This window comes from Mauremys mutica, chromosome 11, assembly GCF_020497125.1.
Source record: "Mauremys mutica isolate MM-2020 ecotype Southern chromosome 11, ASM2049712v1, whole genome shotgun sequence".
Taxonomy (NCBI): Eukaryota; Metazoa; Chordata; order Testudines; family Geoemydidae; genus Mauremys; species Mauremys mutica.
The window spans coordinates 56,956,985-57,027,860 of NC_059082.1; the positions used below are offsets into that span (position 1 = coordinate 56,956,985).

Genomic DNA, 70,876 nt, shown 5'->3' on the forward strand with positions numbered 1-70,876 from the left:
TAGGAAATGCCGAGTTCCACCGTTATCTATCCAGAATCCAACAAACCAGCTATGGCATTGCAGGGCATTCTGTGCCTCTGATTAAGAGCTGCAGCTGTCACTCCTCTGCCTGCTGGTTTTATTAGTACCACCTCCACCAATGGCCCCATTGTTTCCACTGCAGCTTGCACTGGTAGTTATTATTGATTGTGTCCCATAAGGAAGAAGTGCAAATCTCAGACTTGCTATCCCTTCTCCCCTGGAAGCTGTGATATTCAAGGCCATAGTGAACACTGGCTCAAGCATGGCTGTGCCTGTTGCCCTACCTTGGATGTTTCAGAGAAGGATATGGAGGAAGGGGAGTGAAAGATGTGTGAGGCTTCCTAAAAATCTAATGCTAGGATGGATTGACCCTGTTTGGTTGGGGGTGATATCCTTAGGGCTGGGGAGGTTGTCTACTGACTCTCTTCTGGGATGCACCTATGAGACTCAGGGCTTCCCCTGAGGTGGTGTGAGTATGACCATATATCATGGAAGCTGCCGAACAACTATAGGGAAAACTCTTCCCCAAGAGAGCTAGTCACCAAAGAACTCCAACAGGGAAAGCCCTGTGTTGAGAAAGAGCTAATGAGGGAAACTTGGACTGAGAAGATGAAAAAATCCCCCCTCCAATCTATGCTGCATTTCCTTTCTCCTTCTATATGGACAAGAACAGAATCTGGAAGGACAAACCACCACCATCTGAAATAGCAGCTGCTGCTTGTACAGGGCCTCAAGGCAGAGACAGCAACCGCAAGCAAAATTCGCCCTAGAACCAGCTGTGGCATATATATTCTTCTCAATTCAGGAAAAGAATGACTCACTTTCTTTCAAAGTATCTCTGTTACTTGCATGCTGTGCTTTGTCCATTGTAGTTTGGAAACATCTCAGTCACCCATCCAATGCTCCGGGGTCCCTTGACAAACCTGAAAATAGATCCACTAATAAGCAGACAGACAGCCCAACCCCAATCAAATCAAATCAACCCAGCAACGACATGCATGTAGCAAGAACTAACCTGTCTCCACTGGAATCCCACACAGGAGCGGCCCTAGCTGGTTTGCCACCCAAGGCGCCCTTTGTTTTAGGCACCCTGTTCCCCCAGCCCTAGAATCAGCCCTGGTCTCTCATTCCACCACTACCCAGGCCTGCCCCAGGTAAGGAACCCCCTGCAGCACACCCTGCAGGCTAACGAACTCAGGCTGTTACAGACTTGGGGAGGAAATGAGTTTCAAAAGTCCAGGGCACTAAGGAGATGCCCGACTAGCTGCTCCCTCTCCCATGTCAAAGAGGCTTCAGGTCAAGCGCCTCTGCTGACTTCAAATGTGGCATATGTCCTGGGGCGAGAGACAGGCTCTTAGGCACTGAGTGCCCTGGGACCTGCCTTTATAGGCCAAAACAAACATCTTTAACTCAATCTGGAAACCAATAAGCAGGCAGTGTCTGTCACAGTGCGTGGGTTTAATATGCTCGCAAAACAAGGCACTGCCTGCCAAGTGAGCTGAGAAATTCTGCACCAGGTGCAGTTTTTGAATAGATATTTTGAATAGCATATTTCAGTCTCTAATCACCAGGTGACAAAGGCATTGATGACAGCTGGATGGTCTGCATCCAAAAGAAATGAGCATAAACTTCTAGCTGTTTGTAGGTTGGGAGAAGAGCAGACTTGGTTGAGTTAGAGGAAAACACCAAGTTCATCTTGCTGGGTCTGCATACGGCTGTTCCTGGGCCTCTCTCACATCCTGGTTCTTCTTTCTTCTCAGAGTCCTAGCTCCCGGAGTCATGACTACACAACAGCTGTAGTCACCTTATCTTTGTACTCTGTCAGCAAATGGCTGTGAGCTGAGAACCAGCATTTTGTGCTTTAGGTAGTACAACCAATGTCATGCAAGCTGTATGCACTGAGCAGAAGGCTGTAATTAGCCTTGAAACACATAAAACCTCATGACCAGCTTTTTGTGGAATCACCTTTTTGACCTACCCCCATTTAGTGTCCGACCACACACCAGGGCAGCAGAAGGAACTGGCTGTTCAGCCTGAATCACATCTGTGATGCACTGTCAGTCTAAGTCATGAGTCAAAATGGAATCTGACGTGAGGCTCAGTAGCATAAAATTGGTTTTATTAGTAGTGTATCATGCCCAGCAACCACTGAACTTTTGAGGTTTGAGATATGCAGGAGATTAGCTTATGATGGTTCATGATTGTAGCTTGTGTATGACTGTGTAAGGTTCAGCACTAAACCAATTTTAGAACTGTGGCTCCTTGCTCGAGATGCTAACAGAAGCCCTGCTTTGAGTCACACTGAGAATCTTGGGCAGTCAGATGTTACTCTGACACACTGGTCTCAATGGCAGACAGATGGGAAATCACACATCCTTCTCTCCTTGGCAGACCTGTTCTCCCTGTTCTAGTCAGACTTCCGGGCCAAAGAGATTTAGATGGGTTCAGAGAAACACCAGAACTTTTGGATGATGCTCCAGTCTGAACATTGTGAGGTTCACTGAGACTAAGTTATGCGCTCCTGGATGATCATAAATGAAAGAAACTTCTGAGTAACTTTGGCCACTATATCAACTTCATTTGTCAAACACCGTGGGGCATTAATAGAAGAACCAAGATTAATCTCCAGCAAGGAGCTATTAAAGAAAAGGATTTGTTCTAGAAATGGAGCTGAAAGAGCATTTACTTCCCACTGACTTCAGATAGAAATCTGCCTTACAGCACTGCCCCAGAAAGCAGGTGGCATACCCAGGCCGGTCAATTAAGTAGGTCAAAAAGGCCTATGGAACTAAGAGCATGTTGGTAATGGTGGAAGTCACTGAGTCAGGGCAGATGCTTGCCAGAGTAGGTCCCAAGGACCGTTTCCTGGTGCCCCACTTGCTCACATTCCAAACATGCTGGAGTAGGGCAGAAGAAAAGGTGAGGTATCATGTATGGACATGGAACAGCTACTTTTTTACACTGCACATAAAAATTGATTCGCTCACTGCACATAAAAATTGATTCGTGCTCACATTCCAAACATGCTGGAGTAGGACAGAAGAAAAGGTGAGGTATCATGTATGGACATGGAACAGCTAATTTTGGAAAACCCTGCTGGAAATCCAGGTAGTTATCTGACAAAGAAACACTGCACATAAAAATTGATTCGCTCACTGCACATAAAAATTGATTCGTGCATTTCCCATCCTTTCATCAGTACTACCAGACCTTCAACTATAATTGAAGGCCACAGCCTATTTACATCTCTCCTGAAGGGCAGAGAATGTGAAATGTACAGTGCTATATAAGTGCTAAGCAAAAAGAACCAACAAACACAGCCACTGCAAATCAAATCCATATTTATTAACCTAGAATGCTACTTCCACAAAGCAAGTACAGTAAAATGTTAGTAATTTAACAGACTGCTGAAGGTACAGTTGTATAGAACTAGTGGTGCTAACTTGCTGTCTGGTAGCTCAGAGAAGCCAATCGCTCATTTAATCAGCCACGTGACACAACACAGTTATAATCTAGACAAGGAAACAAATGCAAGAAGCAATTTACCTTATAGTTAAGCAGTGTAAATAATATAAGAAAGTAACTGTAGGATATTATGAGCGGGAATGAAAGCAGATTGCAAAAGAAGAGGCCTCACCATGGTCCTGTGTGTGTCTGTGTGTGCAAGTGCTTGGGGAGGGAAACAGGTCATTGCCCTGAATAAATTTGTTTCTTTATCTGACTTTTCCCTAACTGAAAAAGTCAATAATGTTCCATCTGGGGAAGAGTTTTGAGCAAACAGTCAGGACTTTATTATCTCATTTAGCCAGGTTGCCCACACCTATAGTTACTTGTGAGCTGCTGGTCAAGGTAACAGAAATTTCATTGTTACCATATACTCAGTGGCAGACAATACAGGAATTACTTCCAAGGGTAGCACAATATCGAACATCGTTGGTTACAATGATAGTAAAATAGCAAAGAAAAGAATCTTAAGATTCGGCCATTGGGTAACAGAATAGTAACTTATAGATTGTGCAGCACTGGGGTCTGCACAGTGGTTTTCTTCACCCAGGTCCTTCTCCAAGAAACATGATCTGTTCTGTGCATTGTGTGGCGTATCTTATTCAGAGCATAGGCAGCATGTCAAACCAGTCTGCAAAATAGGTCTGAATGATGATCTCATCTGGTCCATCTGATCAAGCTGGTGCTTGGGGCAGCAATCTTCAAGGGGCGGCAGTCCCTGTTGTTTTGCCCCCAAGCGGCATGCCGAATTGCCGCTGCAGACGGCGGGGGCAGTCCGTGTGCCCTTAGGGCGGCATGTGCGTTTCTGCGGTGGTGGCAATTCGGCAGCAGCTTCTATATTTAGCTGACCGTGGTGGCTTCAGCTAAACATAGAAGCTGCCGCCGCGGAAACGCGCCTGCCGCCCTAAGGGCACAGGGACTGCCCCCGCCGCGATGGCAATTCAGTGCGCTGCTTGGGACGGTGAAAACTGTAGAGCCGGCCCTGTCCATGAAGATATTCCAACATCATCATAATTTTATGGGTGCAGGACAGGGGCCCTTAGATAATAAGGTGAGAGCTGCCTAGGATAAACAAATTCATCCAACTCCACTGAAGCTGAAGATGATGCATTCAAAGTCAGCAGAGTTACGAGAAGAATTGTGCCCTGTGTGTTCAGTTGTAATGGTAGCTCAGGAAGAAGAGTACATTAGGAACTCTTGTCACTGTAATAACCACTGGCACATTACAGTTTTGAAAACCTGCCAATAAAATCTCCATTGTGCTGCCAAAATAGCACTAGTCAGGGTCAGCATGATTACAACTTGGCTACCAGAGTGGGTTTGCTCTATGTGTTGCAAGAGGAAATTTTGATTGAAAAGACTACTCCTATTGCATGATAAAACTGAAGCAGGTATTGCTTCAGGACTAACCAATCATAACTTTGTGTATGGGAAGTTCCAAGTTGATCATCTGTAACATACTGGCATTTTCAGAAGTAGTAGAGGAATCCCCCCAGTACTCCGACTGCCACGGCTGTGTTATGAGAGGAACATCCATCTGCGGAGAAAGATGTTGAACATGGCTTATATGGTGCCTGTACAAGATGACTTGTATTCCCCTTCTTCATTCCTTATGCATTTGAAAGACCAAGGGAGGCCTACTGGTAAAATAACAGGACCGGGAGTCAGGACTCCTCTATTCTTTTCCCAGCTCAGCCACTGGCTTAGTGTTTGACCTTGGGCAAGCCAGTGGGGCTCTCTGTGGTCTAGTGTGCACAACTGTAAGAGGGGGACAATGCTACATTCCTACCTCACAGGAATATTGTGAGGCTAAACTAATGTGTGTAAAGTGCTTTGAGATCCACAGAGGGAAATCCTTATAAAACTGCAAAGTATTATTAAGAATGTGAAATCCTTTGCATTTCTGTGTGAATAGCTTTAGTCAATGTGCCTATGTGCATTTGATAAATGGACAGGATTTCTGAATAGGATATGATCAGTTACAGGAAAAGCTAGCAACCAAGAGGATTAATAGTGAAGTTTCTAGATGAGGAAAATAAAAGGTATCATTTCTGGTGTCCTCAGGTGTTAGACACCCTACCCGTAGAATTCAAAAATTGTTCAGTTTGAGTGCCATTGAATATCCTTCTCACTAGCCTTCTCACTGTCTTAAAAATGCTGACTTAGACACAATGGATGGTGTTTACTCCATTACCTCCTATATTTTTATCTACAGACGTTATATTCATCAAGCCTTTCAAATACACTTTTCTTGACACTTGTGTAGTGAGGTGATATAGAATATCACTTTGAGTACTAGTTATTTGTCACTTACTACTCATGCTGTGGGGATTGTCACCTAACTCACCTACTTCTGCTCCCTTATTGTCACAGGGTATGTCTACACTATGGGATTATTCCAATTTTACAGAAACCGTTTTTTGGAAACAGAGTGTATAAAGTCGAGTGCACGTGGCCACACTAAGCACATTAATTCGGCGGTGTGCGTCCACGTACTGAGGCTAGCATCGATTTCCGGAGCGTTGCACTGTGGGTAGCTATCCCATAGTTCCCACAATCTCCCCCGCCCATTGGAATTCTGGGTTGAGATCCCAATGTATGATGGGGCAAAAACGGTGTCGCGGGTGATTCTGGGTAAATGTCGTCAGTCAGTCCTCCCTCCGTGAAAGCAATGTCAGACAATCATTTCGCGCCCTTTTCCCTGGATTGCCCGGCCAGATGCCATAGCACAGCAACCATGGAGCCCGTTCAGCCTTTTTTCACTGTCACTGTATGTCTACTGGATGTTGCTAACAGACGCGGTACTGCAGCGCTACACAGCAGCATTCCCTTGCCTTTTGCAAGTTAGCAAAGACGGTTACCAGCCATACTGTACCGTCTGCTGCTTTGCAAGTTGACAATGACGGTTACCAGTCATACTGTACCGTCTGCTGCTATCATAGGTGCTCCTGGCCGGCCTCAGTGAGGTCGGCTGGGGGCACATGGACAAAAATGGGAATGACTCCTCAGGTCATTCTCTTCTTTAAGTTTTGTCTAAAAGGAGAGTCAGTCCTGCCTAGACTATCAGGCAAGCCTACTAAAGAACCAGAGAGGCAAACGGCTGCTCTGGGTCAGAGCCCCAGACATCCTGCAGAAATGATGAGCCGCATGCCATTCTAGGGGGTGCCCCTGCAACAATGCCACCCGTTGCTTCCCTCCTCTCCCACCCCTCCTGGGCTACTGTGGCAGTTATCCCCCCATTTGTGTGATGAAGTAATAAAGAATGCATGAATAAGAAACAACACTGACTTTATTGCCTCTGCAAGCAGAGATCAAAGCGGGGAGGGGAGGGCAGCCTCCAGCTGCTGTGATATTCCAGGCAGGACTGAATCTCCATTAGACAAAGCTTAAAGAAGAAAATGACCTGGGAGTCATTCCTATTTTTGCCCAGGTTCCCCTGGCCGACCTCACCGAGGCCAGCCAGGAGGGACGACAATGACAGATATCAGTCCTACTGTACCGTCTGCCATCCGGAAGGGAAGGGAAGGGGATGCTGCTGTGTAGCGCTGCAGCACCGCATCTGCCGGCAGCATCCAGTAGACATACGGTGACATTGAAAAAAGGCGAGAGAGGATTTTTTCCCTTTGCTTTCATGGGGGGGGGGGGAGGGCAACGACATATACCCTGAACTACCCGCGACAATGTTTTTGACCCTTCAGGCTTTGGGAACTCAGCCAAGAATTCAAATGGTTTTCGGAGAGTGTGGGAACTGTGGGATAGCTACAGTCGTCAGTCACCCCTCCCTCCGTGAGCGTCCATTTCATTCTTTGGCTTTCTGGTACGCTTCTCTCAGCTCCTTAAGTTTCAGCACTGTGTCGAGTCCCTGTTGTGGCCTCTGTCCATCATAGCCTTGGAGATTTTTTTCAAATGTTTTGGCATTTCATCTATTGGAACAGAGTTCTGATAGAACAGATTCATCTCCCCTTACAGAGATCAGATTCAGTATCTCCCATATGGTCCATGCTGGAGCTCTTTTTTGATTCTGGGACTGCATGGTCACCTGTGCTGATCAGCGCTCCACGCTGGGCAAACAGAAAATGAAATTCAAAAGTTCACGGGGCTTTTTCTGTCTACCTCGCCAGCACATCCGAGTTCAGATTGCTGTCCAGAGTGGTCACAATGGTGCACTATGGGATAGGTCCCGGAGGCCAATACCGTCAAATTGCGGCCACACTAACCCTAATTTGAAATGACAATACAGATTTCAGCGCTACTCCCCTCGTCGGGAAGGAGTACAGATATCGATATTACAAGCTCTTTATACAGAAATAAAGGGCTTTGTTGTGTGGACGGGTGTAGGGTTAATTTGGTTTAACGCTGCTAAATTCAAAATAAACTCGTAGTGTAGACCAGGCCTTTGACTCATAGGACTGAAAGGGACCTCGAGAGGTCATCTAGTCCAGTCCCCTGCACTCTAGGCAGGACTAAGTATTATCTAGACCATCCCTGACAGGCGTTTGTCTAATCTGCTCTTAAAAATCTCCAATGATGGAGATTCCACAACCTCCCTAGGCAATTTATTTCAGCACTTAACCACACTGACAGGAAGTTTTTCCTACTGTCCAACCTAAACCTCCTTTGCTGCAATTTAAAGGACTCCCAGTCAGTCCAATAAAGAGTTTACAAGATGTCCCAGCGTATCTTATTCACATGACTACTTGTGACACTTCCTCTTTTTTGTGAACATTCTTGTGGGGGAGAAACAAAGTTGCTTATGCCCAGGGGGGAAACAAACAAAGGTGGCTGCAAATATCATAGAAGCAATTGCACTAATTGTGTCTGTGAACAGTCCTTGCAGCACACGTCCAGCTCCAATCACAATGAAGCTTATGGGGAGCCCAACACCTGAATGTTTTCACTAGCTTTACCTGCAAACACCTTCTCTCTTCTTTTAACTCTTCTCAGTAGTTGCTCTGGGTCTTTTACCCTGGAGGGGTGTTCAGAATTCTCACCTGAGAAATAGAAAGATTCCTTTGCATGAAAGATCTAGGGACACAGCAGGATTGTTCTTCTCTAGCATCAAACACATACATTCTCCTTGAATTATGTATCCCATGACATGGCTTTTAAGCCACTTTTTCCCACCTTCCCCTCTTGAGGTGTCTTGAGAACACAGGTCCTGGGGAACAAATGCAGAAGAGTCCATTTAAAAGGATACCTTTTAAAGACCTGCTGAGGCCTTGTGCTGAATGTAAGATTCATTTGCATTGGCCTCGAGTGTGTAATGGTGCTTTACATACAAATAAAAGTCTGGGTTAAAAGTGTTGAGAGATTATCTTGCTGAAATGCCCTATATTTCCTATATTTATGTTTCATATTAAAAAAAGTTTTATTTATTCTAGGCATTAGAATGAGTAAAAAGAGCTTAATTTCCCATGCCTTCACCTGATTCTGTGATCTGATCCAAAGTTCAATAGAGGCAGTGTAAGTCCTTCCATTAATTTTAGGTGAGGCCCCTGCTGTTTACTCCCCTTCTGAAGTCATCGCTCTCTTGTTGGTGACATCACAATTGGTTGCTAAGCAGATGATTATAATGTCACAGAGCAATGTGATGTCAGGTGAGGAATATGCATCAGGAACATGTTAATGTCAAAAGAACCTATACGATCCAACAAAGTTCTTGAGCTGAATACGGCTCAGTGTTTGTAAGAGGCTTTGAACATGGAAAGGGATAAAGATTGTTCTTATTCCACTGGAGAACTATAGAACACATTTCAGACATAAAAAAAGTTCGGAGGCAGAGAGCAATGCTATGAAGCAGCACTTTGATTTGCACTGCATGCCTCACACTCTTGGATCAAGACCACTGCAACTTCTGATTTCAATGGACTAAGTCAAGAGATTCACTCACTGGGCTTCCCAAAGCATCCCTCCTCGGGCTTCTGCCATGTGAGAATGTTCTCCAGCCAGCTGGGTTTGTAGAAGTCAGAGAATCCAGACATACCACATAACATAACTGAGGGGGACATAAACCCACAATTCAGCAATCGAACACTACAGCATCTTTACAAGCTCAGCCTCCAGAAGAAAAGACACTCAAAAATCCTTGGCTAATAGGATCCATAATTCTGCCAGCCAGTCCTATTAGAAAGGTGGCAGTCTGACAACTTGTAAGTTCCTCTTCCTCCAGGAGGCCACCTATACAAATAAGAGATTGGGGCAGGAGACGGATTGTGTAAACTATTAGATTAAATAGTTCAACTCCTGCCTAATGCAAAATTGTTCCTGACAGCATGTTTTCTACTGTTGTTTACCCTTTAGTTTTAAAAGTCCCAAGCAGTATGTCTCCTACCATTACAACCAAAAACCTGTGCCCCAAACTTTCAAAGTTGGATGTTGTGACAGGGTACTGGGCAAAGGGTTGCTGATTCAGCCCTTTGTCACCAGGGCTGGCTCTAACTTTTTTGCTGCCCCAAGCAAAAAAAAAAAAAAAAAAGGCACCACCCCGCTGTAACAACCCCCCCAAGCGCTGCCCCACCAAAACAAAAACACCCCCCAAAGCACCACCCCACCAAAACAAAAAAAAACCCCTGAGCACTGCTCCGCCCTGCCAAACCAAAAAAACAAACAACCCCCACAAGCAGTGCCGCGCTGAGACAACCCCCCCAAGCGCCGCCCCATCAAAACATAAAAAAAACCCAAGCGCCGCCCCGCTGAAACAACCCCCCCGAGTGCCGCCCCACCGAAACATAAAAAAACCCCAAGTGCCGCCCCGCTGAAACAACCCCCCCAAGTGCCGCCCCGCCGAAACAACCCCCCCGAGTGCCGCACCGCCAAAACATAAAAAATCCCCAAGCGCCGCCCCACTGAAACAACCCCCCGAGTGCCGCCCTGCTGAAACAAACAACAACCCCCCGAGCATCGCCCCGCTGAAACAAACAAAAAAAAACCTGAGCGCCACCCTGCCGAAACCAGGGGCGGCTCTAGGAATTCCGCCGCCCCAAGCAGGACGGCGCGCCGTGGGGTGCTCTGGCGGTCGCCGGTCCCGCGGCTCCAGGGGACCTCTTGCAGACGTGCCTGCGGAGGGTCCGCTGGTCCCGCGGCTCTGGTGGACCTCCCGCAGGCATGCCTGCGGATACTCCACCGGAGCCGCGGGACCAGTGGACCCTCCGCAGGCACGTCTGTGGGAGGTCCCCCGGAGCTCTGGGACCAGCGGACCCTCCGCAGTCATGCCTGCGGGAGGTCTGCCGGAGCCGCCTGCCGCCCTCCTGGCAAAATGCTGCCCCAAGTGCGCGCTTGGCGCACTGGGGTCTGGAGCCGGCCCTGGCCGAAACAAACAAAAACAAAAACAACAACAACAAAAAAACCCGAGTGCCACCCCGCCAAAACAAAACAAACAAAAAACCTCACAATGCTGCCCCATCACCCCAAGATTGGCCACCCCTTACAAGGTGCTGCCCCAAGCATGTGCCTGGTTGGCTGGTGCCTGGAGCCGGCCCTGTCTGTCACACCAGCTCCCAGTTAGGAGGATAAATTAGAGCTGGCTAGGGATAACTTGGCCCTTATTGGGGAAGCAGAGACAGATGCTGCCTAATTAGCCTGGGACTATGTAAAATCCTCATGGTAGGCAGCCAAGGGGAGAGGAAAGAAAGGGAAAATGCAGGGAGTGGAAGTAGTTTTCCCCCTTCCTCCTGCTTGCAGATGATGAAGGGCCAACTGTAAATGGTGAAATAGTGGTGGGAACAAGCCTGTGAATAAACTGCACCAGTGGATACTAATCTCAGAGTGATTTTGTGGATTTAGCAGAGGCAGAAGCCAATGAGGCCCTGCTACAGATGTCTAAAGATAGGCTTGTAAAACCATGGAGAGGCACCTCAGCAAGTGGTCTAATTTGTAGATGTGCAAAATGCACATTACAGTCATTGTATGCAACGTTGCTGTAGCCGTGTCAGGTCCCAGGATATTAGAGAGGCAAGGTGGCTGAGGAAATATCTTTTATTGGACCAATTTCTGTTGGTGAGAGAGACCAGCATTCCAGCTTACAAAGAGCTGAAGAAGAGAGCTTGTCTCTCTCGTTAACAGATGTTGGTCCAATAAAAGATATTATCTCACCCACCTTGTCTCACTAGATTCATTGTCAGACAGCAGCTCCCATTGGCTTCCACCTGACAATTTATTTAATACTATAGCTTTAGATGCATAAATCCCAGAGTTTAAAATATTGGCCTTCAATCTATAGTCACTGTATATAAGAGAAGAACATGAGCTTATTCTAGTGTACATGTCATCCAGCTACAGTTAGTGAAGAGATGCAGAACATAAGTGTAGTGAGGCGGCCTGGCTCCCGGCGGCCCCTGAGAGAGAGGAACCAGAGCAGCCACCCCAGTGGGCGGAGCTGCCGCCACCTGTTCCCGCCCCCCCGGAAGTCAAGGGGCGGGACAGGAAGTATAAAAGCCCGGCCCCAGCGCTCAGTTGGAGCCCAGCGGCCGGAGAGGACAGACGCTCCTACTCGGGCTCCTGCCGGACCGAGCCTGCCCCGAGCCAGGTACCCGGACACAGACGGACCGAGCCTCCCTCAAGCCAGGTACCCGGACACAGACGGACCGAGCCTCCCTCGAGCCAGGTATCCGGACGTGGACCGCCCGAGCCTCCCTCGAGCCAGGTACCCCGAGGTGGACTGGCCGAGCCTGCCCCGAGCCCGGTACCCCGAGGAGCGGCCCGAGCGGCCCCTTGACCCGAGTCCGGAGGAGCGGCCCGACCTAGACAACCCTCAGCACGCCGAGGAGCCCATGGTGTGGGACCCCGCTGCCGAGCCCCGCGATGAGCAGGTACCCATGGAGGGGGAGACGGGAAGTAGCCCGGGGGTAGCTGACCCCAGTCTGGCTACGACAGAGGAAGAGCCGATGTCGGTGTGTTTCGGTCAGGACCCCACCGACACAGCAGCAGACTGACTGCCGCTGGTAGGGCCCCGGGCTGGGACACAGTGGAGTGGGTGGGCCTGTGTCCCCCCTGCCACCCTACTTACGGGTGGCAGTCTCCCCCTCACACCAGCGCTCAGGCATAGAAGCCTGCATGCACCTGCTGTTGCTCAGCTCCTGCCCAAGGACCTGAGCCCCTTGAACTATTGGTTGCTGCTCCGCCCTGACCTAGGGCTTGGGCTTACAGACTATCATTGCTGCTCAGCCCCTGCTGTAAGGACCTGAGCCCTGAACTATCATTGCTGCTCAGCCCCTGCTGTAAGGACCTGAGCCCTGAACTATCATTGCTGCTTAGCCCCTGCTGTAAGGACCTGAGCCCTGAACTATCATTGCTGCTCAGCCCCTGCTGTAAGGACCTGAGCCTAGAACTGCTGTGTTGCTGCCCCGCCCTGACTAAGGGCCTGGGCTTCCTGACTTTGTTAGGGCTCAGCTCCTGCTGCAAGGACCTGAGCCGCCCTGGACTCTTGTGTGTTGCCCCGCCCTGACTAAGGGCCTGGGCTTCCTGACTTGGTTATTACTGCTCAGCTCCTAAGGTAAGGACCTGAGCTCTGAGACTAGTGCTACTGCCCCGCCCCTGGGGCAAGGACCGGAGCCCTAAACCTAGCACTAAGTGTTTGGTGCCCCGCCCTGATTGAGGGCCGGGGCTTAGCGTATTGACTGTATTGGTGCTCAGCCTGCAGACAGGATCTGAGCCCCTGGACTCTTGTGTGCTGCCCCGCCCGGAGCTAGGGTTAGGGCTTATTGACTTTGGGCTTGGCTACACTTACAGTTTGCAGCGCTGGTAGTTTGCAGCGCTGGTCATCCAGCTGTGTAGGAGCAGCGCTGGTGTGTGGCCACACTCACAGCTACCAGCGCTGGTGTGTGGCCACATTTGCAGCATTTCCAGCGCTGTTGGGAGTGATGCATTATGGGCAGCTATCCCAGCATTCAAGTGGCCGCAACGTGCTTTTCAAAAGAGGGGGGTGGAGTGGGGTCTAGTGTGACAGGGAGCGGGGGGAAAGAGAGAGTGGATTTTTGGAGCCAACACTGTGTGTTAGCTTCCTGACTTGAAAAATCAGAACATTTTTCCGACCCCTTAGTCTTAACTCTTAATTGCAAACAGCATGTAGGCAACACGACTCCCCGCTGTTTCCCTGCCTGCCTCTCATTTGATTGTTTACAGCCAAGTACAGATGATCACAGCAAACAGGAGCTGTGTTTGTTTTTTAGATAGCAGCAGCAACGGAGGAGCTCCACAGAGCTCGTTCACAACAGGGAGGAGGATCTCATTTGATTGTTCACAGATTGATCACAGCAAACAGGAGCTGATAAGCAGCTCCGGTAGAAACGGAGCTCCTCCGGAGGTTCACAACAAAACAAAGAGAGGCTGCATAACAAAACAAAGGGAGTAATTTAGTTTAAAGCATTCTGGGATATCTCCTTATTCCCTGGAGGCCAATAAAAGCGCTGGTGTGTGTCCACACTTGATGAGCAGCGCTGGATCACCAGCGCTGCAATCGCTACACCCCAACCTGGCCAGGTGTACAGCCAGCGCTGCAGCCAGGGAGTTGCAGCGCTGGATGTGCCTTGCAGGTGTGGACAGTTACTAATTGCAGCGCTGGAAAGCCTCTACCAGCGCTGCAACTTGCAAGTGTAGCCAAGCCCTTTGTGTTTGCTCAGCTCCGGCTGCAAGAACCGGAGCTTAGAACTGGTTTGCTGCCCAGCCCTGACTGAGGGCTGGGGCATTGCAGTGACCGTGTGCCTTTCGTTTAGCCCCTGCCTGAGGGGCAGAACCCGAGACCTTCAGAACCCGAGGACTGATTTGGGGCCGTGTAGTGAGGCGGCCTGGCTCCCGGCGGCCCCTGAGAGGGCACGGCCCCCGTACCGGACTATTACAGTAAGATACTACTTAAATAACCCTTAATGAAGCTTTACATGCAGTATGGTTAACTTTTTTAGCACAACTAATATTTTCTGTACCCTTAGGTTAATGTTTCATCACTGCTTGGATAAATAGCTTGATTTTATTATCACAAGTCACAATATGCTCTGCTATTGCTTCATTGGGAATAGATTACATACTATTTTCCATGAAGAAGTCTCGAGAGGAAAACTTGAACCCATTGCTTTCGATCACCAGATTTATTTTCATCATGCTAGCACAGAAAATATTCTTGTAATATTGGGCCCTCAGGAACAGATGATCCAAACAGCCTTTCTAGACATAGAAGAAAACCAGGGTATCATATTGCATTTTTTTTAACTTTCACAATGGAGTAGGGATGGTGAGATCTGATAGTTGTGATTGGCAGCTGCAGATATGATTTTGGACTTAAACACTATGAGATAAGATAATCTGAGCATCCCATTCATCGGGGAGTCATCTGCTTGGACTGTGGTCTCTCAATTTATTTAATCTGGGCATCTTTACTAATCCAAAGGGGACAGTGGGGGCACACTTTTCTGTAACCTGAAATGGTATAGCCATTGGAAGCACAGAGTGAGCATCAATCCATTGGCACATAATACTGACAGGTGAGATGATACCAGCTTGTTCTCCTGGCTATCACTCACTGTGGTTGCCCAGTGCCTAATTACAGTTGTTTAAATACTGTATAGGTAAAAATATCAAACAATGAAGTCTTGAAAACTGAAATGTTGAATGAACGATGGTAGTAATGGCAGTGGGGGCTGCCCTGGCCATCACAATGGCTGCTCTGCCAAGCCTGGGAAAAAGATTCCCACCATGGAACTCCCTAGCACTGAGCCAAGATTCTTGACGTAGGCACTAGGGAGTGAAATTGCCTAATAATGTAGGTGGAAGGCTGAGCTGTGAGGTTAGGGGGGAAACATCTGATTAAAACATACAGGTGCTTTCCTTGGTGTCTTATGCAGACCTCCAGAATTCAGGGCAACTGTGTGTGAAGGGAGAGCCGCCTCACTGTGGTCTGGTTTATTTGTAATCTAGACCCACCCCAACTTCACTCCTTTCCCTGCAATGCTCAAACCAAGTAATTTGACCATCTCTTGATTGGTTAGTTAATTTAAACTTCTGTTTCCTTAAGATCCACCCTGTGGTGCAGTATGCAGGAAGAATGGGTTTACTTCACTGGAGAAAAGGCCTCTTCATTCTTGCTGCTGGGAATTAAGTTTTTTCCCACCTCTCTTCCTTCTAATTTTTCCCGCTGCTCATCTCTCTCTCTCTCTCATATTTTTATCACTAACCCCATTGCCTTTCCCCCCCAAATCCAGTGGGCCATGCTTTAGGGCTGGTTTTGGATTTAAAAATTGAGATAATTTAGTCTGACAGTTCCATTTAGCAGGGAACCATCTGCTTGGACTGTGGTCTTTCAACATATTTCATCTGGTATTTTTAACTAGGCACTATGGCCAATTTCTGTGCCTAGGTTACAAACATAATCCTCTACACATTTGGTGGAATCCCATCCCTCTCTGCCACATTTTAAGCATCTTCTTGCTGTACATAGTCCTCTAAAATGATCAGCTGCCTCATAGACAAAACACAGCAGTGGCTGAACTAGGTAACTTGTGGGTTCCTGTTTGTCTCCAGACATACACAAATGAGTAACTGAACCAGGTTTCCTTCATCATCCAGGTCTAACTCTGCTATGAGTCTGTATTCCCTGGTCACCTCCCCCGCTCCACACCTGTCCTCTGCCAGACATGTCCCACTCAATGTCCTCACCTCTCTTGCCTACATCCAGATACTCCCGCTTCAATTACATTGAAATGAAAATAATATTGGCTGTATTCACCCCAGAACTAAACAAATGTACTACCCTATAGTCTTTCCCTACTGGAGCTTCCCCCTTTCCCTCTTAGCTGTTTCTAAAGTCCTTCATAGCTTCTTTCCTAAAGAAACAGATGTTTAATTTTCTGTCTGCAGCTGAAATCCAAAGTACCAATTTAAGCAGCCAAATTAGAATATGATGGTGTCTCCTCAACAAGTTTGTCCTGTTGCCTCCACACATCTAGTTTGTCCCACATAACTATATTTTGTATATCAATTTCCTTCCTTCCTTCCTTCCATATTTCTCTCTGGAGTCATTGCTCCCAACCTTCCCCACCCTCCTGCATATCCAGGTTAGCCTTCTAACTTCCCCTTTCCAGCTCTGTTAGAACTGCAATCAACAAACACTCAGAAAGTCCACCCAGCCACGTCCCCATGTTGTATCATGTATATTTTTCCTGTGATAGCTGCTAATCCTCAGGTAACAAAACTTGGCACTTACCATAGCTGCAAACATGAAGTAGAAAAGCTGATGTGACAGGGGGTAACCTGAGCATCCGAACTTAGTCATGATGTTCCTACAGGCCTTGGTGACAACACAGGGCTTGCCATTATCTTTCCTGTTGAACAAGCAAGAGAACGGTAATGAACAGCTCAAGTGTCTGAAGACAAGACTCCAGTAACTAAATGTAAAGGTGTACTCTCCTCTCAATGCATGTGCAGAAGAATGGAACTCCTGTTCATCATTTTATGAATGCAAATGCAGGTTAAAGAGGAGGGAAGAAGTGCTCCAGAGAACAGAAGTGATCAAAGAATACCTCTTGACGAGGAATAAAACCTACCAAGTTCCTAGCAAATATGTAACGCATTTATCACTCATTTCCTCTGTAAAACAACTGCTGCTGTCAAACACGGAGTAGGCAAGTGAGGAGTCTGTTTGGTTCCACGAATGAGGAAGCTTCCAAAAATTTGGTCCTAAAACTGGCTCAAATTCTGAAAGCAAATCAAAGAAGCAAACCCATAAATAATGAAGTGGTAGCAAGGGTGACACATTCCTTGTTATTCAACCTTACTGCCTTCTGCCTTGTATTAGCAATGGTAGAACATATTGTGGAGGGTTCTCCCTATTGCATGGGCATTCAGATACATCCCATATGCCTCCATTTAAAGATTTGTGCTTCTGATGAGCCAGTTACTGTGATATACTGTACCACAGAATCATGCATTCTCTTTATGTCCAAAGCAATGGGATCAAGGTTAGTCCTTAAAGTCAATGATGGCCATATACAATGATAGGAATCTATTTGGAAAGATTTTGAACCATTATATCTGGGGATGCAATAAATCAATTGCAGAAAAACATCACTTTTGGTTTTTAACAATAGTTAAAAGGCCATGCACCTGACAGCTCGGAGATGACATAGCTAGGGAAGACATGATATAAGCAGTGGATTTAGTATAAGCAACTTCAAAGAAAGCTGTATTAGAATTTCCCAGAATAGTGAATTTCCCAAAGCCATAAAGTAAACCATTAGTGGAGCCAGGAACAGCACCCACAAGTTCAGACTCAGTTCCCTTTCTAACCACTAAACACCCTCCCTTCCTAAGTGTCTACAGGAATATGATGCACAGCAGATGCCGTTGTCTCTGATTATTATTTGTTCCTATTCAGAAGCGATAGCACCTGCTTCATAAGGCAAAACAGATGGGGAAAACATTTCAGTATAAACACCTCCAGCCTAAATAATAAATGTCCTTTTGCACCACCTCACTGGAATTGGTACCACTTAGTTTTACCTTTGAAATACTCTGGGTCACTCTGCTCAAGAGAATGAGTTGCTTTTTCAATCAGAGAAGACAACTTCTTCACCAGCCTTTCAACTCGGGCCTGCTGAGATAGTAATTCATGTTCTGAGGCCCATTTCTCCAGGGCTTCTTTCAAATAAGCTGCAGAAAGAAAGACAGTGAGGTTTTGTGTATGATCATAGCCTTCAAGTGCTTTTGTATGTACAACAATAACCTGATTGAACTTTTGACAATGTCTCCACTTGGTTAGTGGGTTCTTCACCATAGAGTATTATCACACTGTAACTGTACTGTTTCCCTCAGGTGAATAGTCAGTTGGATCCACAAACCTATTCCTGCTACCTTAGGAGGAGAAGGAAGGAAACTAAAGCCATATAAAATGGTTGTGATGATCTCTTCAGGGCACTTAGATTCTGTACTGAAAAGCATGATATTATTTGGCAGGTCTCAGCAGGTGTCACTGTTATACATAGTCTTGCAAGAGGGTTTTTGTGTGCATGTGTGCAAGCAAATGTTCAGTCCTGGGAGGACAAGCTGTGTTCATTTTTGATAATCCATGATTCTGTGCAGAGGCAGTTGTCCTTGGAGAAGGAGTTGTGGGAGAATTTGCTTTCCAACTTGGGCTCTATTTAGAGTCAACTGTTGCTCCTTGGGAACCAAGCATTGGGGTTGGGTTTAGATTACCCTGCGTGCTGTTTGACCACCTCTGTTCCAGGACTGCTATAAATGGGTAAATAAAAAAAGTTACACTTAGAATATATTGAGAGTCCATATCACTGGTTTCTACTCCACTGGGAAGCTGATCTGAAAAGCCCCGGACATCCCCTACCATACGGAGGAGGGATGCTACTAAGGTCAAAACAGGACACTGGGTGTTTGAAAGTAGAGGCAACACTCTAAATGCTTAGACAGAGAGAGAAAGACAAACTGTTAATACTCTGTAAGACATTCAAGGATTCATAGATTCATAGATAGGGCTGCCTAGAAGCACACTTGTTCCTTTGGTTGGAGCAGTGTCAAGGGTCAGAAAAGACATGGTAACATTGGGAGTATCTGACAGAATTGCGTTAAGGCCCCATTGTCTAAATTCAACTTTAAGGGTGCCCTCATACCACAGCAACTAATTCCCCAGGAGTTGGTGACAGGCAGTGCCATCCACCAAAAGAACAATTGGTTTCAGTTCTAGTCCTCCCGTGTCTCTCAATCCACACCCACCTGCAAGCCAGCTAATAGCAGAAGGGTAGCCCATTGCAATACCATCTTCCTGGGCAGAATGTCCTATGCACAGCTTCTGGACGAGTGATGGCCTGTGAGAAGAATCCGGACTTCCCAGACCCAGTGACAGCCACCAGAGAGGTTTTAGGTCCATGACTGACTGGAAACATTAATGTCTCATATGGGGAAGGCACTGTTGCCAGCTCTTGGGTTTTTTGTTTTTAAAGCCTTGTCTCTTGGAGTCATGATATTACATGAGGCCCACAGAGCAGAAGGCAGGGAAAAAATGAAATAATATATATCACATAAAATCTCATGATTTTAAAGCCAAATCTTGTGATTTTTTTAAGGATTTGATTGACATTTTTTGAACACTTGGGGTTAGCATTGCTGGGAAAATAAGATGCCTCCAAACTCTCGTTTTCTGTGCTTCCTACAAAAGCCTTGACAAGGGTTAGGCTTCTGGTGTGCACAGCCCACTGCCTATCATGCTGATCCATACTGTCTCATAATTCACTTGTACTTCCTTGTCTGACTGTATCCATTTGTTGTCTTTTGTTTTATACTTGGCTTGTAAGCCCCTTTTGGGGCACAGCCCATCTTTTTGGTTCTGTGTTTGTACAGCACCTAGCACAACAGGATTATGGTTCATGTTGCGAATTTTTTTAAAAGGGCTACAAAGATGATCCTGGCAATTACAGACTGGTAAGCCTGACTTCAGTACTGGGCAAACTAGTTGAAACTATAGTAAAGAACAAAATGGTCAGACACATAGATGAATATAATTTGTTGGGGAAGAGTCAACATGGTTTTTGTAAAGGGAAATCATGCCTCACCAATCTACCAGAATTCTTTGAGGGGATCAACAAGCATGTGGACAAGAAGGATCCAGTGGATACAGTAGTGTACTTAGATTTTCAGAAAGCCTTTAACAAGGTCCCTCACCATTGTCACCAAAGGCTTTTAAGCAAAGTAAGCTGCCATGGGATAAGAGGGAAGGTCCTCTCATGGACTGGTAACTAGTTAAAAGATAAGAAACAAAGAGTAGAAATAAATGGTCAGTTTTCAGAATGGATAGGGGTAAATAGTGGTATTGACAGGTAGACAGGATACTGGGCTAGATGGACCTTTGGTCTGACCCAGTATGGCCACTCTTATGTTCTTATGACTAGAGCTCTTGGTCAGGGCCAGCTCCAGACCCCAGCGCGCCAAGTGCGCGCTTGGGTCCGCATTTTGCCGCCAGGGCAGCAGGCGGGTCCGGCGGACCTTCCGCAGTCATGCCTGCGGGAGGTCGACTGGAGCCGCGGGACCAGCGGACCTCCCACAGGCATGACTGCGGAGGGTCCACTGGTCCCGTGGCTCCAGTTGACCTCCCACAGGCATGACTGCGGATGGTTCGCTGGTCCCACGGCTCCGGTGCACCTCCCGCAGGCATGACTGCTTGGGGCGGCCAAATTCCTAGAGCCGCCCCTGCTCTTGGTGCTATGATAATACAAATAATAATAAAAAATAATAATAATGCCAACCAGTCTTAAACAAGAGATGGCTAGGTCTTTGTTTGAGAAGCCATCACTTGACATTAATGTCCTCGCCAATTACTGCACCATCTCAAGGCTTTCCTTTTGGAGGAAGGCTATCCAGGCTGTGCTTGGGCAGATCTGGATTCTTCCAGTCAGATCCTTACCAGTCTGGTTTAAGGTCTATTTATAATATGGAAATCGTTGTGCAGGTAAAAGATAATGGCTGCTTCTTGACCAGCGAGGCTGGATTAGCCAGACAAACGCCACATGGAAAAAAAGGAGGGTTTGTTAGTTGTCAAAAAAAAATCTCTGCATTGCTCAAGGGCTCTCCCATGCCACTGATGCATATAGGGCCTGATCAAACAGCTGAAAAACGGTAAAAACCAGCTTAAATACACATATATAAGCTAACAGAATGAGGGTGTGCTGCCAACATTCCAACCCCTCTGGGCCATTACCAACCGTCTGTTACCAATACACACCCTCATTCTGTTAGCCTATCTATCCATATATAAATAACCCAGCGGGGTCAAACTTAACCTGTGACGATGGCAAAATGCCTTTTTAATTAGGGTTTGACTGCAATCCCTACAAAAAACAAACATAAAATCACCTTTCTGTTTTTCTTTCTTCACTCTGTTTCAATGATTCTTTGTGACTTGCTTTTCTCCCTAAGCCCCCCACACCTCTATGATCCTCCCTGATGACAGTTGGAACAGAACCGCCCTCCCTGTCTGTTGTCTTCTTTTCCTGCACACTCTCCTCACTTTGTTCACTCCACCTACTCTGTAGCCCTCTCCTGGGTCTTGTGGTCCCACCTTTCCCCTCTTCTTTGCATCTCCTTCCCCTAGATTCTTCCCTCTCTCCATTTGGCTTCCTTTCTCTTTTTGTTTCTCCACTGATCTGTTTTTCTTGTCTTTCCTTCCCCTTTTACTCTCCCACTCCCCTCCGCTCTCGCCTGTCTCCCCCCGCTTACTGCCGTCTGCAACTGCTCAGCTCTTGTGAGATCAAACTGCTGGAATCTTCTGCAGTGGAATAAAGTCTCAGAAATGTGGTCTTCTCATCAGAGCCAACAACAACAAGAGTGGTGTGAATTAAACTAGCAGAAAGGTATTGAACCTGAGTTGCAAGGTGTGAATCTGGTACTGAATTTCTCCATTATTCAGGTTTGTCTGGACTTGGGATTTTGGTATGACCCATTTGAGAGATGGCTCTGGATTTGGGATCCTTTTGCAAAGTTTCCCAAAGTTTTTTTTGTTTGTTTTTAGCTCCTGTTTTGGTTTGGAATCATCTCTAATTTTCATTAGATTCCCTCTGTAGACTTCTAGCTGGGGTAGTTCTACAGTTTAGGACCCCCTTATGTACCACTAATGAGACACCATAGCACTCTTCCACTAATGTGATCAACCAGTGGTTCTGCCATTAATCATCAGATCCTAGCCCCCTGCAGAAGACGGTTGGCACACATCCACAGGCATACAGCTGACACGTAGTCAGATTAGTCAACCAGATTAGCCACCTATCTGAAAATCCCTCCAACATACTGACAGCCTAGGGTATGGCATAAAGTCAGCATAGATAGCTCTACAACTTCTTCTCCTAGCCTCTGTCCTCCTACCCCTGGGCAAGTGGGTATTTGGGGAAAGGATCATGGCCGGAACACTGCTGAGCTCTGATTCCCAACCACCAGCATGGTCGTGGGGAGGCATTGCAGTTGGGTACAATATAGAGCAGTAATAATGGCTGCTTCAACTTGCCCTAGCCCTAGAATCTTGGAAGCATACAGGTTATGTTCATCTACCTGTGCCTCATCCCTGTGGGTCCTGCCAGAGAAGTATAATATCCAGTATCATCAAGTGGATGAAATATTCTTTCTTCTGCACATTTCACCCTATTTTCCCCCAAACATGACAAAAACAACCTGTGACACCTTTTAAAAATGACAATAATCTGTGATTCCCTAAGGATATCTGCTCAATACAAAGGGCAGCTGGAGCACTGCTGCTTTCTTTAATATGAGAAATTAATCATTCCAAAATAATTTAAATGGGTGTAAATGTATAAATTTGAGAGCCCTTTAACGGTGCTATCAGGAACCAAGGCTTGTTAATAAAAACAGAAATTTTAAAGGAGAGAGTTTCATATCAGTGTAGTATGAGATTTATAAAAGCAATTGAGTTACAGTACCTTGCAAAACATGAAATCCAAACACTGCATCTAGATTGATGTCCCTGTACTTATTTTCCAGGAAGAAAGTTGCTTTCTCTAGAGCAAAAATGATAATGCTCCTCGTATCAGCCTCACTTTTTGACAGATCAGACTTAAAGAGAAATATCAGCAGCAAAAACACAGGGATTGACATTTCTGCTTTGCTAGTTTGCTTGGAGAAGATTGTGCAACTCGGACACATCAGCTGTTCACTGCTGTTCTTGTGCTGGGTGACTGGTAGTTTCCTCCTTCCAGCTTAACTATTTAAGTGAACTATGGTCTCAGTGAACATATGCCCTGGGCCAGTTCAAGCAGTCCTCACTCATGGGCATATCTCTGGTTCCTCTTAATGACTTGGAATTTTTTTTACTAGGTCAAAATCTGGTCCTCTAAGCTTTAACTCAGATCAAATTCTTATGGCCTGAGATCCATAGAAAGGAACGGAGGGTTTGATCTTGTATATGTGTGAGGAGAAGCACTGAGCAGTCTGTGCAGTTGATCATAGAAGACTGGAAGTGTGCAGCAACACATGCTGGAGGAAGTGCTGAGACATCAGATAGCTGCAGGAAGTGGACCATATTCTTGGCATTTTATGTAGCATGTCTGTGTGCTGCTGAAGAGCTGAGTATGTTCAGCTGATGGTTGTACTGTCGGTCAACAGAGAAGGATGGTCTTTCTCTGTCTGCAACTAAAACTGACTACTTTCCTTGTCCCTCTGACTGGACTATTTGGTCTGCTAAGGCCACTTTCTGCCTCTGGAGAATTCCCCTTGCATAAAGGGACTCTTTGCCAGCATAAGGGGAAGGAGAGGGGTACCTGTGGTGTTTGGAGATGGGGGACATACAGGAGGGTATGTGATGGACTGAGCTGATCCCCCAACTGTTATAAGATGTTTGGATCTTATTTCAATGATGGAAGTTAGAGTAGTAGGGGGCCAACTCCAATTTCCAAAACGGCTGGGTGGATGAGGGATCAGCAAACTGCAACCAACTCAGGCCACCACTCTGCACTCAGATGCTGGGGAGAATTGGCCCCTGCATTCAACCATTCTTACTGTAGCTTGGCCATTCCATTCACCTTCAACCTTCCTTGCCACAGCTGTAACATGCTGTGATGTGTGCCGTTATGTTTTTCTGCAAACAGCCCGGTACAGAAAATGAAGTGTGTGCTTTTTTTGTTACTGGGAGAGGGGGGATCCAATCAAATTTCTGACCAGTAAATGTGATAGCCCCAGCAGCCTCCCAACCAATTATTCACCAGCTTCAACACTGCTTTGCTTCTGAGACCTGACATAGTAAGGTTGCTTATCTTTGCAAATTATTGTATAGATTACAAAAACAAAAAAACTGCCTTCTATATGACCAGCAGATTTCTAAACCAAGGATTTTTAAAAGGATTAGAATGTCAAGAGGGATAAATTCAGAATACATTCAGAAAGGCAGAGGTCTGTGGAGCATTTACTGGTGTTAGCAGAGAGCTGGTTGGTCACATGCTGCTGGTTCCACTTTCTTATTTCTGGCTGCTAAATCACATTTAAAGGTGTTAAAAGTATGTTACTTTCCTAATACGACTTTCTCAGGTGAGCAGTTGCTGCAGTTCCCACAGCAATGGTTTGTGAATGAGAGGGGAGCTGGCTCCATAAGCCTGTATATTAGCATGTGGATCACGGTACAAAGAGCTTTGTGATTTCCTTCTATACAGGTATATGTGAATCCATCTGGTTCTGTGTATTCCCTTGAAAAGCCCCGTATTCACTAAGGAAAATATCCCACTTTGCAACTTCCAACTAGCAGCCAACAAAACCGTTTCATGTGAAGGCTGTTCCATGTAAGACCTGGATTTGAACCCAGATCAATTATAGATAAGAGAGAACTGTTATTTCTGCAAGACTTGTAGCTCCATTCCTCTGGCATGGGTCCTAAATACATTAGCTTAAACTATAATTTAAGAGAGAACATCCTATTTCTAGAAGTAGTGATTCTTGCCATTAGGACATAGTGTTGTACACATAATTTGATGCAGGTGAAATTAAATATGAAAGCTCACTTTCCTGCACACAACAGATCTTTTTCTGCTCTGGTACCCATTCCGTAAACTTAACCCTGCAAATATTAAAATGTGTACATGCTGCATACATAAGATAAACTTCAGATTTGTTAATACTAACTTAGGTTAATTCATATATTTTCAAGCTTTGGAACCACAGACTCTTAGCTTCAATTGGAGCTAATGGTACAGTACTTGGCACTTTGCAGGATTGAGCTCCAGATAGGGTGGTTAGTTCAGCCCTGAGCATGTGAGACTCCTCCTGTTTGCGCTTCTAATCACACTTACCGACTGATGTCCAACTACATGTCCAATTTTCTCCTTGAATTCTAGAGATATGGAACCAGCCAGTCTCTTAGAACAAATACTGGGTTACCCAATAGGACAGAACACCCTACAGACACTCAATGTTATTTTCCATTCTGTTTGTATCAATTGCTATGAATGTTTCTCCACCTGCTTAGCTGAAATAGATCCATATTCAAGATGATCCCCCTGTAGCTGTATCTCTAAACTGTATACATCTGAGTGCTTCACCCTACCTTAAGGACCTTCAGACCTTTGGTCTGTTTATTAGCTCCACTATTAACCTTCTCCAGAATTTGTGCAACCCTGTAAACTGCTGACAATAACTCTTGATGAAAATCACACTTGAGAAAGACTTTGTTGTTGTTGGCCTTGTAGCCCTGAGGATTAATCTGTTGGTCTGTATAAAATGTCTTTTTGATAAAAGTGTGTAGGCTGCATAGATTAATAGAATTTGCAATAAGCTGTAATGAAGATACCTAGAAACTTCTAGACCAGACATCCTGGCCTATTTCCTCTGTGATGCTGAAAGCAACCTTTAAGACCCTTACTCAGAAAAGTAATAATAGGAGACAAACCTACGCAAATGTCTAGGGACTTTTTGAATGTTTACTAACCTTTCACCTAGTTAGGGTACAAAGGAGGGTATTTTTGACCACAAATGTAACACATACACCCGCAAGCTGTCATTAGTACGCACACAAAAGGTCAGCCAATGAAAACAGGTACCCTCACCTTTCCATGGGGGAAAGACAAATTTGGGCATAGGAGGAAGGATTTCTCCCTATAAAAGGGTGGCAATCCTCCATTAGGGCAGGCGATACACCCATCCTTCTATTCTCCATCGCCTCACCCTGCCTACACCTACGAAAGCTGTCAACTACTGATAAGTCATAGTGTTCTGTCCTTTCACAGCTGTAAGTATGAAATAATTCTTAATTTCTACTTCACCTCTAAAGCATCTATGCTAAGAAGGGTTTAAATCATAGCCAGTCTTTTGGTAACTTCCTCTAGCAAAGGTGTGAAATCTTCTGAGTGCTATTGCTGCAAAGTGCATTTATAACTGTGTAATATCATATCATATCTCTTAAAGAACTGTGATATTTTGTAACTTTGTAATCTCATACTGCTTTTAACATTTTACATTTACTTCTTGTTTTATTGATTTTAAATAAAAGGTCTTGTTTGACTAAACTCTGTCCCTGTCTAAATTCCTGTTATACCCCAATCTCCTTGTATTAAATTCTGTGAAGCCTGATTCAAGACGAACTTTTATCTTCTGATCACACATATTGGCGAGCCATACCCATATTATTAATACTTATCACTTATTATTAACATTACTAATTAATTAGAAAATTAATTATTAAATAAAACTAAATTAAGTGGATAAATTCCACTGTCCCTACTAACCCTCCCCAAATCAGGCTACAGCCTGGTCCATCAGTTCACAGTGCACTCTCATCATTTTAAACTTGCACATTGTATACTTTTGCCATTTCATTGTTCAGTGTCTTGCACCTTTTTAGCCTATTACTGCTCCTTGAGAGTTTTAAATATATTGACATTCATGTAATGAAAAGGCCTTTCTTTAATAAAATTCTTGCTGTCTGTATTGTATTTACACCAAAAGACACTCCAAGGAAATATCGCGGCTTTACATCAATTTTCAGAATTATCTCTTTTTTTTTTATATATTTTGTTTAATTTTAAAGAGAAAAGGGGCTATTTGAATGGAGCAATTATATACCCCCCCTCGATGCTCCAGTTACAATGAGCTCCGCTGTTTCTGGCTACGTGTGCATGACACTGAGGAAAGCAGGCAAGGGACCAGCTCTGTTGCATCGTTACTATTATGCCGATTATCCCGCAGTCCCGGGGCGGGGAAGCCCAGGTCCCGCCCCAAGGGGCTCCCCACAGTCCGAGCCCGGCGCTGCTCCAGGCTGCCTGGATCCCCTTAGCCACTAGCTCCTCCCCCGCCCCGCCCCGCGCGCTACAGGCGGCTCCACCTCCCCCTGGCGTCTCCGCCCCCTGGGCTCGGGCTCGGGGCCAGGCCCGAGCAGGCAGCCTCGCTCTGATGCCAAGATGGCGCCCGTTGTGAGTGGGCTCTAAGTACCCTGCGCGCGGTCAGCGGCCCTTCCTCTCCGTGCCGCCTCCCCTCCCCTCCCCACTACGTCAGCGTCACAATATGGCGGCCCCCGCGATGCTCCTGCAGCTGGTGGCGGCGGGGCTGGCGCTGTGCGCGGCGCTGCTGTGGTTGCGGGGGCGGCCGGCCGGGCCGGAGCGGGCCCGAGGGCGGGTGTGCGTGGCGGTGCTGGGCGACCTGGGCCGCAGCCCCCGCATGCAGTACCACGCGCTGGCCCTGGCCCGGCACGGACACGGCGTCACCCTGCTGGGCTTCCTCAGTGAGTGAGTCCGGTCCGGCCCAGCTCCCTGTGGGGACCCTGCCGGGCTTCCTGTACCGGTCTGGGCCTGCCTCCCCGCCCTCCTTCGGACCAGGTCCTGCCCCACGCCCGGGCACGGCGTCACCCTTCTGGGCTTCCTCGGTGGTCCGTCCCCCCTACTCCAGGCATGGCTGGGGTCACCCTGTGGGGGTTCATCACTGCGTGAGACCCGATCCACCACACACACACACACCCCTCTCCTGGCCCTGCCACTCACCCAGGCATGGTTATGGTGTCATCCTCCTGAGTTTCCTCAGTGAAACACCCAGGGACACCTTCAGTCCCAGGAGCCACATTGAACCATGCCCGGGGACGGTTTGGAGCCCACCTCTAAGCTGGGTTCAGTGGGGGCCAGGGTAGATGGCTGCATGTTTAATATCGAGTCACCTAACAGCAGCCACCTGTCCCCGATTAGCCTTGCTCCATACTAAGATTCATGCCCTTGCCCCAACCTGGGGGCAGCTAACCAGGGTGGCAGTTGCCAGCCTTATACTCCAAACCTAAGTGCTTTAGATGCTCACAGGGACATCTCTCAGCGTGCTGCGTCGCTGTGATCCAAGTGTTCCCCGGGTGGGGTGATTATTGGTCCCAGCATGAGTGCTGCTCACAGCTTCCTTCACTCAGATCAAAGTGCCACCAGCTGTATATGCTCATCTTAGTATTCTAGATGTTCTCTACTTGGAACTGGATCAATAACTTTAGGGATGTTTCATATTAAAATGGTGGTTTTTTTTCCTAAATTCACCTTTACTTTACAAGTTTAATAATATGTCCAGTTATAGTAACAGTCTTGTATGTGTGTTCAGTAAACATCTGGCTGTAGAACAGTTTCTTTTTCTTCCAGGCACAAAGCCACATAGTGACATTTTGTGCAATGAAAAGATACACATTGTATCTATTTCAGAACTGAAAGTATTGCAAGGTAAGTTCAGTGAGTTAGGTGATTTTTAGTTGTACACGTATCAATATTTCAAATTCTGTTTCTGTTCTGAAGGTACTTATCATTATTGTTCAGTTGGAAAACCAATTCTTAGGGTCTGGGTTTAACTTCCAGAGTACAGTGGGTACCATTGCTTCTTTTAAAGAGGGAGGGAAAATTTTCATTTCATACAAAAGTTTTTTGTTTTTTTTTAAAAATGTGTTGGTATTCTTTGTACCAGAGAACAGAATCTGGCTCAAAATTAGCATATTAGTTTATCTTACATGGAAGCTACAGACACTGTTATCATGTTTAACAATCTGAGCACTCACATGAAAACTTGGACAATGCCTTTAAAGTAAATTGGCCTACTTCTGAGCAAGTGGTTGGAATTACATGTTTATGCTGTGTGTATCTACTTATGCTCTATGAATTTCTCTTTTTTCTAAAACAAAGGCCATGAAGTAATGTGTTAATTTTTAAAGGATTCCATCACTTTAAAAAAAAAGTTCCTTCTATATGTTGTTTCTAAATGAATTTCATATTTAGGGTGTGCTGTGTGAAATTTTGACAAAGATTTCTGTCATTTTACAGTTGGTCCTAAGATTTTCCAGTATATTACAAAAGTTATTGCACAGGCAATACAGCTGTTCTATACAATGCTGAAGATAGATCATCCATCTTATATTCTTCTTCAGGTATATATGTAGATATATAGTTATGTGTTTATTGTATCATACTGCAGTACATTTTTCCAGGAACATCAAAAAACATAGTGACTGTTCATTTTGGTGATAAAACTACTAGTGCGGAATGAATAGTGGAAACAAATTTGTGCAAATGTGAATTTTGATTCATATATTTGCAACCTTTGTGTTCACTTTTTTTCATTAATTTTTGAGCATTCAGACTTTATTGGCACAAACACTAGCGAACTGAATTTAGCACAGATGCTTGAGTCTTTACAAAAAGCAAATTTCAATTGCATATTTGAGGGTAGAATTTGAAATCCATTCTAATGCACACAGCACAATTGTGCCTTAAGCAGTCAAATATAGAATTCAGAATTATCTGTGTTAAATAATCTAATGAGAACAGAACAATACCACAATTTGTCTACCAGTGTAAATTGCATATTCTGTGTTTTCTTGTAAAATCACAATTCATACCACATTGATTAATACAAATGTAGAGTTATTCCAGTCAAATATTTACTTACACACATTTAAAGTAAATGAATTTTTAACTCTCATTATATTGTTAAGGCCTCAGTCCAGCAAACATTTAGATAAATACTTAACTTTAGTCATGTGAATAGTCCTGTTGAAATCAGTTTTCTAAGTGGAATTAATGTTGGCTGCAGATGCCAAATTGAGAGCATGGAGGGGTGAAAGCTTTTATCTACAGAACAAATACAACATGAGCGAACAGCAGTATGAACTTCACATTGCTCCTCTTCCCCCAACAATGTGCCTCGAACTTCACTTGGAGGTACCATCTCTAGGAGTGAGAAAGTAGCTCTGTTTCCGTAGCAATGATTATGGATCTCTCTGCTGCCATTTAGAGCTAGTTTTGATGGTAGTTGTTGTGATTAGATGTATGACCGCTAGGGACTGAGATTAACCAGCTCTTTTCACATACGTTACTGAGTAGTTGCCTGATTCCTGTGACCAAAAGTCATAACTCAGGGGCTGTATTTGAACCAGAGACCTAGAGATTGTTAAAAGCAGTGTCAGTCCAATCCTTTCCTTTTCTGTCAGCTAATAAGCGGTTTGTTGTTTTGTCATAATTAGCTGCTGTTTTTTTGTTTTATTTATTAAACAGAATCCTCCAGGCCTGCCTAGTATAGCTGTTACCTGGGTGGTTTGCCTTGTACGAAGAAGCAAATTGATCATTGATTGGCACAACTATGGTTATACTATAATGAGTCTGATTCATGGAAAAAATCACCCTATAGTACAAATTGCAGAGTGGTTTGTATAGAAGTCTTTATTTTTCTCTTACAAATTGTATATTGTTTACTGCATACAAAAAGGTGGAAGGTAGTCGTTAGGAGCCCATTGACAGATGTTTCCTTAAAGAGGCACTTTATTTTTAGGTTCAAAATTGACGTACTTTCCTTTTGGAGGTGTCCTATAGAATTAAATAGGAAATGCCTTTTCTGTGGCATTTTGGACCTTGCTACAGAACTTAATAGAAAATTCCATCCTTGTTATAACATTCTGTAAAATGGTTCCAGAAAGCTATAGAAAATGATATTGTTCTCTGTTAAATTTTAGAGCAATTCCTAATCCAGTTATTTTTTGCGTTCTATAGGACTTTTCACAAAGAGTTAAAATGGTTATACCTTTTTGAGGAATGTCCTCCAGAAACAGCTAAATATTGTGTCTGTGTGTGTGTACACATATACCAGTGTTCGTATGTGAAGTGTACACGCAGAGTTGTAAAAAACCTGGTGACTTAGGCCTGGTCTGTACTAGAAAAATAGGTTGATTTAACTGTCAGTCTCGGGTGTGAAAAATCTATGCCCCTGAGGGCAGGTCTACACTACGGGGGAAAATCGATATAAGACACGCAACTTCAGCTACGTGAATAACGTAGCTGAAGTCGAAGTATCTTATATCGAATTACTTACTGTCCTCACGGCGCGGGATTGACGTCCGCGGCTCCCCATGTCGACTCCGCTACCGCCGTTCACGTTGGTGGAGTTATGGAGTCAACATGAGCGCGTTCTACACGTCTAGATGAGACGCAATATATCGATCCCTGGGTAGTGAAGACGTACCCTAAGTGATGTAGATAAGCCGACTTAGGTGCCTGTGTAGACAGCACTAGGTTGATGGAAGAATTCCTAGCTATCACCTCTCTTGGAGGTGAATCCTTTCCATCAGCATAGATAGTATCTACGCCAGGATTTCTCAAACCTGCCCTGTCCACAGGTCCGGCCGATCACAGGTTCCACTGGCCGTGGATTGCTGCTCTGGGCCAATGGGAGCTGCTCCCATTGGCCCAGAGCAGCGATCCATGGCCAGTGGGAGCCACGATCGTCCAGACCTGCAGACAGGGCAGGTAAACACACCGGCCTGGCCCGCCAGGGGCTTTCCCTACACAAGCGGCGACCCCTGTTTGAGAAACTGTGATCTACACTGAAGCACTACTTCAGTGTGCTGCGCTGCTGTAACATTTTAAGTGTAGACAGGCCTTAAGAGGCCTAATTATTTCTGAACCTGAGTGTCATCCATTGGACTTTAATGAGCTGCAACCATGATTCTGAGATGCATGAGCTGCACATACATAGTAGTAATCTGGGTCTCTTTAGATGGGTTGGAGTCATAACATGATGGTGTATGTGGCTGTATTAATTCCTTATAAGTTCCATATCTCAAATTTAAATTTATTCTGCATCTTGCCTTGTTTGTTATGACTAATTTATGCTAAACACTTTATATTATAATTGCTTTCTGATGATGATGATAATAATTGGAGATATACCAATCTTCTAGAACTGGAAGGGACCTTGAAAGGTCATCAAGTCCAGCCCCCTGCCTTCACTAGCAGGACCAATTTTTGCCCCAGATCCCTAAGTGGCCCCCCTCAAGGATTGAACTCACAACCCTGGGTTTAGCAGGCCAATGCTCAAACCACTGAGCTATCCCTCCCCAATACAGCTTGTAGGTTCTGTATTGCTGATTTGCCTAGTAACCCATATTTCAAGGTTATGATAGTAGGTCTCTCATGTTGAATTTAGTTCAGGCCTTTGGTTTCTTTGGGCCTCAAAGGGGGTAGCATGTACTCTACTGTATCTTGAATGTTGGCTCTATATACAGGGCTCTTTAATGGAGCAATATCAACACAGACATCATTTATCTGTTAGGAGGCAAGTGAGAAATGAATACTGCGAGATACAGCTCCTGATAATTTTAGGCAAAATTGTTTAATTATATTAATGTTCATTCCAAAGATTAGGCATTGGTGAGAAACTGGTATTCAGTGTCACAATCTCATTAGTTGGGAATGACGTTTGGTTTATAACTGAAGTTTAATTTCTGTCAGGTATGAAAAGCTTTTTGGACGTCTATCTGACTACAACTTTTGTGTGACTAATGCAATGAAAGAAGATCTACAAATGAATTGTAACATCAAGTAAGTCAAAGGCCTTAGACAAATGATTGTATACAGATTTTCACTTAGGTGAGGATATATAGCTAGCTAGTCCTAATGATTCTGGATTTATAGAAGTCTTACTGTATAATCAGGGATCCAAGAAGCTTCTTTCATGATGAATATGCTTTTCCAAGTATTAGTTCTGAGTCAGAAAGTATTATTATTTGTCCATCCCAGTGCTTCTGGTACTAGGTGACCAAGAAATATAGGGTTGGTAGACGTACATGTCACCAAACTTTTCTTACCCTTTTGTTGTTTACTTTGTAAAACCTGTCAGTAGTTCCACAAAACTTAAATAAAAGTGAATATTTATCTCTCCCCTATAATTGCCTCTCAAAGAAAGTCTGAGAGGCCATTTGAATTAAATATTAGTGACAGCCAGAGATGGGGGGGGATAGCTGGGGCTTTTGGCAGCCACATAGGCACAGAAGCAAGCATGAAGTGATTGAGTTTTTTGGTAATGGTGGTAGTGAAGGATGAATCTTGTATTGAAATTTGAGCATTGGAGGAAATTGGAATTCCCAACTTCAGCAAGCCTTAATATCAATACATTGTGGAGTCATTGTTTTAGACGCAGGCCCTGGGAGACATTACTGCATCAATTTACCATTATTTTACATTTTGAAAGTTTTTCTTTTATGATCATAAGGGCTGAGGAATTTTACAAAATTTAAAGCTTAGATTCTTGGTCACAGTTATAAGGCAAGTTAAAAAGACAATTATACTGCAGTTTATATGGCTATATTATGTGTGTCATGTATGCATTATGGATGAGTCCCTATTTGTAGGATTTGCTCCACTATGCCAAGCCTAGTTCTGCCTTATGCCATGTGAATAAGCAGTAGTCTTGCCAAATCTGTAATATTTTTAATTGGTGTAGGTTAGTCTTCTAGATCATATGGCTTTGTACAAAAGCAGCTCTTATTTTTAATGCCGAGTAGGGCAGCCTGGGGAGGTTTCAGCACTTGAACATTCTGTCCTGAGGAGTGCCTTTGCATCTGAATCAAGAGCTAAGTTGGCTTGCTGAGGCCTCATGATGGTCACACCCTGCCCAAAATGAGAGAGGCTAAAATCTGTTCTGTGCAAACTAGGATTGATCTTCCATCTCCCGGTCACTTGCCAGGGCAGCCCATGATGTCACAAAATACAGAACATCCTCCTGCTGTAAATACTTTCGGAATGTGACACTCCTTGAGATTTCTTAAATTATATATTGTACCTCCTGCTTAGAAATAATTTTTGTATGATGAAGAACCTAGGGTTTGTCTCTGCTACAGCATGTGTGAGAGCTCCCTGGATAAGCACATGGTACTCCTGCAGGGATTCTGTGCCCGTGCCGGGGGCAGAATTCATATGGCCTGCATTTTTCTGTGCTCCCCAAGCAGAGAAAAATACACACACAAATCTGCCGGGGGACACGTGCCTCTTTCCCAGCAGCCCAGGCAGCGCGTCTGTTCAGCCTCAGAGACTGGGAGGGGGCTAGGCGTGCCTGCCTGTCTGTGTGATCATCATTGTGTGTGTGGGGGGAGAATCATACAAGTGTGCCAGATAGAGAGACTCTGTCCCTCTTTGCGACTGCTGCTCCCTGGCGTATAAGGGTTGGGCTTTTTATTATGCATGAGGCAGGCTAGAGCAGCGTTTTTTAAATGTGGCCATCGTGGTCTTTTCTTGCGGTCACAGCCTCCTGGGCTGTGATTGGGTGGGAGGAGGGGCTGTTGGCAAAGGAGTGGCTCCTCTCCTGGGGCTGCCTGCAGGGGTTGGTCCCTACTCCCTTCTGAAGCCACAAACTTTAGGAGCAGGCAACCCAGAGGTGGTGTGGCTTGGTCTTCAGGCTTCTGCCCTGGGGTGGTGGGCGCCAGGCTCTGGCCATGCAGTGGTGGGCTCTGTCTCCCAACTGCAGGGTTTTGGGTGCCATCCCTGGATTCACCCCCTGCCATCACCTCGACCCCTGCTGCCTCTGGCCCACCTGCCTCCTTGCCCACCTCCTCATCCAGGGCTTAATTTGTCCCCCAGCATGCCAGGGCTGAGTAACTGCGGTGAAAAGTGATATTAAACAAATATACAAATATCACTTTTCACATAGCAGACTTACTAACTAGCAATCTAAAAACAAATCAGAACATGCAAAGCACTTTATTTTTGTTTCTATTCTGTTTAGGTCCAACAAAGAATAGAGACAACTGTACATTATTATTATTATTATTATTGAGTCTGCAATAAACCCCTGCATAAATGAATTACAATGATATGGACATGTATATATGTGCATATTTATTTGTTTTTCCTAAAGTTAATTAAGTATTTTAGGAAAAATTCTCAGAGTGGCCACCAGCAAGAGTTGGTTGTGAGAAGCCCTGGGCTAGAGGCACAAATAAAGCAGCCTGCCTGAGTTAATTTATCTCATTCACTGAGGCACAAATGTAGCATCCTGACTGTGTAGAAAAGTTGTTCAATTAACCATCAACAGCAACTTTATCTCATTCTCCAAGGCAGAAATGTAGCACAATGCCTATTGTTCCTATTGTTAGTTAACTGTTCCCATTCTCAGTCAATTCTCCCAGGAGCTTTAAAACCTGTGAAAGTTTTAAGGTCCCTACATTGCCAGACTGATGTAAAAGGAGTTGTCTTATAAATGACAGTAAGGGCGTCCTCAGCTAGGAAGGTCTATGCGCTTTCTTGCTTTTTTCTGGTGCCAAAGTGGCACAATGGGGTTAGATTACAGCTCATGATTTATTTTACTTACCCGTTTAAAAAAAAAAGAAAAAAAAGCCTTTGAGGGCAAATAAAACATTTACCAAGCAGTCAATAAAATGTCAGGAGAATCAGAACCAAGCACTTCCCAAAGTACCCAGCCAGGTACAGGACAATGATTAGCAAAACTGTATGACTTCCATGCGTGGAAGTCTGAGCAATTTAAAATGGCATTCTACTTTTTTGATGTTTGGTGTTCTGTAATGTAATTTAAATGAAAATCAAGGATTATAACTGGAATGCAGGGTATTAGTTACCAAGTGTTCATAACTTAAATTTCATATGTTTAGGAAATGCTGAATAGTTATTGTGATTTTGTTCTGTATCGTAGTTTAAATAAATTACCAAAACAATTGAAACTGTTGTGATTATATTGCATTATTTTGACAAATAAAATATGCAGAATTTTGAATTTTTTGGCACAGAATCCCCCCAGGAGTAACATGGGACTTTTTAAAAAGTTCACCTTGAAAAGCATTAAAAAAATTAAATAGATCTTTTTCCTTCTTGATAGAGCAAGGCCCCAATCCTGCAGATACAGGCACGTGTTTAACTTTATGCATAGTCACATTGACGTAAAGACTATGCAGCTGCTTAACTGTTTACAGCTTTGGGACACTGTTGTGCTCTTTTGTACATTCTTAGGGTGGCAGAAGTGCCCAACATTATAGCTCTTCTATTCCAAAAAGCTTTTAAAATATAGAGTTTTCAGAATCAGATCATTAATTGTTTTGTTTTATTGATGCTTTTAATTGCCTTATATATATATTTTTTTTATTTGACTAATAAATTTGTTTCACCACAGAGCAATAACCCTCTATGACAAGCCAGCTTCTTTTTTTAAGGAAACACCATTAGAAATCCAGCATAAATTGTACATGAAACTTGCCAAAGACTATGCTCCATTTAAAAGAGGGTATGTATAAGTAACAGATGCAGTGACAGTCTTTATTAACTGAACTAAGATAGGCCAGCACACTTATTTTAGAAACTGAGTATATGCTTCTTGCTTGTGATGCTTCTTCCCTGTTAACTGACTGCAACTCATCTTGTTGATATGATTCCACGAGCATGTGGAGTGGGAATGGGGTATTCTTAAGGTGTCAAATACCAAATAATTTTATCCAAAAGTAACTACACATTTATAGTCCAGAGAAACAAAAACTGATAGGCCAGATCTAAATAATTGTTTTTCTTAAATGCAGATCCAGAGACGTGAACCCCTCCCACTATTTTAGTCACATGAGATTCTTAACATGCCTAGGGGACACCACAATTAAAAACAAGCAAGATACTCACAATTTAGTTTTGAATATTAAAAAAAAAAAAAAAGGGAAAACAACACAAGCAAGCAGTAAATAATGGTTACGTCCGTCAGTCTGTACATCTCTCTGTGGAGACCTTTCATCAGAGATTTTACTCTGGAGGGTCGGTCCTCCCTCTTGGGGGCACTCTTCTCTACATAATTTGAGACCGAAGTGTATTATTTTCCAAAATCAGTAGTGAGTCCTGTCTTAGTGTACATTGGTAACTAAAACAATTTATAGATGGACAAGGAAATTTCATTTAAGGGTTGTTGAATCCTGTTTGGTTTATTATGGATAACCTAAACAGTTTATAAATGGGCAGAGGTAAATTATCTTAACTGAGTCCTATGAAAAGAGAAAATATTAACTCATTTACTTAAAAGAAGCTATTCAACAGGTTTCTCAAATAAGAAGGCAGCGTTTTGTATAAACCCATCAACTCACTGCAAGGACTGGTCTTGAGATAGGCAAACTAATGAATATTAGGAATCTGAATGTAAAAATAAATCCCACTCTTTCTCTCTCTTTGTCAAGGTTATCTGTTTTCTCCTCCCCAGGTGTATACAGTCTGAACAATCTGGTGTTAATACCTTAAGCTATAATAACCTTTAAATAGCACATTGAAATAATATAAGAAAAAATTAAATCTAATCCTTTGGCAGTGCTTTTGCAAACATTATCTCACCAGTGATGCTGAAGTCTTTGTGATACCATGTTGCAGAAACAATACTAGACTGGAAGGTTACTTCTTGATGTTGCATTATGGCTTCTTTGCCTTATTGCTGCTATTTGCTTGCTTGAAAGAGCTGAGATGAACAGACTGAGATGAATGTGCCAAATTGGTATCTCAGTTCAGAAAGATGTATACTCTTGTCCTTCCATAGTCCCACTGAAGGTAGAAGATGCACCTCTTTCAGGGGAGTGGCAGGATCCAAATATTAGCTGTTAGCACACTTTCATTGGCTCAGCACCTTCATGGGATGACATTGGTAAAATCTTCAGCTCCTGAATATGCATTCTGCTAATACATATGCAACAGCATCGTAAATCTTCAACTTCATGATCCTATTATTTTGTGTTTGTGGTGGGAAATTTTCAGTGCCTCTCTAAAGGTGGGGTCTTAATTCTTTCTTTTTAGTTCATCTTCTGAGATCTCTCATCTCTTAGTAAACCCTGGTAGAATTAGAATTTCTGTTTCAGATCAGTCCAAACACTCCTCCTTTCTACATAAGCCTTTTACATTTAAAATAGTCTTTTTAAACATAAGTGATTTTTAGAGTATTTAGACTCACATAGCTCTCAAAGCATTGTTTCTTCTTAACAATCCTTGGAGATGTTTCTTGTCTTTGATTTGTTAAGGAAGTTGACTAATTTCGCAATTAGTATAGATACAAGAAGCCACTGGAATATAAGGCATGTTACATTAATAACCAGTTAGAACAATGTCATTTGATTCCATGTTGATACATAAAACATATCACTATTCACATAACAATGGCATCAGAAAGCTAGTACATTAGATGCTTGCAACTAGATACAAAATATTAGTGAAGAAACACAGCAAAAGGAGCTTATGCCATCTTTAGCATTTAAGGAACAAAGATCTTCACCTTTAGTGGAAACACAGGGTTAGAAGTAACTAAAGCATTTCCTAACTATACATGTTTTCCTTAGAGTAAAATGAATGAAGACCCTAGAGTGCCTATACGAGATAATTTTCAGTAAGAATATTTCTAGAATCCTTGCTGTGGATTTAAAACTGAGGTTTTTCCTCAGAAGGAAAAGAGAGAAGTGGGAGTTAGAGAGGCTCTTGGCTTAGCTTTTGTGGCCTGGATAAAGCAGATGCTACATGTCTCCTTGAAATCCTAGACCGGGGTGGCCTGAGAAGGAGCCAGAATTTACCAATGTACATTGCCAAAGAGCTACAGTAATACTGACATGGCTACAGCTACACTGCATGTAATAAATATCATGGCAGACAACAACTATACCATGAGAAATGGCTTAAAAAATCCTCAGGACAGTCAGTCCAGCTTCTTTGTTAAAATCCTTAGTGCAGAATGAATTGACTCCATGTATGTTTGAATGAATGCACTATAGACCATCATCTTCAAGGTAAATCAAGTACATAGTGGAGAATTGGAAGGCATGCTAAACACTCTTCACAAATTACCAAGGGAACACTCTCGGAAGTGGTATAGCTGGGATATCTGTGACAGCTAGGAAAAGAATCATCTGAGTCACATGATCATGAAACCCAGATGCTCACTAGCAAAATGAATGAGCCCCCAGAGGTGTTGAATGACAAATTTGGAACCAGAATGTTGACACATTCATACCATTTGGTACAGTATTTGATTATATCCATGCACATCCTTACATAGTATATCTTGGAATTAATAATTGTACTCTTTAAATCCTGTTTACACAGAACAGACTCCATACATCCAGATGTTGAGAAGTCTGCATTTACAGAACTAGACATCAGAAATGGAAATGTGACACAAGTCAAAGAAAGACCAGCTCTTCTAATCAGCAGCACCAGTTGGACAGGTCTTGAATCAAATTGTTAATATTCCTTTATAATACCTTCACATTAAACAGTTGATTAAAAATTAGAGCTGTACCTCCCTCCCCCATGCATAAACTTTGCTCTGATACAGGACATTACAAGCAGCAAAAACAAAGTTGTATACATTTCTTTGATTAACAGGAAGAATTTGCAGCTCAGCTGTATGGACTATCTCAGTGTCTACATATGAGGACCATAATCCGTTGAAATTTTTAGTTTAATTATGGAGTTATAAGGTAAATGTTGAGCTCCATGAATGATTAGAGAAACAAGTCCTACCATCATCTAACATTAGAAGTACATTAAATATGCATGCATGGTGCTCTAGAATGGCTCTAATAAGTTAAAATGGTTTGTCTTTCATTTCCCGGTACATTTATTACATATTTATGTGCTAAGATAATTATTTTGTTTATGAAAAGGTCTAAAGCTGGAACAAAATCTGCTGTATTGCAGTTGAGAATGGAAGTGTGCATCTTCCTGAATTAGAATTAATTGGGTAATGATGTCTAATAAAATTGACAATGAAATGTCATGCTTCTGAGATGCTGATTGGCTTTAGTATTTGTGTAATTGTTGGAAAAGTTTCCATTAAATGCAGCAAGTAGGAACAATATGAGAGTTATAGGCTTTTGTTTATTACATTTATAGTACCTATCATAGTAAAAGCACATTGTATATTTAGTCACTTCAGTGAAGATGAGGAAAGTCATGATTGCTATCTTTTCAAGAAAATAAGGCATTACAGCTAAAAATGCTATGAGTGTCACTTATAAACCTTTCTTTTTCAGAGGATGAAGATTTTTCTATTCTTTTAAAAGCTTTAGAAGGTAAGTATCAAGGAGTTTCCTTTGGCTATTTAAAGAGTCTTATTATGGATGTATTCTTAACAATTACTAAGAGCTTCTTCAAAGAACAGTGCCTTCATGTGCAAATGAAAATTCAAATACATTTAAGGACCAGAGTAGTTTCTCAGTGTGGGAGGAAAAAAAAAAAAGCTTAAGATCATAGTGATATGCAGGATACAAGTAAAACCTTTGTCATTAGGAAGTATATTTCTAACCACTTGATAAAGTGGGTTACAGCTTTACTTTGTACACATCATGTAGTGGCATGGCCGCTTACTGAGCTCCTTCTTGTGGCCAGGGGTGCCTTTGCAGTGCCTTGTGAATAATTTCTCCCTCAAAGGTTCCTTACACAGACAGGCCTGGGTTTAGTCACAGAAAATCATTCAGAGCCCCAAACTGAAGTCCCCTAAACAAACGTTTCCTTTCTACTCCCAGGCCTCCTTGTTGGGAGAGCTTTTGTGCACTTTCCCTAGCTTGCCCAGGGTCTCTCCTGTCTTAGCAGGCTATTCCTAAACCTTCCTGGCTGGAGTCTTAGTCCCAAAACCCAGGACCCTGCTGGAGCCTACCTGAGCACCTCTCCTTCAGTGCAGACACTGCTGCCCTTTATTGGGAATTACCTGATGTAAGATTCAATGGGTGAGTGGTTAAGGTGCTTGACTACAGGTCTGAAGGTTATGGGTTCAAATTGCACTTGATCTCCCACTGAAAGGCCATCTCCTGTTCACTCAGGGTACGTCTACACTACGGGATTATTCCGAATTTACATAAACCGGTTTAACAAAACAGATTGTATAAAATCGAGTGTGCGCGGCCACACTAAACACATTAAATCGGTGGTGTGCGTCCACGGTCCGAGGCTAGCATCGATTTCTGGAGCATTGCACTGTGGGTAGCTATTCCGTAGCTATCCCATAGTTCCCGCAGCCTCCCCCGCCCCTTTGAATTTCCGGGTTGAGATCCCAGTGCCTGATGCATCAAAAATCATTGTCGCGGGTGGTTCTGGGTAAATGTCGTCAGTCACTCCTTCCGCTGGGAAAGCAACGGCAGACAAGCATTTCATGCCTTTTTTCCCTGGATTGCCCTGGCAGATGCCATAGCATGGCAATCATGGAGCCTGTTTCGCCTTTTGTGACTGTCACCGTATGTGTACTAGATGCCGCTCACAGAGGCGATTCAGCAGCGCTACACAGCAGCATGCTTTTGCTTTTGCATGATAGCAGAGATGGTTACCAGCCATATTGTACCATCTACCATGCCATAAATTGGTAATAAGATGATCGTGGCTACCAGTCCTTTTGCACTGTGCCATTTGCTGCTGTCATAAGTGCCCCTGGCTGCTCTTAGCCAGGGGCGCAAAAGCCAAAATTGGGAATGACTCCCTGAGTCGATCCCTCCTTTTTGGTATCTAAAAATAGAATCAGTCCTGCCTAGAATATGGCCAAGTGTACCAGAGAACCAGAGAGCACAGCTGCTCTGTGTCAGATCCTGCATAGATTATGAGCTGTATGCTATTCACAGGGGGTGCTCCTGCAACAACCCCACCTGTTCATTCCATTCTTCCCCAGCCTTCCTGGGCTACCATAGCATTGTCCCCCACTTGTGTGATGAAGTAATAAAGAATGCAGGAATACTTGTTAGTGAGAAATGAGTGGAAGGCAGCCTCCAGTTGCTATGATAGTACACATAGGACATTAAGGAGTGTGGAGGAGAGGAGCCCAGCATCCTGCTGCTAGTCCAGGGGCAATTGAATCTTTTCTTTACACATGAAGGGTGGGGGCTGATGAAGCTCAGCCCCCTGTTGCTATGATGATGATGGTTATCAGCCATATTGTACCATCTACCAGGAAAAATTAGGGCCAGGTGCCCTTGATTGACCTGACGGATGCTAGTCAGCATGGTTACCAGTCCTTTTGCACTGCCCCATGTGCCAATAGGCTGATGATGACGATGGGTATCAGTCTTATTGTACCATCAGCCACCCATGGCTGGGGGGGAGCAAGGATGTTGGTGTTGAGTGCTGCACCATCGCGTCTATCTGCAGCATTCAGTAAAGAGAGGGTGAGATGTAAAAGAGTCAAGAGAGGATTGTTTTCCCTTTCACTTCTGGGGGTGGGTGGATGTGTGCGTAAATTGCCTAGCTATGCCCTGACCCACCGCGGACACTGTTTTTGACCCTAGAAGCATTTGGAGCTCAGCCAAGAATGCAAATGCTTTTCAGAGACTGCAGGAACTGTGGGATAGCTTGAGTCCTCCAGTCCATGAATGTCCATTTGATTCTTTGGCTTTCCGTTACGCTTGTCACGCAGCAGTGCGCTGAGTCGCTGCTATGGCATCTGTCTGGAGATATTTAAAAAATGATTTTGAATTTCGTCTTCTGTAACGGAGCGCTGATAGAACAGATTTGCCTGCCCTTACAGCGATCACGTCCGCATCGTCCATGCTGGAGCTCTTTCTTTATTTTGATTTTTAACTGCATCACCACCTGTGCTGATCGGAGCTCCACGCTGGGCAAACAGGAAATATTCAAAAGTTCGCGGGGCTTTTCCTGTCTACCTGGCCACTGCATCCAAGTTCAGATTGCTGTCCAGAGCGGTCAGTGGTGCACTGTGGGATACCGCCCGGAGGCCAATACCGTCGATCTGCGGCCACACTAACCCCAATCCGATATGGTAATACCGATATTAGCGCTACTCCTCTCGTTAGGGAGGAGTACAGAAACCAGTTTAAAGAGCCCTTTATACCGATATAAAGGGCCTCTTAGTGTGGACGGGTGTGGCGTTAAATCGGTTTTACGCTCCTAAAACCGGTTTAAACGTGTAGTGTAGACCAGGCTTCAGATGTAAAATGTTTACCTGTTCCACCAGGTTAGGGCTGTCAAAGGCAGTTGGACATGATACTGGCCATATCACTCCCTTGTGTACCCTTGGCTGTGAAACTGACATACCTTAACCACATCTGCCCAATAAGCCATTGATTTGGGGGAACTTTGGCTCAGGTGGGGCTCATCCTGTAATCATTGTTGGCTTAGAGCCAAGCTCTGCAGCTAATGAGGCAAACCACCCTGTTACACAACATGTACACACACACACACATTCAAATACCTATTGAAATGATTTCAAGAAAGATGGGAACCTGCATTAAGCAATTTGGGTAATCTGTGTCTGGGTTTTTTAACTTAACAAGAAACAGCTATTAGTGATCACAGGGTAATGTGGAGTTGCTGTGGATTTTATGAACTGTACATTTAAAAGCATAATGTCCATATAGTATATTTAAATAGTATAAAAAAGGAAATATGTCTACATATATATTTTTTAAAAAATCTCTTAAGAAATAAGCTTTAAATTTATTTTGGAAAAAGAAACGTCTTGCTCCTCCTTTTAAATCCATGGGATTATCTGTATGGAGGGGGGAAAGCAGAATTTGGCCCAGCAGTGTTGTGGGTGGCAAACACCTATGACTACACCTCACAGACTGTTTCCTTTAAGTATCAGGCATGTTTCAGAGAGGGCTAGGTGATTCCTTGTGAAGACAAAAAGAACGAGGAGTACTTTTGGCACCATAGAGACTGACAAATTTATTTGGGCATAAGGTTTTGTGGGCTAAAACCCACTTCATTGGATGCATGCAGTGGAAAATACAGTAGGAAGATTATATATACACACACATAGAGAACGTGCAAAAATGGGTGTTGCCATACCAACTCTAACGAGACTAATCAATTAAGGTGGGCTATTATCAGCAGGAGAAAAAAATCTTTTGTAGTGATAATCAGGATGGCCCATTTCAAACAGTTGACAAGAAGGTGTGAGTAACAGTATGGAGAAAATTAGCATGGAGAAATAGTTTTTACTTTGTGTAATGACTCATCCACTCCCAGTCATCGTTCAAGCCTAATTTAATGGTGTCCAGTTTGCAAAATAATTCCAGTTCTGCAGTTTCTCATTGGAGTCTGTTTTTGAAGTTTTTTTGTTGGAGAACTGCGACTTTTGGGTCTGCAATTGAGTGACCAGGGAGGTTGAAGTGTTCTCCGACTGGTTTTTGAATGTTGTTATTCTTGACGTCTGATTTGTGTCCATTTATTCTTTTGTGTAGAGACTGTCCGGTTTGGCCAATGTACATGGCAGAGGGGCATTGCTGGCACATGGTGGCATATATCACATTGGTAGATGTGCAGGTGAACGAGCCTCTGATGGTGTGGCTGATGTGATTAGGTCTTATGATGGTGTCCCTTGTGGGTAGAGTTGGCCATGGGCTTTGTTGAAAGGATAGGTTTCTGGGTTAGTGTTTTTGTTGTGTGGTTGCTGGTGAGTATTTTGCTTCAGGTTTGGGGGCTGTCTGTAAGCGAGGACTAGCCTGTCTTCCAAGATCTGTGAGAGTGAGGGATCATCCTTCAGGATAGGTTGTAGATCCTTGATGATGCGCTGGAGAGGTTTTAATTGGGGGCTGAATGTGACAGCTAGTGGTGTAATAGCAGCAAAGAATCCTGTGGCACCTTATAGACTAACAGACGTTTTGCAGCATGAGCTTTCGTGGGTGAATACCCACTTCTTCAGATGCAAGTCTGAACATTACAGTGGTGTAATGTTACTTTCTTTGTTGGGCCTGTCCTGGAGTAGGTGACTTCTGGGTATTCTTCTGGCTCTGTCAATCTGTTTCTTCACTTCAGCAGGTGGGTATTGTAGTTTTAAGAATGCTTGATAGAGATCTTGTAGGTGTTAGTCTCTGTCTGAAGGATTGGAGCAAATGCGGTTGTGTCTTAGAGCTTGGCTGTAGACAATGGATTGTGTGATGTGATCTGGATGAAACCTCAGCCTGGACCAGTCCACACAAGAGATCCACTTCCTGGACACTCAGTGCTAATAAGCGATGGTCACATAAACACCACCCTATACCGGAAACCTGACCGCTATACTTACCTACATGCCTCCAGCTTTCATCCAGACCACACCACACAATCCATTGTCTACAGCCAAGCTCTAAGATACAACCGCGTTTGCTCCAATTCCTCAGACAGAGACAAACACCAATAAGATCTCTATCAAGCCTTCTTAAAACTACAATACCCACCTGCTGAAGTGAAGAAACAGATAGCCCACCTTAATTGATTAGTCTAGTTAGAATTGGTATGGCAACACCCATTTTTTCATGTTCTCTGTGTATATACATCTTCCTACTGTATTTTCCACTGCATGCATCCAATGAAGTGGGTTTTAGCCCACGAAAGCTTATGCCCAAATAAATTTGTTAGTCTCTAAGGTGCCACAAGTACTCCTCGTTCTTTTTGCTGATACAGACTAACATGGCTACCACTCTGAAACCTGTGTCCTTGTGAAGAATTATTACTTTGCATTATGGCTGTTACAAGAGGCACAAATTAGGATCAAGGTCCCCAATGTGAATTTCCACGTTTACTAGTTTGCCTGAAGTTTTTTTAACTACTTGAAATAGAGTTCTCATTTGTACATCAGAATTATTCTTAAATTAGGATGTGTGCTAGATACACACAAAATAACTTCATCTGTTCTGCAGATTATGAAGAGTATGTCAATGATGGAATCAAGCTTCCTTCTTTAGTATGTGTGATAACAGGTACCACTTTTATGTGATAATTTTCTGTTCCCTTTCAGTGCTGATGCTAGAGGATAAATTTTAATCACCCCATTATATTGACTCTTAAACTGATATTTTTTTTTTGGTCTTTCTGAAGTAAGAAATAAATTGAATATTTGTTTGCCACTAATTTACCAGATCAATGGTTGGAGCAAAAAGCAAACCAATGGTGGCATGTTGGACATTTTAAAATAAAAGATATGCCCCAGCATACGAATCTAGCCATTTTATTGTACTCTGTAATTCCTTTGGATATATTTTCAGAATTTGAATAGTGAAGAAATGCTGGTAAAACATCTTAAAATGTGGTTTAAATGGTATTTGGCCTATTGCTAAGTAGGGAGGAATTTGGCTAGTACTTGGAAAGGAGACCTACCCGTTGAATTTGAGGATTTTGCAAAATGATATAGATAGTTCAACAAATGGTATTCTTTCCTCCTAGTACTAAACTAATAACTTAGCATGATGCTAAAAGGGCACTGTACTGCTGGAGGGTGCCATCTTTCAGTTGATTTGTATCCAATAACATTGTATCTACGATATAGCATTATATCCCATGATTGCCCTCAGAAGACCCTGTCGGATTCACTGTCACCATGCTAGGCCCTGTATGAACATTGATGAATGATGCAGCCCCTTCTTCTAATACCTTACAATCTAGGAAGACAAATGAGATTCGCTCTATATCCCAGACTTTAATGTGCAAACAAAACCCCACTTTGGGTGTTCACAGCAAAAACACTAATATATATATATATTGTGTTTGTTTTTCATTTAAAAGGTAAAGGGCCTCTAAAAAAGCACTACAACAGACTGATAGACAAAATGCACTTTAAACACATCCAGATCTGTACACCGTGGCTAGAAGCTGAGGATTACCCTGTTCTACTTGGTAAATAATGGATTATTACAGTTGCTGAAAAAGCTTTAAAGACTCAAGAACAATGTGTGAGGCTTAAGCAAAGGCTATGGATAGCTGTTGATAATTTTGGGCAGGGATGTCATGGTATTTATCAGAGATGGTTTTTACCAGGTAAAATCATGGTTTTTAGTGCCTTGGGAAAAACAAGTTAGTTCCAGTTTAAGGCATTTTCTATTTTTAAAACTGTTTAGTTAATGACACCACTTTAAACTTAGTTTTAGTTACATATTCCAATTGTGGTTATGTAAGGCAGTAGATTTGTAGATTAATGTAGGGTTGTACAAATACAAAGTAAAACTAAACTGGGCATAATATTAATATATGTAATTGTAATGCAGTACTGAACATTGGCATGTCCACATTTTGGTTTGATATTTTCTCAAGGAAGTTATACATGTTATGACTCATTTCAGTTTTCAATATTATATAAACAAAAGTTGAAAACATTTGATTATATGAAAACAACAGTACAGAGTTGTAGACTTGAAGCATTAAGCAGTCAGAAGCATTCAGAGTTGCAGACCAATGGGCCAGGTCCATTTGGCCATGCAGCGTCCTGTAGCTGAAGATCAACTTTGATGTAGTGGATAGGCCAAGCCTATTCCTCGGCTTTGAATGAATGTATCCAGAGTTTGCAAAGATTCATTCTGTATTCGCTGAACTTGCTGGACCCTGATGCAATTATTCTTCCCAGTTTCCCGGTTTAAACTTGGTTTAAGTTGGTATTTACCAGTGCCCTGTCCTAAACTAGTTTTTCCTGGGAAATTGCCAGCCCTGATTTTGGATGCTAGATATACGAATACCACAGTAAAATTAAATTGCTTGTTAAGAACAAAATATATAACTGTAGCTTGTGGCCTTTTGTTATGCCTGAGAAATTGTTTAATTTTTGAAACTGCACTGTTTAACCTCCTATTTTGGTAATTAGGTGTAGAATTCCATCTTAAAGGTTTGCCAATAGCTCTCTATTTAAAAAGCCTCTGTTTGCTGCCTTCTGTTCTTCTAGGTAGGCTAAAATATAGTGGATTGGTCTCTGTTCAATGTACTCTCAAGTTCTGTTCAGTAAATAACACTGGAGAGTTTCTAGCTGCGCTGTTGAAGTTAATTGATGAGATTAGGAAATAGAATGTTCATACTCCCGTAGCATTTTAGAGAAATGAAACTCAATAAAAGCTATGTAAGGATAAAATACTGGTAAAATACAAGTTCTGCCTAATTTCAGCCCCTCAGGTCAGGCACTGTCAATTTATTTGGCTTGTATGTCTGTGGTGGTTTGTAAGTAATGAATATTCATCGCTGTAAACTTGGATTCTGTAAATTATCCCTGTATTGTAAAGGCATTTGGATTGGAAGAGTTCTTTAGTGGGTCATTTAGCCCATCCCCTGAATTGTGGCAGGATTGATTTAATTATTTCTTTACCATTTCAAATAGATAAGGGTAGATTAAGTGTATAATATCTTAGTTTTTTAATTTCTCTTCTCTCCTAATTTTAGTATCAGTTAGTTATGTTTCTAAATCTGAGCTACTCTGCAAAATAAAAAGTTATATGGCTTTTACTCACTGACATTCTGACATAAATGATGTTCCAAGTAGTTATGTTCTAATGGCACCATAGAAGACATCAAGTTACATCAAAAATTATTAATGTTTACAAAATTGTATGTTTAGACAATAATCTTTAGAATTAATCACTTTCAAAATAAACTTTTGAAAAAGTCTGTTTTGTTTCTTTTATCATTTGTAGGCTCAGCAGATCTGGGTGTCTGTCTCCACAAATCATCTAGTGGTTTGGATCTGCCTATGAAGGTGGTGGATATGTTTGGCTGTTGTTTACCTGTATGTGCAGTACATTTCCAGTGGTAAGAGCTTGCTTACTTTGACATAGCTTAAAATGACTCAGATATTTTAAAACAAATATATAGTTTGCTACAAAATCACAATATAACAATTTCTGCTGATACTGAATTGATTCCTAGTTACGCCACAGTAATATGTTTGCTTTTATTTGATAAAGGTAAATAAAATTAAAACTAACTTATGACTTCTAGAGGTCATTTTAAAAATTAACACTTTTTTTATGTGTGTCCTAACCAGAATGCCTTAAAAACAACCACCTGTAATCCCAATTGGAAATTGTACTCTTCTTCATATCCTGATCTAAACTACTAGATTTGTTTCGATATACTATTTGAGAGATGCTTCATTCTACTCTGGGATTGTCTAAACCTCAGTGATGGATGAAGTGGTTACTGTGTCTATAGTTTATAAAGTACTTGTAATCCTTTGGGAGAAGTATGGCTTTCATAATGTAAAGATACTTTGCTGTAGCGTTGGTGGTGACAGCAGCACAGAATACTCTGTGATAGCTTTGTTCATGACTGTAATATATAATGAAGACTCTTTTTTCTTTTTGTGTGTGATCTTTTAATAGGATCAGTTTAATAAGCCCGTAAAATACACTAGCTTTCAGTATCATCAAGGTATCTTCAGGTGAAAAATGCACATTTCAAATTTTAAAGAGTTCCACTTTAAAAAAATAAAAATAAAAAATCCTTGAAGAAAATCGCTGCACTATGTTATAGACTGCTGCTATTTAATCTATCCTGCTTCCTGAGCCAATTCAGAGGAGAATCAAATCTGCTGTAATTTAGCCATTTTTCCAGCCACCTCGGTGTGTAATGTATAACTTAGACTCTCACGCAGCTATCAAGTTACAATGTGTAATTTTACACAATTTTACACATCACCTGCAAATTTGACTTACTGAGTCTAAAGAAGTCCAAGTTGGTGTAATTTGTATGCTATAGGGGTGGAACATGCTAAAATATAAATCAGCTAATAGGAGGATGCAAATTAAAGTAAATCACCCTTATTGTAAATCATACTCCAGTATGTAAGCTACATGTTGGTAAATGTTTGTGTCCAGTGCAATGTAAGGGAGACTCAGAAAGTATAATTGAACCTATTATATGTGAAGGGGATGAAAGATGATGTATATTATTCTGTCTTAGGTTCCCTTGGATTCATTTAAACTCCATGACTGTGAAAGACCTGTCTTTCCGAAGGGTTACATACAATAGAGTACTGCAGACTGGTCATTATGGAAATGAATGGCTTCAGTTACAATGGGCTAACAAAGCATAGACTCGTAGACTCATAGACTTTAAGGTCAGAAGGGACCATTATGATCGTCTAGTCTGACCTCCTGCACAACGCAGGCCACAGAATCTCACCCACCCACTCCTGTAAAGTCCTCAAATCATGGTTTAAAGACTTCAAGATGCAGAGAATCCTCCAGCAAGTAACCCATGCCCCACCTAAACCCCCAGGGCCTCTGCCAATCAGCTAAACCCTGAGCATGTGGGCAAGACTCACCAGCCAGACACCCAGGAAAGAATTCTCTGTAGTAACTCAGATCCCATCCCATTGGGCATATTTACTGCTAATAGTCAAAGATCAATTAATTACCAAAATTAGGCTATCCCATTATACCATCCCCTCCATAAACTTGTCAAAATTAGTCTTGAAAACCAGATATGTCTTTTGCCCCCACTGCTCCCCTTGTAAGGCTGTTTCAGAACTTCATTCCTCTGATGGTTAGAAACGTTCATCTAATTTCAAATCTAAACTTCCTGATGGCCAGTTTATATCGATTTTTACTTGTGTCCACATTGGTACTGAGCTTAAATAGTTCCTCTCCCTCCCCTGGTATTTATCCCTCTGATATAGTTATAGAGAGCAATCATATCTCCCCTCAGTTTTGCTCCCCTTTCAACTGGGTACAGCTTCCCTTCCATCTGGGAATGCTCCAGCCCCTGCTATCCCAATCCTGTCCTCCAAGGCTCAACCACTGCACACCTCGCAGTTCTGTCTCAGGGCTTGTCTTCACTATGGGGGGTAAGTCGATCTAAGTTATGCTACTCCAGCTATGTGAATAATGTAGCTGGAGTCAACATAGCTTAGGTCGAGTTACCCGAGTGTCTTCCTTGTTCTGTGTCGACGGGAGATGCTCTCCTGTTGATTTATCTTAATCTTCTTGGGGAGCTGGGGTACCAGGGTCGACCAGAAAGCGCTCTGCCATCAATTTAGCGGGTCTTCATTAGACCCACTACATCAACCCCAATAGCATTGATTGCAGCAGCATCAATCTCCCCATAGTAAAGACCGGCCCTCTCACTTCTTGTGGCAGATTCTAGCAACATACACCCCTGAGAAGCTCTAGCAGGCTTCTCCACAATCTGCAGCCAGCAGGGGAGGCTGCTTTGCTAGTAGCATGGAACGTGGGCTGCACTGCTTGGATTCCTCCTTGCACTGCTCTCACTTAGGCTCCTGCTTCAGTTAGAAGCCCCACTCTTTCTGCACAATAATGGCGGGGATCACAAACTTGTACGTTATTCTGTGCGGGCAGACGAAATAACATGTCGCCACTGTATCCTTCTTATTCCTTCCCAAGAGTAGGACTTTCTCAGTACAGTTTGCGAATACAGTTTGTATAGCAGCAGTTCTGGACAGTCTTATGCCTAGGAAGGAGGACTAATCTGTTTCAGTCACTGGCAGCTTATATCCCAATGCAAGAAATGGATTTGATAAGAGATCCAGGATCTTAACAACATGGGGCTTGTAACAGAGTTTACAAACCCCATATTGAGCATAGGTAGAAGAGAGAGGAGAGTCTTCCCTACTCACAGGCACCCAGACTGACCACATCCCAGCACAGTTGCCAGAACCACCATCATAGAGGCATGTACCCAATGCTGGGACCAATAAGGAAAACAAGCCCAGCTATAATGGAAGGAGAACAGAGAGAGAGGGAGGCAGAAAGGCCTGGGATAGTGGAGGTGTAACAGCCCCATGCCATGCTGCCTCTAAGAAACTAACAAGAGAAGACTGCAAGTCCTGGAGTTTAAGGGTTGATTGACTCATTTTAGGTTAAGTTGATGGACTGGGCTGATTTGATTTGAATAGAGGGAGACCAATTAGGAGAAAGCTGGGACCTCTAGAGAGACTGTCCCTAGAGTATTTGATAGAGCTATAGTGCATAAACAATCTCTGCAAGTATTTAAGTGGAGAAGCCTTTTATGTTGTTCTCACATTTTCTTCACTGGTTCTGTTCACAGTTTACATGAACTTGTGAAACATGATGAAAATGGCTTGATATTTAGGGACTCGAATGAACTTGCAGAACAGCTGAAGGTAAAGATATTAGAGGCTCAAGTCATTTTTGTTTCCTTCTTCTTTATGGTTAATGGAAAGGTACTGCTTTTGCACGTTTGGAATAAGTAGATTATAGATCTAGTTGTCATGGTTTTTCTCTTCCTGTGTCTTCTCTCATTGTTTACTTTTGGGCAGTGATGCTTTTTGTTTGTTTGTTTTTTATATACTGTTAGTCAACATTATTCAATGTTGAGTATTAATAATTATGCTTTGTGGATTTAACTTTAAAATATGCATTGTAAGAGGAATTTCCTGCCTATAGTTATAGATTTTATTGGCCACATCTGTTTGTGTATGAATTTAAAGCAAGAAAGCACATTTTAGATATTTTATCATCTTGCAATACCTAGAGGTCTAGAAGGAAGAGTCCACTTTACTGCTCCTCTATTAATAATCTGCCCATTAAAGTTGGGAGGGGCAGGAGACGCTTGAAGTGTGATATTTAACTTCTTCTATGTTTCTTTAACCTTGCAGATGCTCTTATTGGAATTTCCTACAGGTGAAAGTAAACTTTATATGTTCAGAAGAAATCTTCGGGCATCCAAGCAGCTGCGGTGGGATGAGAGCTGGGAACAAACTGTGCTTCCTGTGTTTAGGAACAATTAATGATTTCCAAAAAATGGACAAAAGAATTTGCACATATGATTTTCACATTCCCAAGTTTGGTTATACATGATGGAAATGGTGAATAAAACCTTTATATTTGGTCTTAGACAAGTGTTTTTTAAATCTCTCCATCCTGAAACAACCTTTGCAACACACACTTTGATCTGTGATTTGAACCAGTTGGATGAATAATTTGGCATGGTTTGAGATTTGTTTACAGCTGAATTTGAACTTCACATTATGTAAAGATAGAGGAAGGACATGGTCCCTGCCTGAAGGAACTTAAATTTCACAATCTATCCGGCCCATTAATCTACCTCTAGCATTTGGAATGAATGGTTCGGACAGCTGATCTGGTTAGGTCCTGTGATGGTGTCGCTGGTGTAGATATGTGGGCAGAGTTGGCATCGAGGTTTGTTGCATGGATTGGTTCCTGAGCTAGAGTTACTATGGTGCGGTGTGCAGTTACTGGTGAGAATATGCTTTAGGTTGGCAGGTTGTCTGTGGGCGAGGACTGGCCTGCCACCCAAGGCCTGTGAAAGTGTGAGATCATTGTCTAGGATGGGTTGTAGATACCTGATGATGCATTGGAGGGGTTTTAGCTGGGGACTGTATGTGATGGCCAGTGGAGTCCTGTTGGTTTCTTTCTTGGGTTTGTCTTGCAGTAGGAGGCTTCTGGGTACACGTCTGGCTCTGTTGATCTGTTTCCTTATTTCCTCGTGCGGGTACTGTAGTTTTGAGAATGCTTGGTGGAGATTTTGTAGGTGTTGGTCTCTGTCTGCGGGGTTAGAGCAGATGCGGTTGTACCTCAGTGCTTGGCTGTAGACAATGGATCTTGTGGTGTGCCCGGGATAGCAGATGTTAAGGTGGCCATCCTGCATCAAAAAAACTACAGGACCAGACTTCAAAGAGAAACTGCTGAGCTTCAGTTCATCTGCAAATTTGACACCATCAGCTCAGGATTAAACAAAGACTGTGAATGGCTTGCCAACTACAGAACCAGTTTCTCCTCCCTTGGTTTTCACACCTCAACTGCTAGAACAGGGCCTCATCCTCCCTGATTAAACTAACCTCGTTATCTCTAGCTTGCTTCTTGCTTGCATATATATATCTGCCCCTGGAAATTTCCACTACTTGCATCCGACGAAGTGGGTATTCACCCACGAAAGCTCATGCTCTGAAACGTCTGTTAGTCTATAAGGTGCCACAGGATTCTTTGCTGCTTTTACAGATCCAGACTAACACGGCTACCCCTCTGATAATAGAATCAAATGAAGTAAAAATCCTAAGTGAACCAAACGGTACCATAGAATCTCTACAGATAGTATTTCCATGCTCTAATAATAAGAATATAGCAGTAGGGATATATTACCAACCACCTGATCAGGATGGTGACAATGACTGTGAAATGCTCAGGGAGATTAGAGAAGCTATTAAAATATAAAAAAAAATAATAATAATAATAATGGCGGATTTCAACTATCCCCAAATTGACTGGGTACATGTCACCTCAGGACCGATGCAGAGAGAGAGTTTCTTGAAACCTTAAATTACTGCTTGGAGCAGCTAGTCCTAGAACCCACAAGAGGAGAGGGAATTCTTGATTTAGTCCTAAGTGGAGCACAGGATCTGGTCCAAGAGGTGAATATAGCGGGACTGCTTGGCAATAGTGACCGTGATTTAATTAAATGTAACAGCCTTGTGGCGAGGAAAACACCACAGCGGCCCAACACTAGCATTTAATTTCAGAAAGGGGAACTGCACAAAAAGGAGGCAGTTAAACTAGTTAAAAGGGCAACAAAAATGATTAGGGGTGTGGAACAGCTGTTATATGAGGAGAGATTAATAAGACTGGAACTTTTCAGCTTTGAAAAAAGATGACTAAGGGGGGGGGGAAATATGATAGAGGTCTATAAAACAAACTCCTTGCCAGAGGATGTTGTGTAGGCCAAGTCTATAAAAGGATTCAAAAGAGAACTGGATAAGTTCATGGATGACAGGTCCATCAGTGGCCATTAGCCTGCATGGACAGGGATAGTGTCCCCAGCCTCTGTTTGCCAGAAGGTGGGAATGGGCTCATAGACTTCTGGTCTGTTTGTTCCCTTTGGGGCACTTGGCATGGGGCACTGCTGGAAGACAGGGTACTGGGCTAGATGGACCTTTGGTCTGACCCAGAATGGCTGCTGTGATACAAGGGGGAAGAATTCAGGCTGCTTTAGGAATCCTAACCTCAGAATTTTCTGACTTTTGCCATTTCAGTTTTAAACACAAAGGTTGCTTCCCTGTGGATTTTTACATACATATGGTATAATGGTTAAATTTTCTGTCACTGGAATGAACGCTTTGCTTGCACTGAGTAATTACAGGTGGCTCTTCCACATGAATGGGAGGCACTCTTCATTTTGAACAAGAATACTACCATTCTGTTTTAAATGTAACTTTAAAATAACTTATGTTCTTGGCTGTTCTTCCCCAGGTAAATGTTGAGTATCCCCTTTTATATCTTTATGGTGGCAGAACCACTGAAGCCTGTTGCTCTGGCTGTGCTTGCACAATATCCATCTTGCTGTTTGTAGAGTACATAATGCCAGATCAGCTTTCTGGATGTTCACTCTCTGCAACATATCTTCATTGTTGGTATGATCACTCATGCATGGTCATGGTGTTCACATGCTGTTTATTATGTTATGAAAAAACAGGGACTAAATAGTTATGTGCCATAATGCCCCATCACCAGTGTATCTAGGTGTACATACATCTCTTCCCTGCCTCACTTTTTGCTTTGCTCTCATTTCCACACTCCTCCACCCCCCAGAAGTGCCCCACCTTGCCCCAAGTCTCCAGATGGCTTACAACCACCTGGAAAGCAGGTAGCGTTCTAAGGCTAGTATATTGTATTCCCTACCATGTGCCCAGTGATGACTGCTGAGATGTGAGGGAGGAAAGGGGAAACTAGATCTTTTAAGGGATAAGTCAAAACAAATGCATAGCATCCAGTAAAGATCTTGATGTGTCTGACTCAAAGCAAAGCACCCAGCATGTCCTGTGGAGCCTTCACTGCATATAACTTCTGAGCCTCAGGGCCTGATCCAATGCCCAGTGAAGTCAATGGGAGGCATTTCTAGAGATGACTTGGGGCTTGTCTACACTGGCACTTTACAGCGCTGCAACTTTCTCGCTCAGGGGTGTGAAGAAACACACCCTGAGTTTCAGTGATGTAAACTGCCAGTGTAGACAGTGCACCAGCGCTGGTAGCCAGCCTCCGAGTGCTGGTAGCTATTCCCCTCGTGGAGGTGGGTTTTTTGTAGCGCTGGGAGAGCTCTCTCCCAGGGCTGGTGCCACGACTACACAGCCCCGTTAAATGCTGCTAGTGAAGACATGCCCTTGATTAGTTTTTAAGTACCTTCAGGGGCAAAAATACTGGGTTACTAAAGGAGTTTGTAGTCTAGCGGAGAAGAACCAAGTAGCATAACAAGAACCAGTGGATGGAAGCTGAAACCAAAAAAATTCACATTAGTTAGAAACAAAGCACAATTTTTTAACAACGAGGATGATTAACCATTGGAACCAAGTACCCAAGGAAGTGGTGGATTCTTCATCTCTTGCTATCTTCATATCAGATTGGGTGCCTTTCTGGAAGATGTACTTTAGTCAGACAAGTTATTGGGCTCAGTTCAAGGGTGACGGGGTGCAGTTCTATGGCTTGTGTTATACACACCAGTCTAGATCTAATGGTCTCTGGGCCTTAAAAAAATCTATGAATGAATTTTCAACTACTGTACAGTGGTCTTTGGCCTGGTTCCTGAAGATGAATATTGATGTAGGTGATGGGGAAGAAGGAAAAAGTCAGAGATGGTATTTATGGAATTGAACAAGATAAAAATGACTTACCTCCGTCTTCACCCTCCTGTAAGTGAAACAGCCCTGCAGATAGGAGAGTCCCCATCGAAAATTGATTCCAGTGAATGGATGGAGCATTTGAGTCAATAAAGCGAAAGTGTCATTGAAGACCCAGTATATGCAACTTAAAACCAACATTTTGCCTAGAGTGATTGGAATATCCTGTTTTCTCTGATGTAAAAATGAAATAGGTTAAGCCCTGTGATAGGGTGGTCCACTCAGTGCAAGGATGGTGCCTGCTCCTGGCCACACTGGAGATTAGCTCATGAGGTCAACGCCCCTTCCCAGGGTTGCACACTGTTACTCCATCTCTCTCTCTCAGCTCTGCAGCCCCTCTTCTCTCACTCCCGGAACTAGTGTCCTCTTCCTGACTTGGCCCTCTGGCCAGGTCACCAAATGGTTTTCTCTTCCAGGTTTGGAAAGTCTCTTCCCACAAACAGGCTCAGGCCCTCTTCCTCTTGGTGTTGTGGTGTGTGTGTTTAGCTAGCTAGCTAGCTACATATACTGGCAGTGTCCTGAAGAAATGTGGAAGATTACAGAATCTGGGTGGAGTTCATTTAAAATACTTTATTTTAAAAAGAAAGAAGCATCAAGGGCTAAAGGTTCCTTCATACCATTCATGTCCTCCTTTTTTCAGTGTTTTCTTTTTGAGAGAATGTAGTGGTGAAAGATTCCAGATGGGGATTTCCAATAGAAGATCCCAGAATGACAGGCAACAGCAAAGCTGATTTTAAATTTGGGAGTGAGAGAGCTTGAAGATAAGTGTTTAATTCCCCACTCAGTGATATGTTTTATCCCCTTTTATGTCCTTCCTGGATTCAGCTTTCCATCTGTGCATATCATCTTAAGTTTTGATCAAGGAGTGTAAACAGCTTTCTGAGCTGAAGCCATTGCCAGCAATCAAGGATCTTACAAGCTGTAATTAATCACAAGAGAACTCCATGAGGTGCAGTCACTGTAACCATTTCTCAGGACAGTAAATATTTAAAATGGAACTGAAATGCTATCTGCTGAATCCCTCATTGAGGGTTTTGGTTTCCATGATACTGGGAGAAGGCATGTCTTACACCTGCTGCTGGGGAAAGGTGCTTCATTCTTTAGCCCATATTTGTGATGGCATCTGTGACAGCAGAGGAATTGCTGAACCCCCCCCAACCCTGGTCCAGGAAGGGATACAAAGGCTGAATCAATTTTTAAATATTTTGCTGTAAAATTTTGTACAGCACCTAACACAATGGGGTCTTGATCCTGAATGGACCTTCTAAATGCTGCTGGAGGGCATTCTCCAGGAGGGGCTGTTGCTTTTGGAATTTGCTCCTTCCCCTGAGTCCTATGTAGCCCATGTTTGGTGATCTTTAGGGAACGCTGAAGGGTCTGTCTTTTCTCCCCAGGAACAGCAGGTTTGGGAGGCTGGGTAGTGGAGGGAAATATATTGTTGGCACTTAAATTTTGTATGTATGTGTTTAAGTGTTTCCTGCTGAAAATGTATTCTTTTGACCCAGATCCCATTAGCAGGAGTGGGCTCATTGTGTTCTCTGTCCATCTTCTGGTATGGTGCAAAGGAAATGGGATCTTGTCTGTATCTAACAGATTTTTAAAATTAGATACTTCCAAAGATAGGCCTCCCTGCCCCCATCTCCTCCCGAGTCTGGCACAGCCTCCATCTTCTCATGGGCCGAATGTCCTCACTCTCCTGCATAGCCTCTGTTTGGAACTCCTGCTTCCAGTTGGCCTTCTCTAGCCAAGGCTCACTCCATTCCCACCCTGCTCTAACCTTCCTTCCCACCCCCAACTGGAACCAATAAAACACACCTACAACAAAACAAATGGCCCTGACTCTGTTCAAACCCTGCCCTTCTCTTTCCCCCATCCCCTGCTGTTTGTTTGACTCATCGGGTGTGTTATGTCTAATATACGGCTTGAACCTCCAAGGTGCGGAACAGCCTAAAACTCATCAACTTCAGTGAGAGTTGATGCTGCTCAGTGTTTCCCCAAGAGGACACTATGCCTCACAGGACTGAGCGCCAGGGCTAGATTCTGATCACATGTACACCAGTGTAAAATAGGAGGTAGTTCTGATTTCCATCAGAATCTGAACCCCTGACTTATATTTCAAACACAGGCAAACCTATGGCACTGTATAAACAGCAATGCATTTATTGTAGCTATTCTATTATTCAAGTTGTGACAGGACGCCAAGCACTGCAGAGAGTCTGAATGAACAGATCATGGCTCAAAAACAACAGCAAATATAAATAATTCTTTAATATAAAAACTGAAATTGTTCATTGCTCTATTTCACCATGCAGGGAAGAGAGATTCATTTTTTTTGGTCTCACAAAACTTATTTCCAAGGTGTGCATATCACAATGCCATAGAAACTCTACAGTTTTCTTCCTTGTGCCCTCTGGAAGAATAAAATCTCAGTCTGAATGGGGCCCCGTTCCTGCAACTGACAACCTATGGACTCCCAAGGAACCGCACTGGAGGCAGCACACAGGTGAGGCTGTCCACCCACCCACAATCAATTGCAGCAGTGGGGCCTAAAACACACTGACAATGTACAGAGCTTAAACTTGCTTTCTAAGTCTGCCACTCAAGTACATGTCCAGAATTCAAGGTCACTGTCACGATCATGATAGATCTTATGCTTAGTCTGTCAAAATGTCTATTGGTAATATTGGATTTACAAAGTCTGTGCAAGTAATTTTAGAAGAATTATGTCTGAATGCAGGTCATATAGGAAAAGGTTCTTCGTGTGAGTAGGAACAACCTGCCAGCCAATCCCAACTTTACCTGGAGATAGAAACAGAAATAAAAACAATCACACTTCTGCTTAGTAAAATACAAAACATACACACTACAGTGTGCCAAATTTTGTAATAATGGATCACTAATAGGCTGTGAAAGCAAGAGACAAATATTCAGGGTAAGTATTTTTAAGAGATTTCTATTATATACTTGTGCCGTATATTTAGCATCATTTTATTAATTACCCACTTCTGAAGGACCAGATGTCCAGCTTGTATTCTGTAGAAGTCTAGATTTTGACATCCTGTTCCCCCCAATTTAATTGTATCTGACCCTGTCTATATTTAAATAACTACTGAGATCAAAGCCTCAGTTTTTGGCTTCAGCTGGAATGTTGCCTGTCCAACAATAGAGCACAGATGATTATTTACTGTTATTACTAACCCTCATTATCTGTTTGGCTAGCGGTCACCAAGCTTGCAATTCATTCTGAGGAGGCAATATAGCAAATATTAGTCTCACTAGGACACAGTAAAAAGAGGCCCCCGTTCCTGAAATCAGCTCTATGAGGGCAGACTGTTGCTTCTATTCAGACCCCAGATTCAGCTGGTGTATTGGAACCTTAACTTCAAACAATGCCCACCATCAAAGACTGCTGTCTTCAGTGCTGTAACAAGGTTAAATAACTGGGAAGAAGGCCAAACCTATCATGGCATATACTCAGCACGACTCTTACCAAGTTCAGTTTGGAAGAGGTGATAGGTGTCTGGATTACGAACCGTGAAGGCAATGTAGATCTCAGGTGGGTTTCCAGTGGTTTTGGAAGTGGAAAGTTGCTGCAGGACACCGATAAGGGATAAAGTTATCTGGGGATCATACACCACATCTACATAAAAAGGAGAGGGTTTCATATTTATAAACAAACAAAAAGCAGACTAAAAATACAAAGTAAGGATTAAATGGAGGCTCTGTCGAGTAATTTAAGATGAGAATTTGACCTGTGTTATGGGAACATGGCCCTTTAAACAGGGAACCAGGACCAGCCCCTATGACGAGAGACCAGCTCCTCAGGGGAGCCCACGTAGACCAGAGGGAATGTACCTGTGACTGAGTAGTGATTTATTACACCCAGGTGGGCTGGAGACTGAGGGCAGGCCTAAACTTAAAACATTGAATTGGTGCAGCTGCAGCGCTGTAGCTCTTCAGCTTCTCCCATTAACTATGTTAACTATGCTTCTCCAGTCAGTGTAGTTAATCCACCTTCCCGAAAGGCAGTAGCTATGTCGCTGGTAGAAGCTTTCCTGTTGACATAATGTTGTCTACGGGGTGGGGGTAGGTTGGTGACAAATGAGAAATGAATTGCTTTTCAAGGATGAGTAAACAACTGTTGAATATTGAGATGAAGACAGGATGGTAAAATGAGGCAGAATTACATCCCTCACATTTCAGACTTTGTAGTTGACTGACCAGTTATCTTAACTGAATAAAATTCAATAGTTATTATTTTTGCATTTCTATTATTATTTCAGCATTTGTGTTAGATCACTTAGAGATGCGATCAGAAATGTACTGTACCTGCTGCAATAACAACATCAACCTGAAGCTCTGTAAGTTGTTCCTTTGTAACAGAATCCCAATCAAGTTCTGCAACTGTTATTTTTGGTCCTTGTAAATCCATCACTTCTGTCCTCTGGTTTTGGGATTGCATTTTGGTGTGATTCCCAGTTTCAGACTCCAGAACAAAGCCATTTAAATGGATATTTTCGCTCAGTTGCTCAAGAACACAGTGATGGTAGTCACTAAATACATATGCCTTAGGATTACAGGTTTTACAGATTGCAATTCCTGTGAGGCCAATCCCACTTCCTAATTCCAAGATGGTCCTGAAGGTTAATGGATTAAAATAAATATTTACACAACGGATCTAAACAAGATTCAGTTACGGAATCAAAACCAACAGAAGTGTATGCAACTAAGAGCAAAACTAGCTGTAAATGATTTCACTGATTCTTGAATAAACTATCCAAATTCTAGTCTTTGCTTCAAATAAGTACCAGGAATGAAAAATAATTAGGATTCAATTATAACAATAGCAATTAGAGAGTGAAAATATGAATAAAATTAACATCTCCTGGGGACCAATACACGACTGTTCCCTGTGCTATATTATGCATATATCCAGACTAGGGTGACCAGACAGCAAATGTGAAAAATTGGGATGGGGGTGGGGAGTAATAGGAGCCTATATAAGAAAAATACCCAAAAATCGGCACTGTCCCTATAAAATTGGGACATCTGGTCACTCTAATCCAGACTAAAATGTTATTTTATTAAATGTATATATTATCCTCCTAGTTATACCTCCTTGGACTGCCCTAAACAACTGCTGTCTTCCTTACAAAAAGAGTTTGGGGTTGAAGGATAAAGAAATGTCACAATGAAGCCTAATAACACTACAGGCTGAATATAATCTGATGTTTGGCAGTGGGGCATTGGCTCCTGTTTCACTTACCAACAGAGAGAGAAAATTCTTCCATCAGACAGTCCCTAAATCTTCTTAGGGCTTGTCTACATTACCGGCTGGATCGACAGGCAGCGATCAATCCAGCTGGGGTCGATTTATCGCGTCTAGTCTAGACGCGATAAATCGACCGCCAAGGCGAGAGGCGCAGGCGGAGTCGACGGGGGAGTGTCAGCCATCGACTTACCACAGTGAAGACACCATGGTAAGTAGTTCTAAGTATGTTTTCTTCAGCTACGTTGTTCAGGTAGCTGAAGTTGCATAACTTAGATCGATCCCCCCCCAGTGTAGACCAGGCCTAAGATTAAAGTTCAACTGTGACAGAGCAGTGACAGAAAGGGCAGCAGTTAGCCCAGACAAGGGCAAACTATGGCCTGCAGGTAGTCCTGCTGCTCTGAGCAGCATGGTAAGGGGATGGGGAGCAGGGCGGTTGGATAAGGGGCAGAGGGTCCCGGGGGGCAGTCAGGGGACAGGGGGTGGTTGGATGGGGTGGAGGTTCTGGGGAGTGGGGGTGGTCAGGGGACCAGGGTGGGGGTGGATAGGGGTTGGGGCAGTCGGAGCAGGGGGGAGGAGTTGGATAGGGGGTGGGGTCCCGGGAGGGGGCAGTCAGGGGACAAGGAGCGGGGGGATTGGATGGGTTGGAGGTCCTGCGGGGGACAGTCAGGGGGCGGGAAGTGGGCGGGGGCGGATAGGGGGCAAGGGCCAGGCTGTTTGGGGAGGCACAGCCTTCCCTATCTGGCCCTCCATACAGTTTCGCAACCCTGATGTGGTCCTCAGGCCAAAAAGTTTGCCCACCCCATAGTTAGCCCATCTATGGTTCATTCCAACAACAGAGGTGAACTCCTAAAACAGATGAATGTGATCTAGTAACTGAACCAGGACTCCTGGGTTCTATCCCTGCACTGCCAAGAACAAGTCAGTTAATCTCTTTGTGCCTCAGCTTAACAATCAGCAAAACTGGGAAAATATGTATTCACCCCCTCCCAAGGGTGATGTGAGATTTAATTCATTGTCTGTGAAGTGCTCTGAGATCCTCAGATGAGTTGACGGAAGTATTTTATGATTTCCTTATTACTTAATGATTTAAAAGTGTTTTGGGCAAGATAAATTAATACTCCTCCCTCTCCCTTGAGGGTTATGGATACCTGAGCTGGAGTTTTTGTCTAAGATTTTAAAAATATGCATTGTTACAGTTCTTAGTTATATTAGGGGCATATACAGTATAATGTCAAACTACAGTCATGTAACTCATTTATAATATGAATGAAAACATTTAAGTTAACTCTGTTCCCCCAGTTTTCTAGCTGTGATTTCATGTAATTAGAGCTCCGTTACCTGTTACTGAAAATGGCAGAATTCTCTATTGCCCATTCAGCAAGATAAAGAGCAGCATCCCACGTGACTAGTCCTGTGGTTCCCTGTGAGATTATTGCCACTGTCTCAGAAAGTGTAACAGAGTCCCCTGTGGGCTAGGAGAGACACACAGGGAAAGAAAGATGCATCAGCACAGGCACTACATTTCACAATTTTAAATCAACATTAGCATCTGGGAGAAGGTAAGAAGTATTTTACACTTGGGGTTTCTGGGTTTTATTTTTAAACCAATTATGGCTCAGTTTAAATGATAAAAATGGACATATAACAATGCAGATGATATTAGCTTTTACCAGTAAGTAGCTTTTATAACAGTTGGTAGATTCTTCTTTATTTAAAATCTCTGCTAGTACATCATACAATTCATCCAGGGGTTCAGTTGCTATGGACTCATGCTGTGGGAAAGAGAAGAGAGATCAGTGAAGAACTTCAGATCTCCAGACATTATTAACAGAACACAGGCAATAAACATATAGTGAAATATCATTTATTCCTTTTTTAACCAGAACGTATGCATTTAATGCTAATTTTTGTTATAATAAGTGATCAGCCGAGCCTGGGCCAATATTGCGAAAAACAGATTTTCAAGTTACTTTTAATAATAGGTCTAATGGAAAAAGAGCACCAAGCAATATGTAATCCCAGCACTACCTTTCTAATGAGTTCAGATATGAAGCATCTTCTGTACTTCACGGAAGGGGGATATTTCATGCATAAGGGGTGAAGAATAGTCTGAAATGATAAAACAACACCTGCAGACCAACCAGCTACCAGGTGAGGATTTTATTAAAGGCACTGAAGGAACAGAGGAGGAAAAGATAGCTACCAATTTGCTTGGTTCACTTTGTACCTTGGGAATGCTGGGTGATTTCAATTTGCAGCTAAGCTATTTGATACTCAGCTGGAAAATCAAATTCTGTGTACATTCCTGCAGTGAATTCTGGTACCCCTGGCCGGTCACAGATGCGAGGAAGCCACACATCCTCAACTTTGCCCCTCAAAAATAAACAGTAAAACTGAAAGGAAAATGAGTCTGAGTGGCTCTTTCCTCTCATTTTTCTTCCATGCCCCATCCCCCTAAATAGTCAATAAACAGGACAGTTCCATCCACACTTGGAGCTGGGAGGGAGCCATTCCCAGCTTGCGTACACATACTCACTCTAGCTCCATGCTGGACTCAAAAAAGAGACTCTCCCCACACATGTCTACCCTTTGCTTTGAATCAAGGCAATGTTCACTGAGAAAGTGTTAGTCACATTGGTCCTCCAGCAAATGAAAAGTTGGCAAGTTAGGTCACTTCAGGTCTTCAGTTAGCCCCAACAACCATGTTATGGTGAATTAGGTCCCTTAATTTACTCTTAATAGTTACAGTTCCCTTTATATAAGGCTGAATTCTGCACTTGGCTAGGTGTGATGGACCCTGATTCCAAAGTGATGCTCTCCCTACATGTGGGCATCTCAGTCAGGGGTTCCACATGTGGAAGGCTATCAATACATGGGACTTGAGGCCCATTGTGCTCCAGAGTTGGGAACACACTTTTGTTCAGAAGAAGGTGTGACAATATGACAAGAATTTGATACTAAAGACTGTGGAGAAGTACTTGATATTCTACGATCCTTTATGAAGCAAGTGGGGAATGAACTGCAATCCCATGTGATAGACAGGAAATGGGAATAGCTTTGTTTTCCCAGTATTTGTACCACATGTGAGGGTGTAGTACCCTATTTCCATACACACACACAGACACATTATCAGTCAATAGACAATATATGTCACAAACAGACCGGTTAGAAAAATTGAAGTTCGAGCTTTTTCATGGGTTTTTTTATTGAAAATGTCATTGCCATTTTGAAAACTTTCCACCAGCTCTAAAAGCCAAATACTTGATATTTACAAAAAATAAGACAGAGTTGTAACTATGTTTTAATGGAACTGATCAGAGGGCACAAGCCCACTGAAAGGAATTACTGCCTTTTTGTACGTTCCAATTTAAATTACAAGGAGACTAGCAATCTCACAGATTTGGGAGAGAGATGAACAGCCTTTCACTTCCAGGTTGCTGTTCAGACCCAGCCAGAGCTAGAAGACATTACAAGTGTTTATCACTCATGGGTAAGGCCCTACCAAATTCATGGCCATGTAAAACACATCATGGACCATGAAATCTGGTCTCCCCCCGTGAAATCTGGTCTTTTGTGTGCTTTTACCCTATACGATACAGATTTCACGGGGGAGACCAGTGTTTCTCAAATTGGGGGTCCTGACCCAAAAGGGAATTGCAGGGGGGAGGGGCCCCCAAGGTTAGTTTAGGGGGGTTGTGGTATTGCTACCCTTACTTCTGTGATGCTTCTGGAGCAGGGCGGCCAGAGAGCGGTGGCTGTTGGCCAGGTGCCCAGCTCTGAAGGCAGCGCCCTGCCAGCAGCAGCGCAGAAGTAAGGGTGCCAATACCATACCATGCCATCTTTACTAGGGATGTAAAATGTTACCCGATTAACCGATAAGCATCAGTCTTACCAATAATGTATTCAATAAACAGTAAGAGGGCCGAGGCTGGGGCCACAGTTGGGGGCGAGTGCAGGGCTGGAGCCCTGGGACCCCAGGGGGGCTGACTCGTGGCTGCAGGGCCAGCAGCTGGGACCCTGGGTAAAATGTGGGGGTACTGCAGCAGCCGCTCATCCCCTAGTTCCTGCACCTATGTTGTGAACTTGTTAACGATTAAATGTTTAGCTGATACAATTTTAATAGTTTAAACGGTTATTTTTTTAAACGCTATTTACATCCCTAATCCTTTCTTCTGCGCTGCTGCTGGTGGAGGCTCTGCCTTCAGAGCCTGGCTCCCAGCCAGCAGCCGCCGTTCTCCAGCTGCCCAGCTCTGCAGGCAGTGCCACCACCAACAGCAGCACAGAAGTAAGGGTAGCAGTACCGCAACCCCCCCCCCCAATAACCTTGCGACCCACCCACAACTCCTTTCTGGGTCAAGACCCCTACAATTACAACACCGTGAAATTTCAGATTTAAGTAGCTGAAATCATGAAATTTACAATTTTTAAAAGCTGTGATTGTGAAATTGACCAAAATGGATCCTGAATTTAGTAGGGCCCTACTCATGGGAAAGGAGACAATGGTCTCAGCCCAAGACCTACTGAACAGAATTCATATCACAACCCACCCCTCCAACCCCTAAATTGGTACTAACTGGCATTCTTATTGTAGTCTCAGATGCAGCAAAGGACTGAATGGGAATGGAGAGTGAATTAACGTTCTCACCCTTAGAGATGGCCCCTCATGTCAAGGTAAAAGCACACTGGTGGAGTATTCTGGGATGTTTATACTGCTGCCCCCCTCACTGTATTGCCTCTATGAATCAATCAGGAAACTCAGTACCTGACACTCTGCATGAACATTACAGTGTCTGACCATTTCTAAAATTTCAAAGTAAATAAAAACATGCCTTTCTTGTGTTCCAGCTCCCTTGCCTATGAAGGATAGTTACATAACATGAATAAAAGAAAATCTGCTATTCTATTGGGCATACATGGAGATTAATATTAGATCTGACTTTCTTTACTGTTTTTTAAATACAGTTTTAAAAGAGTATGATGCAATGGTTTTCATTACACTAGTTGGCATCATATCTTTAGAATAGTTCTAGTCTGCTCTGTGATATGTATTGAAATCTGATTATATTAAAATAACGTTTTACCTTCTGCAAAATATCCAGCAGTAGCAAAGCATCTGATGAACTCTTTAATTTTTTTTCAAGTTCCTACACAAAAGGAGGGGAAAAAATGTTGAGAAATTTTCCAAGATGCTATTCCATTACTACGTTTGAACAGCACAAACTGGTGCAAACTCCTTTAACAGAGTATATTAAATGCTTCGTGATTAAAAAAAAAAAAATCACACCCAGATGGTAGGAAATAAAGAAGTAGCATAGAGCATTCTGTAAACCATAATATGAAGATAATCTATAATGTATGTAGCTGCTACTGCAATACAAATACATAATAATTATTATTAATTGAATGAGGAAAGTACTACAAGACAAAGGTGAAGACCAGATGACTAATCAGTCAGCCCTCACACACTAATGTACAAAGCCCCCACCCCAATGAGGTGAGAAGTACTAAATCTTCCCTTCTCCAAGAGGAGAGCTGAATATCTCCCCGGACATTAGAAATCTTGGCATCGGAGTACGAACAAAATCTGCCTGTTGCTAGACACTAAATCCCCCACATAGATTTATTGCATTCATTGTCTTGAACAGAAATCTTGTAACCAAGAGTGCTGTTTCCATATAACCTCAGTGGCCAGTTATATTTCTTCAGCCTTTTTTCATTGATCCATTTCTAGCCAAAGCTGCTCACCTTACTCAGATGACTAGTTCCATTGACGTCCATGGGGCCATTTGTGTAAATAAGGCAAGTGGGGATTTGGCCCTTCATTAGTGGCTGAAATGCTGAGAAAATGATTCACAGAGGAACATATTCATGGTGAACTCAACAGTAGTAAAACTCACTAGATTGTGAAGTAAACAGATGTCCTGAATTGTTTCAAAACACTGCTGTCTGTAAACTGCAAATCCTCCTACAGGGAAAGTGTTCTGAGAAAAAACCTTACGTTATTGCAAAAGGGTCAATGTATATTGAGGCTGATGTCTGAAAAGTGACACTACAGCACATTGCAATTGAAACACAGAGGTTTCAACAGGAATGATTAGTGACACCCACTGTCTGCTAAACTCAGGCATTCTTTATTCTAGACTAATAAACTCATAACAGGAGCTGCCAACGCACCATTCTGAACATACTGCAAATATTCTATGGTGAACTGATTTTCTGAAATTAGCTTTGCTCTAATACCAGATGCTATGAACCAAATGAATTAGACCATGAAGCACAGCCATTTTAGGAAAGAAAAAAATCCTCCAAATGAGCGTTATCTGTACTAAGGAATTAGCTTGTAAATTGAGGGATTTTGTTGCAGAATCACTGCAGTCAACAATCTTTAGTTTTAATATTTCTTGCATACTTTCTGACAGATCAGACTAGTCAACGGTGATGGGGCCCAAAGCTTCTGAATTCTGCTGTGTACTAGAGAAACTTTAAATATCTGTAAATATGGGGATATTCTAGATTGTGTACCTGATAGTTGAGATAGAATGTTGAGACCTGAGTCAAATTTCAGATGCATATTTACTGTCAGATATCTTGGAATTATTACTATTCCCAGTGACTCTGCAAAGTTAATTGTCAGCATATTTCAGATCAAATTGTGTCCACACCATTCAAAGGTGAAGGCTACATTTATATATCATTTTCCCTAGAAATTGCCTACTACTTACTTTCTGAGTGTTTTGTTTAGAGAATGAAGAATGTTGTGCAACGCAATTTAGTAGCTGTCTGTCTAAGTAGGTACTTCTGGTGTAGATGGTTCTTTATCACAGTAGTAAAATATACGCCCCTCTGGCCGAAACCTTGAGAGCTCAGGGTTACCAGATTCAGGCTGATCGTCGGAGCCCATGGCAGATGGGACCCCAGTAACAAGTGAGCGTTGAGAGAATGCGGAATTCGTCAGCACTACGCTCGGCTGATGCGGCAACTCATGGTGTTGGATGCCATCAAGGGACATCTACATAGAACACATCACCGGACATCGGCAATACCAGGAGAGATGAGCTGGAGTGCCAATGAGAAGTGAAATCAGGAAATAACTGAAATACTTCCTTGATGGATTGTATTTTCTAATGGACAACTTACCCTAAATTCTCAACTACTGAGGGACAATCTTCACTCATTGATATATTTTGCTTTCCACAATCAACTCTCTGTATGACTTTTCATGAGGGATGTACCAAAATACTTGGATGCTAATATCTAAACTGTATTGTTAAATTTATTCATCTATATCTGGGTTATTGCTGATTATGCACTATATGTATCTTATGACTTTTAAAACAAACTTTGTATTTGTGGATAATCTAAGCACTATACCCAGATGTACAGACACTCTTTTCTTAACCTGTGTACTATATAATTTTTTAACATTAACTTTAATAAAAATTTTAAATCTGAGTGTTTATAGGCCCACGGAGAACTCCACAGGATCAAAGAGGGGTCTCTCTCTCTCTCTCTAAGTTAAAATGGGGCTATTGAGTTGGCTAGCGTGTGCATGCTACTGCCCTCTATGGAATGAAATCAGAGCTGCTTCACTATAACTCCAAAAGAATCCTATTCCACAATCCCAGGCCTTCCTGTGGTACAGATTTCTCAGCTGCTATGAAAGCAAAGCTGAACAGACGAAGAATAGGCAGACTGTCCAAGCAAGCTGCAAAAACATAGTGACCATATATCCTGGTTTCACTGGTACAGTTCTAGTTTTTCCTATGACATCCAGGTGTGCCAGGCACGTCTTTCAGGTTCTTTCCGTTTTTCATATAATCAGTTTTTTTTTTCTAAATACCCATATAACATTTGCTCAAGATACACTTCTATAGCGAGCAGCGTTTGGTCTGCTTTTTCCCGGTACAAACAGTCCAATGAAATGAGTGTTCAGTGTGATCAACAGTGTTTGGAGCAAAGAGAAAAGCTGTTGATGTTGATGACAGTTGTGCAGTGTCTCATGATCAACTCATTCAGAACACTAAATTACTAGAAAAAAATGTAGTTATGCTTATAACACCTCTAAGGGGTAGGGCAGTGCTATCACCACTGAGACTCTCAATTATTTGACTAAGGTCACACACGCAGTCTGTGGCAGAGCAGGGAATTGAATCCAGGTCTCCCAAATTCTTGAGTAGTGTCCTAATCCCTGGACCATCCCTCCTCTCTGCTAGAACAGCGAGGACCAGTGACACTAGCACACCTTGAAAAAAATAAAAAAGTTTGACTATTTCCCAACTCTAAAAAACATCCCCACAGAGCGCAGGAACTAGGAGGGTGGCTTGCAATAATAATAGCAACTGAATGCATCTACAGGGCTTTTGTTCAATGGTTTTCAGCAGCCCCATTATAAAAGCCATTCTAGTGCCCCTGCTCACAGAACTGTTTCTGATTTTGAAAGCAGGATCATTTTTCAAAGATGACAGGTCTCAAAATCACAGCCCACCTGCTCCACCTGAAGTAGGAGAAAGCAGCTTATTTTGCTGATTGAAATGAGAATTTTTATATGATTTAATTTTCGTTCCCCCACAGTAGCAACAAACCAGGTGGGAGCAGCAGGTCAATCGGGGGCAGCCCATTTGCAGCTGCCCCTGGCAGGCGGGGACCAGTGGCAGGGCAGGCCAGAGGGGGCTTAGCAGAGCTGGGAGCTAAGGTGTTTGCCCAGCCTGCAGGCAGGGCCCTGGCTATCCGTGCTCGCTCCAGCATTACAGTCAGAGGCGGGGGAGGCTGTTGCTGGGGGCACCGGGGCCAGGACTGAACAGCCCCAGACAGGGGCGCTGAGAGCTACTGAACACCCCCTAAGCCCTGTGTGGGAGGGGCACCACTTCGAGCCGGGGGGTGCAGCAGCACCCAGGGGCCCCGGCTCACCCGGCGGCTCCTGGCTGCCGCCCCCCTCCCCTGGACCGGACCCAGGCAGCCCTTCGGTGCCAGCCCCGCCCCGCGGCCCCTGCCGCCCCCTCTACACCCGGGAGAGCCCGGCTCCTACTCACCGCC

The 70,876-nt window shown here is 43.3% G+C and overlaps 3 protein-coding genes across 12 annotated transcripts in view; 1 reads left to right on the forward strand and 2 right to left on the reverse strand.

Moving 5' to 3' along the window:
* Nucleotides 1-886: 886 nt before the first annotated feature.
* On the reverse strand, nt 887-23,339 carry C11H16orf89 (chromosome 11 C16orf89 homolog). Of its 5 annotated transcripts, none has more exons than XM_044978735.1 (9): nt 22,941-23,319; nt 18,010-18,159; nt 17,055-17,205; nt 16,715-16,832; nt 14,544-14,679; nt 9,416-9,520; nt 8,433-8,516; nt 4,987-5,062; nt 887-944 (listed from the first exon to the last, which is right to left on the reverse strand). In XM_044978735.1, exons 1-8 carry the CDS (start codon nt 23,161-23,163, stop codon nt 4,995-4,997), a joined length of 1,035 nt encoding a protein of 344 aa, XP_044834670.1. In that variant the 5' UTR covers nt 23,164-23,319; the 3' UTR covers nt 887-944; nt 4,987-4,994. The 5 variants fall into 5 exon arrangements, 4 of the variants coding, with proteins under 4 accessions (XP_044834670.1, XP_044834669.1, XP_044834668.1 ...); XM_044978734.1 differs by lacking the exon at nt 887-944 and adding an exon at nt 3,346-3,533 and having other exon boundaries at nt 22,941-23,318; XR_006572284.1 differs by lacking the exon at nt 887-944 and adding an exon at nt 3,346-3,533 and having other exon boundaries at nt 4,936-5,062; nt 22,941-23,315.
* A 4,006-nt stretch (nt 23,340-27,345) lies between these two features.
* ALG1 (ALG1 chitobiosyldiphosphodolichol beta-mannosyltransferase) lies at nt 27,346-52,791 on the forward strand. 5 transcript variants are annotated; one of them, XM_044980589.1, is made up of 13 exons: nt 27,346-27,410; nt 28,602-28,679; nt 29,271-29,374; nt 30,501-30,649; nt 32,730-32,819; nt 36,397-36,507; nt 39,330-39,451; nt 40,262-40,300; nt 45,851-45,910; nt 46,713-46,823; nt 48,599-48,713; nt 51,972-52,047; nt 52,543-52,788. In XM_044980589.1, the coding sequence occupies exons 3-13, from the start codon at nt 29,336-29,338 to the stop codon at nt 52,672-52,674; spliced, it is 1,044 nt and encodes a 347-aa protein (XP_044836524.1). In that variant the 5' UTR covers nt 27,346-27,410; nt 28,602-28,679; nt 29,271-29,335; the 3' UTR covers nt 52,675-52,788. The 5 variants fall into 5 exon arrangements, with proteins under 5 accessions (XP_044836524.1, XP_044836527.1, XP_044836522.1 ...); XM_044980591.1 differs by lacking the exon at nt 27,346-27,410 and adding an exon at nt 27,761-28,479; XM_044980592.1 differs by lacking the exon at nt 30,501-30,649 and having other exon boundaries at nt 27,347-27,410.
* Nucleotides 52,792-58,824: 6,033 nt separating this feature from the next.
* The window catches only part of EEF2KMT (eukaryotic elongation factor 2 lysine methyltransferase), a 12,609-nt gene continuing 557 nt past the window's right edge, over nt 58,825-70,876 (reverse strand). Inside the window, exons 1-8 of one of the 2 annotated variants that reach the window (XM_044980281.1) lie at nt 70,873-70,876; nt 66,925-66,987; nt 63,872-63,952; nt 63,514-63,615; nt 63,182-63,315; nt 60,901-61,208; nt 60,062-60,211; nt 58,825-59,370 (exon numbers count right to left, since the gene is read on the reverse strand). The exon at nt 70,873-70,876 is cut by the window's right edge and continues 408 nt beyond it. In XM_044980281.1, coding sequence (XP_044836216.1) covers nt 59,261-59,370; nt 60,062-60,211; nt 60,901-61,208; nt 63,182-63,315; nt 63,514-63,615; nt 63,872-63,952; nt 66,925-66,987; nt 70,873-70,876 — 952 coding nt within the window. In that variant the 3' untranslated portion in view covers nt 58,825-59,260. The remainder of the gene's footprint in view (nt 59,371-60,061; nt 60,212-60,900; nt 61,209-63,181; nt 63,316-63,513; nt 63,616-63,871; nt 63,953-66,924; nt 66,988-70,872) is intronic. The other variant, XR_006572492.1, reaches the window with a different exon arrangement.

Bases quoted from the DNA above. Each gene is read 5' to 3' on its own strand.
- C11H16orf89 (XM_044978735.1), bottom strand. From the start codon at position 23,163: ATGTGTCCGAGTTGCACAATCTTCTCCAAGCAAACTAGCAAAGCAGAA. The intron at 14,680-16,714 runs GTAAGTGCCAAG...TTCTATGTCTAG, and splicing joins ACTTCATGTTTGCAGCTATG to AAAGGCTGTTTGGATCATCT. The intron at 9,521-14,543 runs GTATGTAATCTA...TGTCCCCCTCAG, and splicing joins AGACTTCTTCATGGAAAATA to TTATGTTATGTGGTATGTCT.
- ALG1 (XM_044980587.1), top strand. From the start codon at position 27,502: ATGGCGGCCCCCGCGATGCTCCTGCAGCTGGTGGCGGCGGGGCTGGCG. The intron at 39,452-40,261 runs GTCTTGAATCAA...TTTCTTTTTCAG, and splicing joins CAGCAGCACCAGTTGGACAG to AGGATGAAGATTTTTCTATT. The intron at 40,301-45,850 runs GTAAGTATCAAG...TCTGTTCTGCAG, and splicing joins TCTTTTAAAAGCTTTAGAAG to ATTATGAAGAGTATGTCAAT.